Genomic DNA, 64,455 nt, shown 5'->3' on the forward strand with positions numbered 1-64,455 from the left:
AATATCTCCAAAAGCTAACACCTGCCCTGAGCAGTTCTTAGCCATGTTATCCAATGGGAGGTGGATAACATGGCTAAGAGCATTAGCTCGGTAATGCATGAATATCGCTGACTTTTCAGCGATATTCATGCATTGCGGCCGATTTTTATCCCATTTGCGATAAACCTTGGTAATACCAAGGTTTATCGGCGATAAAAATCGCTGCAGCTCAGTGGTAAATTTTTGTCTCTAACCATGCAATAGCGATAATTATCGCTATTGCTTGGTAATATGCCCCTTTGTTTTAAAGTAGGTACTTTTAATTGCTCTTCTGAGCAGTCTCAAAGTCCTTAAAAGTAACTGTTCAATTTTGAAAGGCTAAGAGGTTGATTGAGAGATGGGAACCAATAAATCTGCGAAAACAGTGGAAATCCTGCATGCCAACCTCGGGGTTCCCCCACCTCATTTAGGGTGCTGGAAAAGATGGTGTCACTGATGGCAGACCCATTGCTGCGTCACAATGAGGAAGACTATTTGGTGCCAATGACATCAGACCTGCTGTCCAATTTAGCATTGATGTCTGTCGCACTCCGGCAGCCATCACTTTCTTGCAGAACCGCCATGTAAAAAATAAAATCCAGTATTTGTAAAGCGCGAACAGCTACCTGAAGGCATCCCAGCGCTGGGGGCCATCGGGAAGATTAAGTAAGCTATTGCTCAGAGTCACATGGTGCTGGGCTGACCTGCCGCCGGGCATCGAACCGTGAGCCCCAGATTCCAGCGTCAGTCGCCCTGGCCACAGCGCCACACCTCTTCCACGGGAGACTGACTGAAAGCCCTTATGAAGCAGATGACCACTGAGAAACCTCCAAGCACATCAGCAGCATTTGTAACACGTGATGGTCATTTACTATACTCAATGTTTCCCTCTAAGTCCCTGTAGAAAGAACTAGTAAACAAACATAAGTAGTAGTCATGATTCCATTCTTTACTGGAGAGACTTTGGGTTTTCTGTTTGTGTGAAACTCACCCGGATAACAATTCCTGCGACGAATTCATGCAAAGAACATACCATGTGATCACAAATTGTCTCTACGAGGGCGGTATGATAGAATATTGAGGACAAAAATATAGAGGGGTCAAGATATGGAAGCCGAAATATCGAGGAGCAAAATATTGAGAAAATAAATGCGCTTAGGTATGTATAGATTTACTATCCTTAGCTCTTCTTCTAAATGCCTTGATGACATATATGTCGCCAAGGTACATATATGTGAAGTTAAGTATAATACATGTATGCTTATCTGTATAAAGCTACCTTGATGATATTTTGGTCAACAATATTTTTGCAATGATATTTTGTCCACACAGTATCCTGGGGTTGGTATTTTCGTGGATTACAGTCCAGGAGAATCTGCTCTTCTCTCGTCATAGTTCGAAAAAGGTCAATTTCAAAATGGCTGACATGTTGTTTCCTATTGCAGGGTGACTCCGGTGGCCCATTGGTGTGCCAGAAGGGATCAGCTTGGAACCTCATTGGCATTGTCTCCTGGGGAACGCAAAACTGCAATGTGAGGGCACCTGCCATGTACGCCCGCGTGACCTACCTGCGTAGCTGGATCGACAGAGTTGTTGCCTCCAACTAGAGAAACAAGTGTGAGACATGAAAGAAATAGAGGATCACGAGTCAAGCCATGGCGTGGAAACTCCAGCAACACAGTTTCAACAATCAGTGTCAGTTGAAGCAGTTCTTCAGTCTTTCTTCCACAAGCAAGATTCACCAAATACTTGTATTTACTGTACAATATGGAAAAAACGCCAAATAAATTCTAAGTGTTGGAAAAAAGTTGCATGCTGCAAGCATCTATCATTTGTGATAAAAAAAAACATAGTGCAGGATTTTAAAAGCCATTTAAGCACCTAAATTAAATGTATGTATGCAAGTAGTCGCTTGTAGAAGCTTAGCACCATACTAGCGAGTAAAACTAATATCTTAAAGTGAGTGGGTCGCCAGGTGAGTGGGCGAGTCAGATGATATGAGAAGGATTGGCACTTTAGTCTTTATTGCACTGATTGGAGCAAATGATGTGAAATTCAGTGAGTTGTATTTTGGAATGCATGAGGCCAGTGAAGCAGGATTCCACGAGACCCTTCCATTCAGTGAGGTCAGTGACATCATAATGATGGCTACCAACAAACTCATCAATGAATGAGTGAGAGAGGCCTCATTTTATTCTATACACCAGTGATAGAAATTGTTTGACACATCTCAGAACTGTAGGTGGCGTCTCTTACCAGAAAGGAGTATACATTTTGGGAATACAGTAGGAGTGTGCAGAATTTGAAATCTGCCAACAAAGTTTAGCAAACGTTTCGTAAATGAACACAATGTAGAAGATGGATTCTTAGAAGTAGGTTTATTCTGGCACAGAACAGCTTAACATCCACAAAAGGAGACACAGTGGTAACCGTCTTCTTCAGACCTCAGCTCAGTCTCAATGCCAAGATTCTACAGATCCAAGCAATGACATCATAGGTTCTACAATATATTACATCATGGAATACCACACATCTCCACCCTTTCAAAAAAAAAAACTAAGGGAAAAAAAAAAAACAGAAAAAAGACACAAAAAAAACTAGAATCAAAAACGAACAAAACCCTAAATTTCGTTGGAAAACATCTAACACGTGAACTACTACGTGAAGTAACCAACTTTTGGTTGCAAACAGGCAGAGTAATCTTAGAACGATCGATATCAACAGATTTATCTGGAACAATGCTCTGATCAACATTTACAGGATTCTCAGAAATAGCATTCTTTGTAGCATTTTCATGGGGAAGAGACTCACTCTGGGCATCAGTATTGGTAATTTTGTCAAAAATAACATTCTTACACGAAGATAGATAATCAAAAGCTTCATGAGTGCCACAAAGGTCCGAATTGTTATTCATCACTTGTGGATCATTAGGGGACGACAGATCTGGTTGCAAAAGAGGGGAACTGCTGTCATCAGTTCTACACTCAGGAAAACGTCTCAAGTCATCAGATCTACACACAGAAATGCGTCTCAAATTCCAAATTTTACCATCTTCAACCCTAACAGCTTTGCTGAAAACTTCAATGACCTTGAGAGGACCAGACCATCTAGGAGATCCTTTGCGGATTTGCCCACCAAACTTCACTCTTACTAAATCACCAACACTTAATTTAGGTAAATTCGTACTTTGTACTGGATGGTGAGACATTCTAGCTTGGTACTTAGTAACTCTCTCTCTAACTGCTTCCAAATCTAATTCTAAATAATCACCCTTCTCCATTCTTAACCACCAAGGCATTAGCTTAGAGCCAGGCTTCCTACACCGCAACATTTCGAAGGGAGAAAGTCCAGTTACCGTGTTAGGAGTAAAACGATACGTCAAAAGGGTGGCCTGGAGAGCTTTCTTCCATTTTAAACCACTACGCAAAGCCAATTGACAAGATTCTTTAATTACTCTATTAAAACGTTCAACTTGACCGTTGGCTTGAGGAAAATAGTTGGAGACCCTCTTATGTTTGATACCACAACTGGATAGGAAAGAGGAAAAATTATCGCTAACAAATTGTGGACCATTATCAGTGATGAGTTCTTCAGGTAAACCTTCTCTTGAAAAAACTTCGTTCAGAAATTCAACAATTACATCAGAATTGACCTTCTCCACAATTTTCAATTCCGGCCACTTCGAGAAATAATCTACTAGAACAATGGCAAACATATCTTTACCAGATTGGTAATTAAAAGGACCAATGATATCTACTCCTAATTTGCGCCACGGACCCAGAACAAACTCAACAGGGGTAGAACTTACAAGAATAGGTTTCACAGATTTATCGCTTAAAGAACAAGGGGAACAATTCCTAACCCATTTGTCTATCATATTGTCCATACTAGGCCACCAATAAAACTCTCTAATTCTTCTCTTGGTGGAGGACATCCCTAAATGGCCTTCATGAGCCAGATCACAAATCAGTTCTCTTATGCCAACAGGAGGAATAATTTTATCATCTCTGAAAACCATCGTGCCATTATCCATTAACTCATCTTTTACTTTAAAGAAAGAAGCCAACTCACCACTGAGCTTCCTCTCTTCAGGCCAACCTTTGTTTAAAAATTTCCTCACGTCCTTCAAAACGTCATCTTGCTCTAAAGCTTTTGTCCAAACAGACTGTGAGATCAGTTTAGATTGAACATCACCAACAATGATGTTGACATCACTCATATTAAAAGCCACATCACATTCTTCAGTGTCATTTACTGCTGGACAATCTTTAACAAGAAGACGAGACATGCAGTCTGCGTGGACATTAAGACGACCAGGAACATAGCTAACTACACAGCGATATTCCTGTAACTTAGCAGCAAGTCTCGCTAAACGGGCAGTGAGGGTTCTACCACCTCCAGCAGATAACATGGTGACTAAAGGCTTGTGATCAATCCTTATTGAAAATTTGGTACCCCAAATAAACTGACAGAAATGTTGAGTGGCCCAGGTACACGCAAGTAACTCCCTCTCTATCGTGGAATAATTAATTTCAGAACCACGAAGAGATCTTGAAGCATAGGAGACAACATATTCACCAGAATTATCCTTTTGCATCAAAACAGCACCTAGACCTACATTGCTGGCATCGACACAAAGTATACACTCTTTATTAACTGAGTATGGTTTTAGAAAAGGTGCACAGATGATCTTACTCTTAAGTACATCAAAAGACTCCTGTTGATCTTTACCCCATACGAATTTTTCTTGTTTCTTCAGTAAGGAACGTAAAGGGTGAACTAATGTAGAAAAATTTTGTACAAATTTCCCATAAAATTCAGTGAGACCAAGAAAGGACAATAACTGTTCTTTAGAAGTGGGAATGGGAGCAGACGTAATACTTTTAACATGGTTGAGTTTGGGTTTGATACCATCTTTTGAAATCTCATGGCCTAGGTACTCAACTTTTGACTGTCTGAACTTACATTTAGAAAACTTTAAGGTTAGACTTTTCTCTTGAATACAATTCAGAACAGAATATAAGTTGGAGTCATGTTCGTTACAATCTTTACCAAAAATCAAAATGTCGTCTTGGAAAGCCACAGCACCACTACAATTTTTAAGTACATCCCTCATCAATCTTTGGAAGACAGAGGCGGCACTAGCTAGTCCAAAAGGCATTCTCAAATATTGGAACATGCCCTCTGGAGTAACGAATGCTGTTAACTTTTTAGACTCTTCATGTAACTCGACTTGATGATATGCACTCGCTAAGTCTATTGTAGAAAATACCGTGGCACCAGACAAGGAGGAAATCAATTCGTGAATATTTGGCAAGGGATGTTTATCAATCCAAATTTCTTGGTTTAGACTGCGGAGGTCTACACATAGGCGGAGATCTCCAGAACCCTTGAGCGATAAAACAATGGGGGAAACCCAGGGAGATGACTCAATAGGTTCAATGATATGTTTTGAGACAAGATCATCTAAAATTCCTTTGAGCTTATCTCTGTAGGCTAAAGGGACATTCCTTACTCTGTGTCTAACCGGTACAGCATTTTCATTAAGAATTATCCTATGCTTGAAATTTGTATACTTGCCAAGAGTATCTTTGAAAACATCAGGAAATTTATCTTTAATATTACTGACAAAACAAGGATTATTGATATCAGAGAGTAAATTTACTTCTGGCTCTATAAAACATACGGGAGGATTAGCATTTGGGTCTAGTTTGATACCTAACTCACGTTGGTGTGGCCACCCTAGAATACCTACACCCTTGGTAGCCACGTACACTTTTCCATTCGTGAATCGATCTTTAATTTGAAGTCTGGCCCAAAAGTATCCTTCCAAATCTATTTTCTTTCCAGAGTAACCTCCTGGATGAATGTCAGGAACACAAAGCTCTCTATTATTCCATAAACTTTTAAACAGATCTAAACCAATGATAGAATACCGTGAACACGAATCCATCATAAGTTCTATGGAAATATTGTCTACAAAAATGGGATAAGAGGGAAATTCTTCAAGTTCAACTTCATCCACAGAAAGGATGCAGTTGAAGCTATTTATGACTTCTTCTTCCTCTTGTGAAATATAATTTACTCTTTGTGAAGAGCGACATACATTGCCAAAATGATCTTTGCGTTTACATTTCACACAAACTCTGTCCCAGGCAGGACAACCTTTGTAATTGCCAACATGGTTAGGGCTACCACAACGATAACAGGAAATATTTTTCCTTTGGACAAATCTATTGTCTGGATAATTTTTGACTTCACCCAATTTTTTCTCACTATCTTTTCTTAAAACATTCCTGGAAGAAAAATTCGAATTAGATTGGTTTTTAACTAAAGAAACTTCAGGTTCAGGAACTAAAGGTTTGATATTAGAACTTCTTATTTCAGATACAAATAACTCTGACTGTTCTATACCCTTGGCTATGTTGATAACGGCATTGAGGGTGGTTTCTGTACCAAGCCAAAGTCTTTCCTGAATTTTCTTGCTTTTGGTTCGCATCATGATCTGATCTCTGAGAACCTGTTCGTAGGAAATTGTTTCAAATGAACAATAACAGGCTAAAGAGCGTAGAGCTGAGACATAATCCTCGATGGATTCGTCTTGTTTTTGAATGCGAGAGTAGAACTTGAACCTCTCCATGACAGTATTTATTTTCCTGCCAAAACGAATTTTCATTTGTCTAGTAGCTTTTTCGAAAACATCGATGTCTCCAGCATCTTCGATTGGAGGGAGATTGTCAAATTCTTTAATGCCTGCTCCTCCTAAACAGTGTCTTAATAGGGCTAATTTGCGTTTTGCAGAACATCCCTCTTTTTCAAGAACATCTACGTATGCTAAAAACATTGGGAACCATAAATCCCATTCAATATTTGGATCTCCGGCTGTTTGCAGGAAGTGAGGAGGAGCAGCTATGTTTGTCATTTTACTCAAACCTGTTTGTAAACAAGATGAAACTAAAATTCAGAGACTTGAAAAGTATCTCTAACAATTTGTAAGTGAATTGTTGACATACGAAGAAATTTTGGTTTTAAAAGTACCTTTATAAAGTTGTAGTATTACTGCTGACTTTGGAAGAAATAGTGGTTTTGAAGCTCCTTCAGACGGTGATTACGAATAATCCACGAAGGTATTCAAGATGGCGGCACGCACGTGACGTCAGCGCGTCACTGGGGTTGAAGGGTAATTCCCAGAGTGCTTTGCGGCTCGTAGTAGGAAACTAGTAAGACGCGAACGTCATGAAATGACGAACAGGGAGAAGCGTCTCGAGCTGCATTGGAATGCTTGAACGATTTGAATTATTCAACAGTCAAAGTTTTTCGGCAGTACGTTACCCAAACTTCACGAAGGTAGAGTCAATTTCCGACTAACTTGAAAGGTTGGTAGTTGACCATGTGAACGCTGTTCTGTGGAATCTGAGGAATGTAGATTCTGTAAATTGTTGATCCCGGACATCGCCAGTAATTGTGTCGTAAATGAACACAATGTAGAAGATGGGTTCTTAGAAGTAGGTTTATTCTGGCACAGAACAGCTTAACATCCACAAAAGGAGACACAGTGGTAACCGTCTTCTTCAGACCTCAGCTCAGTCTCAATGCCAAGATTCTACAGATCCAAGCAATGACATCATAGGTTCTACAATATATTACATCATGGAATACCACAAAACGTTTCAAATTTAGTCCGCATCGTACAACTTCATCTGCGTGTACAGTTTGTTGGAAAAGAATTATAGGAGAATGTTCATGGGAATAGTTTTTTTTAGAAAATTCTTTTGCAAAAAGCAAGGTTGGCAAATGTTTTCTTCCTGCCAAAACTTACTTTTGCAGGATTTGTAACATGCTTTGTCAAGTTGGTGAAGTTTAAAAAAAAAATGGTGAAGTTCATCTTTGCTACTTTTATTCACCCATAGAACAATTTAGGTATAGTCACTGGGTGGATATGATTTCTGAGCAAGGCTCTTTGCTTATTGTACAGGGATCAGAGGCGAAAATATAAAAAAAAGCACATAATGCAAGAAATGTAGAGCCATAACAAGAGTATACATTGAGGGCTGGGAGTTCACATACAAAGCACCTCTGATTCATTCCATGAGTTGCTTAATGCCTTTTTCTTTATGAACTTCCCTATGGATTGACCTCGCAAAGCAAACATTTAATTATTCTGCATATAATGTAATATTGATGGCTTACTTATTTTAAGCACTCCTCTTTTCACAACTAAACCATTCGAAGCACATACAAAAATACATTTGTCCAGAATCAGAAAGTTTAGTCCTGCGGGAGATATTTGATTAGAAATATCTCCTGGATCCAGCAATGTAACAATTCAACAATAATTCCAACCACAAACCTCGAGGACATAATACAGATAAGCTTAATTAATGAAAATACAGAATTATTAAGTAATCAAGTCACACCGGAACCAAAAAAAAAGGGGTTACTCCTAAAGTTGATTAGTGTGGCAGAAAAATGGGCTGGTTAGGGTCCTTAATGGCAGGCAGGAGCAGAAGATGTCACACCAACACACAAGGCCTAGACTGCTTTCCAAAGTTTGGGCCCCTCCCACACTGGGTTTAGGGGTGGCAGTAGTGGTCTGGGTCTGTTAAGTGCCATCTTAGCTTTAGAATCTTCTCCTATCCCATGCAGAAGCCCCAACCTCAACCTCGACCCACGCCTCAGATCAGCAGATTGAAAACTGCCTCTCAACTCCAAAGGCTGTGATCAATGTACCCCGCAAGGCTCTATCCTTGCTCTGACCCTATTTCATATTTTCCTCGAGCCATCAGGATCCCTTTTAAAAGAGGTGGAGATCCTATATCACCTCTTTGCTGACAAAACCCAACTCTCAAGGTGTCCTCTGCACACAACATACCACTTCTCGTCGCCGCTCTCATCTCAATCCAGGAATGAATGCCGTCTCACCACCTAAAACTGAATCCATCTAAAACCGAATTCCTTCTTCGCTCTACCTTAAACTCCCCACCTCCTCTTCAATCGTGGGTGGATATTCTGAAAATTCTTAAATGTAAACCTACCATTGTTGAAGTCGCCAAATCCCTAGATGTCATCCAGGCCAAAAGGCTTAACTCCAATCCCAAATCAACACAATGGCCAAGAATGCATTCTACCAACGGCTCCTTCTACCAACGGCTCCTTCTCCGGGAGATCAGGCGTTACATTCCTGAGCAAGACCTGAAAACTCCTGCCCAATGTTTAGTACTCTCCAGCCTAGACTACTGTAATTCTCTCCTTGCAGGCCCCCCTAAGACACACTTATCTCCTTTAAAATCCATCCTCCACTCGGCTGCACGTTTTGTCTATGGGGCCCAAAAAAATTACCATACCTCCGCCAAGCTGATAACTCTCTGCGGGCTTCCTATTGAAGCTAGAACCATGTACAAGACTACTTGCATCACCCATAAAGCCATCCATTCACACCTCCACACCTGGCTACCTAGCAAACAAACTCAAGATCTCTGTTGGTTCACGACTGTCATGAAATGCTGAAAATCTGCTGCTGGAACCTCCAACCTTCAAAAGGGAAAGGCTTATGTTGCAATCTTTCTCAGATAATGCGACTAGAATCTGGAACTCGCTCCCTTCAAACCTCCGAAACCACCAACAATTCTAGATCTTCAAAACAGACCTTAAACCTCTTCTCTTTCATAGACATTTTTCTCAATAATCACTCCACGCAAAGCTCCCCACCAGGCATATGTCCTCACATTTAATGGGGTGACCCTTACAGTTACATGACACTCTTGAGAGTTATAACAACCTTATCAGTTTAACTCTGTAAATATGTATTTATGTAACCCTAATCACTTTAACTTTTCTAAATATGTAATCTGTAATGAATATGTTATTTGTAAATACATAACTCTCACCATGAGTAACTTCAGTAGCAAAAAGCATTGTCATCTACTACCCTGTTACTCAGAATTTCTCGAAACGTTCTTCACTGTATTGTAAAGCGCTTTGACACCTCTGGGTGATGTCTGCGCAATATAAAGCGGCATATATAAATAAATACACTACATGGAGGCTAAAGGTAAGGAGCGGGTAGGAAACAGGAAAAGAGGCTGTGGAGCTTCTGTAGTACCTGGCCCTGCCTTATCAACATAACCTTCTGATCTGTCATAACTCCATTTAGCCTCCGTGCGGCGCTGCACAGCACTGGCAGACAAGGGAAGGGCATTTCCAAGGTCCCAGCAGTCTTTATTCTATGCCTAGTTTTACTGCTAGCATCACAACAATATTTAAGCTCATGATTTTTCAAAATGTTCAGCAACTGCCTTTTCTTCCTCAAAACATCTCGCTTGGAAAGTTCGATCACAAGCTTGTGGGTACTTTCCCACCACAAATGCTGACATCCTCCGAACTTCACTTAGGGTGCAATAACGGATAAACCATTTAGATTTTCTCTTCCTCGTCCCCCTCCTATTTGAGGTTCTCTGTTACAGCTCTAAAAAAGCTCGAAGACTCAAAAACGCCCCACGACTCGCGCAGGAGCCGAATATGATTCACACTCACTTTTGGTTTATTAGTAGAAAATACATCTTTGATTTGGACCCCTATAAGCAGGGTTCGGAGGCTTCCATTGTGAATAACCTGTGGGAAGCAGGGCTCACAGTACTACCACCGTGGTAGGAAGGCTAACAGTTCTGCTGCTGTGGGAGGCCGGGCTCACAGTACTACCACCGTGGTAGGAGGGCTCACAGTACTGCCGCCGTGGGAGGCAGGGATCACAGTACTGCCGCTGTGGGAGGCCGGGCTCACAGTACTGCCCCCGAGGCAGGCAGGGCTCACAGTACTGCTGCTGTGGGAGGCCGGGCTCACAGGACTGCCCCCGAGGCAGGCAGGGCTCACAGAACTGCTGCCGTGGGAGGCCGTACTGCTGCCGTGGGAGGCCGGGCTCACAGTACTGCTGTCGTGGGAAGAGGGCTCACAGTACTGCCACCGTGGTAGGAAGGCTCACAGTACTGCTGCTGTGGGAGGCCGGGCTCACAGTACTGCCACCGTGGTAGGAAGGCTCACAGTACTGCCACCGTGGGAGGAGGGCCCGCAGTACTGCCATGGTGGGAGGAGGGCTCACAGTACTGCCGCCGTGGCAGGAGGGCTCACAGTACTGCTGCTGTGGGAGGCCGGGATCACATTACTGCTGTCGTGGGAAGAGGGCTCACAGTACTGCCACCGTGGTAGGAAGGCTCACAGTACTGCTGCTGTGGGAGGCCGGGCTCACAGTACTGCCACCGTGGTAGGAGGGCTCACAGTACTTCCGCCGTGGGAGGCAGGGCTCACAGTACTACCGCCTTGGGAGGAGGGCTCACAGTACTTCCGCCGTGGGAGGCAGGGCTCACACTACTGCTGCTGTGGTAGGAGGGCTCACAGTACTGCCGCCGTGGGAGGCCGGGCTCACAGTATTGCCCCCGAGGCAGGCAGGGCTCACAGTACTGCTGCCGTGGGAGGCCGGGCTCACAGTACTGTCGCCGTGGGAGACAGTTCTCTCAGTACTGCAGCCGTGGGAAGCAGGGCTCACATTACTGCTGCCGTGGGAGGCCAGGCTCACAGTACTGCCGCCGTGGGAGGCATGGCTCACAGTACTGACGCTATGGGAGGAGGGCTCACAGTACTGCAGCCGTGGAAGGCCGGACTCACAGTATACTGCCGCCGTGGGAGCCCGGGCTCACAGTACTGCTGCAGTGGGAGGAGGGCTCACAGTACTGTCGCCGTGGGAGGAGGGCTCACAGTACTGCCTCTGTGGGAGGAGGGCTCACAGTACTGCCTCTGTGGGAGGATGGCTCACAGTACTGCCACCGAGGGAGGCAGGGCTCACAGTACTGCCTCTGTGAGAGGAGGGCTCACAGTACTGCCACAGTGGGAGAAGGGCTCACTGTACTGCCACCGTGGGAGGAGGGCTCACAGTACTTCCGCCGTGGGAGGCAGGGCTCACACTACTGCTGCTGTGGGAGGCCGGGCTCACAGTACCGACGCCGTGGGAGGCAGGGCTCACACTACTGTCGCCGTGGGAGGCAGTTCTCTTGGTACTGCTGCTGTGGGATTAGGGCTCACAGTACTGCCGCCGTGGGAGGCCGGGCTAACAGTACTGCTGCCGTGGGAGCCAGGGCTCTCAGTACTGCTACAGTGGGAGGAGGGCTCACACTACTGCCGCCGTGGTAGGAGGGCTCACAGTACTGCTGCTGTGGGAGGCCAGGCTCACAGTACTGCCGCCGTGGGAGGAGGGCTCACAGTACTGCTGCCATGGGAGGCAGGGCTCACAGTACTGCAGCCGTGGGAGGAGGGCTCACAGTACTGCCGCCGTGGGAGGCAGGGCACACAGTATTGCCGCCGTGGGAGGAGGGCTCACAGTACTGCCTCTGTGGGAGCAGGGCTCACAGTACTGCCGCCGAGGGAGCCAGGCCCCACAGTACTGCTGCCGAGGGAGCCAGGGCTCACAGTACTGCCGCCATGGGAGGAGGGCTCACAGTACTGCCGCTGTGGGAGGCCAGGCTCACAGTACTGCCGCCGTGGTAGGAGGGTTCACAGTACTACCGCCGAGGGAGCCAGGGCTCACGGTACTGCTGCCGCGGGAGGAGGGCTCACAGTACTGCCTCTGTGGGAGGAGGGCTCACAGTACTGCCACCGTGGGAGGAGGGCTCACAGTACTGCCGCCGTGGGAGGAGGGCTCACTGTACTGCCGCCGTGGGAGGAGGTCTCACAGTACTGCCGTCGTGGGAGGCCGGGCTCACAGTACTGCTGCGTGGGAGGAGGGCTCACAGCACTGCTGCCATGGGAGGCAGGGCTCACAGTACTGCAGCCGTGGGAGGAGGGCTCACAGTACTGCCGCCGTGGGAAGCCGTGCTAACAGTACTGCTGCTGTGGGAGGAGTATAAGAACAACAATGTCCCAACTGGTATTAGTTAAAGACAATTAGTAAAGATATGTAAATACATTATCTGAAAGGAAACAAGGAGACTCTATATAATTCTGACATGTTCTAAAAGCATCATTTTATGTATAAAAGATTTTTGAGAAAAGGAACAGAAATATAGTTAACAGTTATAGCAGCACTGCAGTATATAAATCACAACAACTGAAAAAACAACCCAAATTGTACGTGGTGCTCTAGGTGTGACAGTGAAAACCAATATAGCGACGCAGGTGACAATGTGAAACAGCGTGAGTGGCGCAAGGTGACTGGTGAGTAAATATACAGTGTATTCCTTAATATACGGCGGTTCAAGATGGATTAGAAGTTCATTTTAAAAAATATTCAAATGTTCAACCGCTTCGTATTTCGCGCCAATAATTGCGCTGAAGGGTCGACGGCGTTTCGATCCAGGTTACTACAGGATCTTCATCAGGACTGGGTTGTGGGCAGTGCTGGGGGCCGATTTATTGGCAATCAATCGCCGAAGGTCCACGGCTGCCGGGTTGTGTGTTGAGCTTCTGATTATGTGGATGGCAAGCGCTAAGTTCGGAGCTGTGTTTGGCTTACTTCGCCCAGGTATGAATAGTTGGGTCCCGTGGCAATCCTGGGTGCGGAAGTGGCTGCAGTGTGACCAACCACATGCGATCTCAATTGGTTGTGAAGACTGGGGTCAAAAATGTCAGAGTCACTCCCGATCGCGGAACAAGTCACTTTCCAGGTCGCCGATCTCTAACGTGGTCGGATGCCTCTGTGGGAGGAGGGCTCAAAGTACTGCCTCTGTGGGAGGAGGGCTCACAGTACTGCCACCGTGGTAGGAGGGCTCACAGTACTGCTGCTGTGGGAGGCCGGGCTCACAGTACTGCCTCTGTGGGAGGAGGGCTAACAGTACTGCCGCCGTGGGAGGAGGGCTCACAGTACTGCCGCCGTGGGAGGCAGGGCTAAAACTACTGCTGCCGTGGTAGAAGGGCTCACAGAACTGCTGCCGTGGGAGGCCGGGCTCACAGTACTGGCACCGTGGGAGCCAGGGCTCACAGTACTGCGGCAGTGGGAGGAGGGCTCATAGTACTGTCACCGTGGGAGGAGGGCCCACAGTACTGCTGCTGTGGGAGGAGGGCTCACAGTACTGCCACCGTGGGAGGTAGGGCTCATACTACTGCCGCCGTGGTAAGAGGGCTCACAGTACTGAAGCCGTGGTAGGCCGGGCTCACAGTACCGCCGCTGTGGGAGGAGGGCTCACAGTACTGCAGCCGTGGGAAGCAGGGCTCACAGTACTGCCGCAGTGGGAGGCCGGATCACAGTACTGCTGCTGTGGGAGGCTGGGATCACAGTACTGCTGTCGTGGGAGGAGGGCTCACAGTACTGCTGCCGTGGGAGGCCGGGCTCACAGTACTGGCGCCGTGGGAGCCAGGGCTCACAGTACTGCTGCAGTGGGAGGAGGGCTCACAGTACTGTCACCGTGGGAGAAGGGCTCACAGAACTGCTGCTGTGGGAGGCCGGGCTCACAGTACTGACGCCGTGGGAGGCAGGGCTCACACTACTGTCGCCGTGGGAGGCAGTTCTCTCAGTACTGCTGCCGTGGGAGGATGGCTCACAGTACTGCAGCAGTGGGAGGCAGTGCTAACAGTACTGCTGCTGTGGGAGCCAGGGCTCACAGTACTGCTGCAGTGGGAGGAGGGCTCACAGTACTGCCACCGTGGGAGGAAGAGCTCACAGTACCGCCGCTGTGGGAGGAGGGCTCACACTACTGCTGCCATGGGAGGCAGGGCTCACAGTACTGCAGCTGTGGGAGGAGGGCTCACAGTACTGCTGCCGTGGGAGGCAGGGCTCACAGTACTGCTGCCATGGTAGAAGGGCTCACAGTACTACCGCCGTGGGAGGCCGGGCTCACAGTACTGCCGCCAAGGGAGGCAGGGCACACAGTACTGCCGCCGTGGGAGGAGGGCTCACAGTACTGCCGTGGTGGGAGGTAGGGCTCACACTACTGCTGCTGTGGGAGGCCGGGCTCACAGTACTGTCGCCCTGGGAGGCAGGGCTCACACTAATGTCGCCGTGGGAGGCAGTTCTCTCAGTACTGCTGCCGTGGGAGGAGGGCTCACAGTACTGCAGCAGTGGGAGGCCGTGCTAACAGTACTGCTGCTGTGGGAGCCAGAGCTCACAGTACTGCTGCATTGGGAGGAGGGCTCACAGTACTGCCACCGTGGGAGGTAGGGCTCATACTACTGCCGCCGTGGTAGGAGGGCTCACAGTACTGCCGCCGTGGGAGGCCGGGCTCACAGTACCGCTGCTGTGGGAGGAGGGCTCACAGTACTGCTGCCATGGGAGGCAGGGATCACAGTACTGCAGCTGTGGGAGGAGGGCTCACAGTACTGCTGCCGTGGGAGGCAGGGCTCACAGCACTGCTGCCATGGTAGAAGGGCTCACAGTACTACCGCCGTGGGAGGCCGGGCTCACAGTACTGCTGCCAAGGGAGGCAGGGCACACAGTACTGCCGCCGTGGGAGGAGGGCTCACAGTACTGCCGCGGTGGGAGGTAGGGCTCACACTACTGCTGCTGTGGGAGGCCGGGCTCACAGTACTGTCGCCCTGGGAGGCAGTTCTCTCAGTACTGCAGCCGTGGGAAGCAGGGCTCACACTACTTCTGCCGTGGGAGGCCGGGCTCACAGTACTGCCGCCGTGGGAAGCGGGCTCACAGTACTGACGCTATGGGAGGAGGGCTCACAGTACTGCTGCCGTGGGAGGCCGGGCTCACAGTACTGGCACCGTGGGAGCCAGGGCTCACAGTACTGCTGCAGTGGGAGGAGGGCTCATAGTACTGTCACCGTGGGAGGAGGGCCCACAGTACTGCTGCTGTGGGAGGCCGGGCTCACAGTACTGACGCCGTGGGAGGCAGGGCTCACACTACTGTCGCCGTGGGAGGCAGTTCTCTCAGTACTGCTGCCGTGGGAGGAGGGCTCTCAGTACTGCAGCCGTGGGAGGCCGTGCTAACAGTACTGCTGCTGTGGGAGCCAGGGCTCACAGTACTGCTGCAGTGGGAGGAGGGCTCACAGTACTGCCACCGTGGGAGGTAGGGCTCATACTGCTGCCGCCGTGGTAGGCCGGGCTCACAGTACCGCCGCTGTGGGAGGAGGGCTCACAGTACTGCAGCCGTGGGAGGAGGGCTCACAGTACTGCCGCCGTGGGAGGAGGGCTCACAGTACTGCCGCCGTGGGAGGTCTCACAGTACTGCCGTCGTGGGAGGCCGGGCTCACAGTACTTCTGCGTGGGAGGAGGGCTCACAGCACTGCTGCCATGGGAGGCAGGGCTCACAGTACTGCAGCCGTGGGAGGAGGGCTCACAGTACTGCCGCCGTGGGAAGCCGTGCTAACAGTACTGCTGCTGTGGGAGGAGTATAAGAACAACAATGTCCCAACTGGTATTAGTTAAAGACAATTAGTAAAGATATGTAAATACATTATCTGAAAGGAAACAAGGAGACTCTATATAATTCTGACATGTTCTAAAAGCATCATTTTATGTATAAAAGATTTTTGAGAAAAGGAACAGAAATATAGTTAACAGTTATAGCAGCACTGCAGTATATAAATCACAACAACTGAAAAAACAACCCAAATTGTACGTGGTGCTCTAGGTGTGACAGTGAAAACCAATATAGCGACGCAGGTGACAATGTGAAACAGCGTGAGTGGCGCAAGGTGACTGGTGAGTAAATATACAGTGTATTCCTTAATATACGGCGGTTCAAGATGGATTAGAAGTTCATTTAAAAAACATATTCAAATGTTCAACCGCTTCGTATTTCGCACCAATAATTGCGCTGAAGGGTCGACGGCGTTTCGATCCAGGTTACTACAGGATCTTCATCAGGACTGGGTTGTGGGCAGTGCTGGGGGCCGATTTATTGGCAATCAATCGCCGAAGGTCCACGGCTGCCGGGTTGTGTGTTGAGCTTCTGATTATGTGGATGGCAAGCGCTAAGTTCGGAGCTGTGTTTGGCTTACTTCGCCCGGGTATGAATAGTTGGGTCCCGTGGCAATCCCGGGTGCGGAAGTGGCTGCAGTGTGACCAACCACATGCAATCTCAATTGGTTGTGAAGACTGGGGTCAAAAATGTCGGAGTCACTCCCGATCGCGGAACAAGTCACTTTCCAGGTCGCCGATCTCTAACGTGGTCGGATGCCTCTGTGGGAGGAGGGCTCAAAGTACTGCCTCTGTGGGAGGAGGGCTCACAGTACTGCCACCGTGGGAGGAGGGCTCACAGTACTGCCGCTGTGGGAGGCCGGGCTCACAGTACTGCCTCAGTGGGAGGAGGGCTAACAGTACTGCCGCCGTGGGAGGAGGGCTCACAGTACTGCCGCCGTGGGAGGCAGGGCTAAAACTACTGCTGCCGTGGTAGAAGGGCTCACAGTACTGCCGCCGTGGGAGGCCGGGCTCACAGTACTGCCGCCAAGGGAGGCAGGGCTCACAGTACTGCCGCCGTGGGAGGAGGGCTCACAGTACTGTCGCCCTGGGAGGCAGTTCTCTCAGTACTGCGGCCGTGGGAAGCAGGGCTCACACTACTTCTGCCGTGGGAGGCGGGCTCACAGTACTGACGCTATGGGATGAGGGCTCACAGTACTGCTGCCGTGGGAGGCCGGGCTCACAGTACTGGCGCCGTGGGAGCCAGGGCTCACAGTACTGCTGCAGTGGGAGGAGGGCTCACAGTACTGTCACCGTGGGAGGAGGGCTCACAGTACTGCTGCTGTGGGAGGCCGGGCTAACAGTAGTGACGCCGTGGGAGGCAGGGCTCACACTACTGTCGCCGTGGGAGGCAGTTCTCTCAGTACTGCTGCCGTGGGAGGAGGGCTCACAGTACTGCAGCAGTGGGAGGCCGTGCTAACAGTACTGCTGCTGTGGGAGCCAGGGCTCACAGTACTGCTGCAGTGGGAGGAAGGCTCACAGTACTGCCACCGTGGGAGGTAGGGCTCATACTACTGCCGCCGTGGTAGGAGGGCTCACAGTACTGCCGCCGTGGGAGGCCGGGCTCACATTACCGCCGCTGTGGGAGGAGGGCTCACAGTACTGCTGCCATGGGAGGCAGGGCTCACAGTACTGCAGCCGTGGGAGGAGGGCTCACAGTACCTCTGCCGTGGGAGGCAGGGCTCACAGTACTGCTGCCATGTAGAAGGGCTCACAGTACTGCCGCCGTGGGAGGCCGGGCTCACAGTACTGCCGCCAAGGGAGGCAGGGCTCACAGTACTGCCGCGGTGGGAGGAGGGCTCACAGTACTGCCGAGGTGGGAGGTAGGGCTCACATTACTGCTGCTGTGGGAGGCCGGGCTCACAGTACTGTCGCCCTGGGAGGCAGTTCTCTCAGTACTGCAGCCATGGGAAGCAGGGCTCACACTACTTCTGCCGTGGGAGGCCGGGCTCACAGTACTGCCGCCGTGGGAAGCGGGGCTCACAGTACTGACGCTATGGGAGGAGGGCTCACAGAACTGCTGCCGTGGGAGGCCGGGCTCACAGTACTGGCACCGTGGGAGCCAGGGCTCACAGTACTGCTGCAGTGGGAGGAGGGCTCATAGTACTGTCACCGTGGGAGGAGGGCCCACAGTACTGCTGCTGTGGGAGGAGGGCTCACAGTACTGCCACCGTGGGAGGTAGGGCTCATACTACTGCCACGTGGTAGGAGGGCTCACAGTACTGCAGCAGTGGTAGGCCGGGCTCACAGTACTGCCGCTGTGGGAGGAGGGCTCACAGTACTGCAGCCGTGGGAGTAGGGCTCACAGTACTGCCGCAGTGGGAGGCCGGATCACAGTACTGCTGCTGTGGGAGGCTGGGATCACAGTACTGCTGTCGTGGGAGGAGGGCTCACAGTACTGCTGCCGTGGGGGGCCGGGCTCACAGTACTGGCGCCGTGGGAGCCAGGGCTCACAGTACTGCTGCAGTGGGAGGAGGGCTCACAGTACTGTCACCGTGGGAGGAGGGCTCACAGTACTGCTGCTGTGGGAGGCCGGGCTCACAGTACTGACGCCGTGGGAGGCAGGGCTCACACTACTGTCGCCGTGGGAGGCAGTTCTCTCAGTACTGCTGCCGTGGGAGGAGGGCTCACAGTACTGCAGCAGTGGGAGGCCGTGCTAACAGTACTGCTGCTGTGGGAGCCAGGGCTCACAGTACTGCTGCAGTGGGAGGAGGGCTCACAGTACTGCCACCGTGGGAGGTAGGGCTCATACTACTGCCGCCGTGGTAGGAGGGCTCACAGTACTGCCGCCGTGGGAGGCCGGGCTCACAGTACCGCCGCTGTGGGAGGAGGGCTCACAGTACTGCTGCCATGGGAGGCAGGGCTCACAGTACTGCAGCTGTGGGAGGAGGGCTCACAGTACTGCTGCCGTGGGAGGCAGGGCTCACAGTACTGCTGCCATGGTAGAAGGGCTCACAGTACTACCGCCGTGGGAGGCCGGGCTCACAGTACTGCCGCCAAGGGAGGCAGGGCACACAGTACTGCCACCGTGGGAGGAGGGCTCACGGTACTGCCGCGGTGGGAGGTAGGGCTCACACTACTGCTGCTGTGGGAGGCCGGGCTTACAGTACTGTCGCCCTGGGAGGCAGGGCTCACACTACTGTCGCCGTGGGAGGCAGTTCTCTCAGTACTGCTGCCGTGGGGGGAGGGCTCACAGTACTGCTGCAGTGGGAGGCCGTGCTAACAGTATTGCTGCTGTGGGAGCCAGGGCTCACAGTACTGCTGCAGTGGGAGGAGGGCTCACAGTACTGCCACCGTGGGAGGTAGGGCTCATACTACTGCCGCCGTGGTAGGAGGGCTCACAGTACTGCCGCCGTGGGAGGCCGGGCTCACAGTACCGCTGCTGTGGGAGGAGGGCTCACAGTACTGCTGCCATGGGAGGCAGGGCTCACAGTACTGCAGCTGTGGGAGGAGGGCTCACAGTACTGCTGCCGTGGGAGGCAGGGCTCACAGTACTGCTGCCATGGTAGAAGGGATCACAGTACTACCGCCGTGGGAGGCCGGGCTCACAGTATTGCCGCCAAGGGAGGCAGGGCACACAGTACTGCCGCCGTGGGAGAAGGGCTCACAGTACTGCCGCGGTGGGAGGTAGGGCTCTCACTACTGCTGCTGTGGGAGGCCGGGCTCACAGTACTGTCGCCCTGGGAGGCAGTTCTCTCAGTACTGCAGCCGTGGGAAGCAGGGCTCACACTACTTCTGCCGTGGGAGGCCGGGCTCACAGTACTGCCGCCGTGGGAAGCGGGGCTGATAGTACTGACGCTATGGGAGGAGGGCTCATAGTACTGCTGCCGTGGGAGGCCGGGCTCACAGTACTGGCACCGTGGGAGCCAGGGCTCACAGTACTGCTGCAGTGGGAGAAGGGCTCATAGTACTGTCACCGTGGGAGGAGGACCGACAGTACTGCTGCTGTGGGAGGCCGGGCTCACAGTACTGACGCCGTGGGAGGCAGGGCTCACACTACCGTCGCCGTGGGAGGCAGTTCTCTCAGTACTGCTGCCGTGGGAGGAGGGCTCTCAGTACTGCAGCCGTGGGAGGCTGTGCTAACAGTACTGCTGCTGTGGGAGCCAGGGCTCACAGTACTGCTGCAGTGGGAGGAGGGCTCACAGTACTGCCACCGTGGGAGGTAGGGCTCATACTACTGCCGCCTTAGTAGGAGGGCTCACAGTACTGCAGCCGTGGTAGGCCGGGCTCACAGTACCGCCGCTGTGGGAGGAGGGCTCACAGTACTGCTGCTGTGGGAGGCTTGGATCACAGTACTGCTGTCGTGGGAGGAGGGCTCACAGTACTGCCGCCGTGGGAGGCCAGGCTCACAGTACTGCCGCAGTGGGAGGCCTGGCTCACAGTACTGCCGCTGTGGGAGGAGGTCTCACAGTACTGCCGCCATGGGAGGCAGGGCTCACAGTACTGCCACCGTGGTAGGCAGGGCTCACAGTACTGCCGCCGTGGGAGGCCTGACTCACAGTACTGCCGCTGTGGGAGGAGGGCTCACAGTACTGCCGCCGTGGGAGGCAGGGCTCACAGTACTGCCACCGAGGGAGGCATGGCTCACAGTACTGCCGCCATGGGGGGCAGGGCTCACAGTACTGACGCCATGGGAGGCCGGACTCACAGTAGTGCCGCCGTGGTAGGAGGGCTCACAGTACTGCTGCTGTGGGAGGCTGGGCTCACAGTACTGCTGTCGTGGGAGGAGGGCTCACAGTACTGCCGCCTTGGGAGGCAGGGCTCCCAGTACTGGTGCCGTGGGAGGCCGGACTCACAGTACTGCCTCCGTGGAAGGCAGGGCTCACAGTACTGCCTCTGTGGGAGGAGGGCTCACAGTACTGCCTCTGTGGGAGGAGGGCTCATAGTATTGCCACCGTGGGAGGAGGGCTCACAGTACTGCCGCCGTGGGAGGCCGGGCTCACAGTACTGCAACGGGCTGTGTTCATGCTGCACAGGTGCATGGCATGTGTTGTGTGGCAGACCATCAGCAGTAAACCACGTTTGTCAATGGGCCACGGACTCTCGCGTGAGACGGTGGCCATCTTGCATCTTCAGGTATAATAAAGTCCTCTATAGACAGTTGTGCTACAATTTTGCTGCAGCCGGATCTTGCTATATGGATGTTGTTTTTTGGGTGAAGACTTCTAATTACTAAAGGATTAGATTACAAGCAGTTTGGTTTACTTAGAAGTGCCTTGAAGTGATTTGAAAACATAATTTGCACTATTCCTCGTGTAGTTGTTTGAACTCTAAAGCCTTGGTTCTTGATAAGAATGCCTGTGATGGAACTGGGCAGATTCTAGGAGGATATTTCCTCTATCCTGTGTACCAATATTAATGCACTTAGGACCTGATTACGAGTGGCTTGTAATAGTGTAACCCATGCGTAAACTCTTGTTTACGCATGGGTAAGGAATTACGAGTTGTGGAGGTATTTAATGCCTCCGATAATTTTTGGAAGTGTTAAATCCCTTCATTACATTTCATCAGGTCAAACCTAGCTAAATTTAACAGTTGAAAACATATGGTATTCACCGTAACATGCAAATTTTGGTGCGGTAAACACCAAAATCCCAATGGTATTCCCCATGAACTCGTAATAGGTGTTATTTATCTCACCTGATAAGTAACGTATCCTGTGGTATCGTTATTTATCAATGGCAACAAATAAGGCCTTCACTCGTAATCAGGCCCATAGTGTAAGGCATTAAACTTCCAATATGTGTCTCTGTTTCTAAGAGTTGGGAATCACAGGATTTCTGATTTTCCAGTTTGGCAGAAGCCAAGCAGAAAAGTTACTAGTCTTCCACAAAAGAGCATATAATGACAGGACTAGAGGTAGTAATTTCAAACCTAGAGAAATGTGTAAGTGTGTAAGTATTTATCAAGATAGTTATCTTTCTTTATACCTAGCTTTAAGGAAGTTCCGGTTACTTGGAAAAGCATAGAGAGATGGCAATATCTCTGTATATTAAAGTTATATAACTTCACAATTCCAGCTATGTTCAGTGTTCAATGACAAGTTAGTTAAGGCATCTCTTTGGCTTGTAGAGATCCATTACAACCCTCAGCCCGCCTTGACCCTGAAATGATGAGACAGAGTATGATGTCTTGTGTCTCTGTTTTCTTCCTGGTCCCACTCCTCTTTCCCCACTTCTACCACTGGCCCTAATGGTCCAATACATGTGGTAATTGGCAGAATAGTTAAAGATGGGAAAAAACTGTTCCATTGGATCTTGCGCACAAGGTTAGTGCAAACCAGTCAGCAGACCTGAAAGTATGTATAATGGCTTGTTGTATGAGGCTCTTGCGGGGATGCCCAGACTATGCATTATGAATGCTTTATATATGCACAGTGTCATGGTATTTTCCATAGCCACTCACATGTTCCCTCTAGAGTTTATGCTGTTGTCATTTGAAGCATGCACCATCATGTTTTTTCTTGTACTCTAAAGGGTTTAAATCATATGATACAAATCACTCCCAAATGGTAGATATCTGCATTCTTGTATGGCCATGTCAATTCTCACCCATTTAATAAATACTTCCGCTTGTGCGTCTTTATTCTTTTAGTGACACAGGTGAAGTTTTCTCTGCCAAACACGCATGACACAAAAATAGTTTCCACATAGGCCTCAACTCACTCATACTCTACCCACCCATACATGTGTTCTAGTGCTATATCATCTGCTCCTTTTTTCCTTCTCACCTAAGATTCATGCCTAGATTCAGCAACAAAAACTTGTCAAGAGCACAACTCTAGTGCTGTGCCTTCCAATACAATACTACCCAGGCAGATCACATCACAGACACACACTCTTCCAATCATGGCACTCCCAAAAACTGGGGTACTACCAACCTGCAAATGTGCTTTGGTGCCTTTTCATGGATATGAGTGGTATCTAAATGCAAGCACAATACAATACAATAACCAATCCTCTTCCTGAAGGATGTTTCCGAAACAATGGATTCCCTCCATCTTGAAGTGTCTATACATCTCACATTTATTACATTGCTGCATTTTTTAAAAAGGAATACTGATATATCCTTTGCCTTGTTCCTAAGCCTCCATACTTGAGACCCTCTGAAAAACATGCTCTGTGTCTGATCTCAAGGCAAAATCGAGATCCTCCCAAACATTTAATCGGAAGCTCCTTGAGGTGATCTGCTGTCACAAATCTGCACAATTGATCACGTAGCATCTCGAGTTGACTCATAAAGTGCCAAGCCTACAGTGAGAAAAACACAAGGCAGGCTAGCAATATCTCAATCAGGGGCATGGCTGCACAACTTTCTCTTGTCACTTTTCCAAATTTGTTGTTATACATTACAGGTTACTGAAGTGTTGCCAGCCAATCAGATTACCTGTTGCATCAGAAAGGACAACCATTGGTGCCAAGAAGTACTTTATACCAAATAAATGATTTAAACCAGAGCAAGCACAGGCACAGGGAGAGAGCCAGTGATGTGTTTGGGTCTAAATTGTAGGCTGTTATGACTGAACCATGTGAAATCTTGCTAAGCAAGGCATCCAACCTCAGCTTGTTTTACTCAATTTTTTATGGGGGCGCACTAGATACTTTGTACAAATGATCAGCCAACGCGTTTCACTCCCTTCCAAGGAGTTTCTTCAGGACAAATATATAAAGGTTCAGACCACTGGATATCGTAAATGTTTAAGCCGACTGAATCTTTATATATTGGCAGGAGGAGGAAGCGACACGACTTCCTTGGCAAAAAAACTTTACAAACATCGGAATCGCCAGACACAAGTGGGTGAGATTACACTGCCCCCCACACCAGATTAATTGGGGATTTACTTTACCTAAAAAAAGAGAAACGCTAGCTCTGAACCCACATTTGAAGGATCCATACTACGTTTCCGGTGCACTTAATTTATTTGCCCTGAAGAAACTCCTTGGAAGGGAGTGAAACGCGTTGGCTGATCATTTGTACAAAGTATCTAGTTATTTGTATTTTAAAGGAATGGATAAAAACAAATAAAGAACTTTTCTATATATACAAGAAACTATTTCATTGGACTTCTTTTTGGTGCGCCCCCATAAAAAATTGAGTAAAACATCATTTTGATCTGCAAAGCACAGCAACGTCAAATAGCAGCTGATGTTGGGGTTGGCAGCACAAAACTATAAAGACTATCTTGGAAATGGATCTTAAGTGCAGCATTGTAGTGTCCGCTGCTACTTCTTTTGTGATCATTCAACCTCAGCTTCTTTAGGATGTGAAACACCAAAAAGAATCCGTAAACAAGAGTTTGGGAAATTTGTGAGGATAAAGACAATGATCAAAGGAGTATGAAGTAAAAATACTTATGTAGAAAAGTGTTCATTTGTAGAAGTAGTAGGTAGGACACATTAAGAGTGCCCGAGGAAGAGGACCTCTGGCAACGAAGATGTGTGAAATGTTTGTTTTAGTAGGATTTTTTTAGCCGAGACAATGCGTGGCATGAGGCATGGCAGCCGCGTGGACCCTCACTGTCATGGCACAGTGGATCCTGGAAGGGGATTGAGGTTTATCATGGATGTGAGAATGTTAGAGGGTAGAGCAGCGCAGGCTCTCCACTCTCACTGACAGAGCTTGGTAAAGTCACATGTGCTCCCAGTTCCACTTGTGAAAGAAAGTGTTATCGACTGTTGTTTATCTGTATCTGCCCTGGTGGAGGTGAGCTGCACGTGTGACCAGGGCGACTGACGACTTGAGCTACGCAAAGCATATCTGCTCACGGCCTTTGAATGTCTCCACAGATGTGAACCAGTGAGAAAAAAACAGAGCTGAAACACATTTCTTCAAATCAATGTCTAAATTTGGGGCATTTCTGTTGAAGGTCAGTGGAAAATAATGTTTGTAAACCTATGGCCTTGTTAGTGCAGTGGAGATAATGGAGAAAGGTGGCAGGATTGAGCTCTATAAAAAGGGGCGGCTGGAGGAGAACAGATACCAGTTTGCCTTTTGAGGAGTAAGCATGGCTGCTTCTTTGGTTTTCCTCGGCTTGGCCCTGCTTGGCAGCACATATGGTAGGTTTCGCTTGTGGTGGGCGGGTGGAGAAGGGTGGGTTCAGTGTGTCCTTGCACTTGTGTTCAAGGGGGGGGGATTGGGTTTGTCATCTTCTCCATTCCAATATCCATACTGCCTCTGACCTTCAAGCAGAATATGTCTACCTTTTCTGATCCAGTGTCCACTTGATACAAGGTTGAAGCACCCAAACTAGCTACAATGTAGAGACAACCTGGGAACTCTATGGGAGAGTGGCTGTGGAACAGGGAAAGCTCCTAAAAATAATCCGCACAGCGGAAGAGTACCGGGGTCAAGGCAGAGACTTAGGCCATCATTACGAATAGCAAAGCTATTTTCCATTTCCTGTGCAAAATACTGATTGCACAGGGTTGGAAGTTTGGGGCCATTACCACATCCCCTTCCGTTTCCCCGGGTACATTTCTGCAGGTGAAGCCTGTCGTGTCTCACTGGAGGGGAATTCCTGGTGCACACTGCTGCATGTGGGTTTCGGTGAGCAAAGGGCTAGTATCCGCATGATATGCTGCTCTTTGAAGGGCAGAACTTGTAGTAGGAGCTCATTGTCGCACCTGAATGTTCCCACAGTGTGTCGGATTTTAAAAGGTGTGATGATTAGTACACCCTCCATAGGCCACTCATAATCAGGGCCTTAGAAGGTTGAATTAATCTCTTTATATAATAAAGTACTGAGCTTGCATGGGTGGTACAGAGGAAAGGGGACAAAGAGGATCTGGAGTATTGATTGCTGAAGACAATTACAGAAGTACTGAGCTGCACTGATCATACTGACTCCCGGATAGTCACTCCCTGGTGCTCTTGAAGTGGGCAGCATTCAGAATGCTAAGCGTGTGGCAGAAACAGGAGACAGGATACTAAACATAAGCAAAAGGGCAAAAAACTAGAAAGTTCAAAACGCCAAACAAGTGTCAATGGAGAAGTCGATACTCACGAGGACAGGGTATTGGTGACAGTTTGCAGAGCTAATGGGAATAACAGGGGGCGGTCGGTATTCAGGGCACATGATGGAGATAAAAGTACAGGTCAGCTCCCAGGCATGAATAGAGCTAATGGGAATAACAGGGGGCGGTCGGTATTCAGGGCACATGATGGAGATAAAAGTACAGGTCAGCTCCCAGGCATGAATTTAAGAAGGGAAGCAGATTCCTTTGCAGAATCTTAATGCCCGTTATTACAATGTCCCCTTTGCAGCCATGTGTGCAGAGGACAGAGCAAGCATTGCTTGAAGTATTCGGGCAGTGCCTAGGGCAGGTATAATATATGTCCATGGATCAGAAGGAATCGATTTCAAAGTTTCCATAGTGAAATCGATCACAGGCACCAAAGCATTCATGCCAACATTTTTCAGCTGTAAAGTGGGAGATTTTGAAATAAAACTCGGGAGAATGTATTTTCCCCATTGACATATTGAAGCAGAGACACTTTCAGGCGGGAGACAGGTAAAATGAAGCCATTTTTAGCTTTAAAAATCACGATTCTCACAGCTGAATCGGATCTGTTGGCATGTATGCCAAAGCCATTGAGGGCACTAAAAACCTAGTTGGCACTCATTACATAGGGCGTATTTGTAAAGTGCATATTCACCAAGAAGGGTATTTTAGCCCTTAGTAACAGATGTTTTATGTTCCCCAACTCAATGGTACTCGTTGTAGCGACCTCAGGAGGATGAAAGGCTGAGTGGACCCACAGGGATTTGAACCTGTGATGAAACACAGGAGCCCTACACTGGATGCCTTAGTCCACTTAGCCACCAGACCCAACTTATTTATAACAGCTAGTCATGAGTACAACGTGATTAATTGCATGTAAATGGCAGCTTGAAGGGATAAACAAGTCTGAATTATTATTTATACTTTACCTTCGGCTAAAAATGTAAAAATTACATTTGCACTGAATAACCGGTGCAAAATGTGCATTCTGTAACAGTCGCTGTTCCAAATTGTACTGGCACCGGTGGGATAAATGTAGTCCAGTATAATTGATGCTAAATTGCACCCTAATTGATGTAATCTATGTAATCGACCAACTACTATTATTTGTTCAAAGTTATTAATGAGTGGTGGAAGACTGTGGATTAGTAATAAAACATGTGAAAGCGATATTACACATAAAACGTTGCAAGAGCTATATATCTTTAAAACGATAGTGGAAAAAATATAACTGTTGGTTAAATCATTTCTTGCGAGTTTGACAAGTTTGGAATTATTAAAACATTTCCTTGAAAAGATCCAGGGGGCAGATTTATGTTAACTGGCGCATCCCCAGGGATGCGCCAGTTAATGTGCGCCACAGTGCGCCACAGCTCCGCCACCCATGGTGCGCCGCATTTACAATGCGGCGCACCATGGGGCAAAAACGGCACAGATGCGTGACGCATCTGTGCCGTAAAGGCGGCGCATTGCTGGAGTTGCGTCGCAAGCGCGACGCAGCTCCAGCAAGGCTCGGGGGGTGCCCTATCTGACCAATGCTGCATCAAGGCCTATGCCTGCTTCAAGCAGGCGCAGGCTTTTGACGCAGCATTGGCCTGAAAGTGACTGAGTGAAATCTTATAGATTTCACTCAGCCACTTTTGCGAGGCGCACCTGCCCCGGAACGCCCACCCTGCGCCGGAACGCCCACAAGCGGCGCAGGGCTTTACAACGTGACGCATCTGCCTAGATGCGTCACGTTGTAAATCGTTTGTAGGGATGCGCCACATTTACGCCGCCTTGCATGACGCAACAGCGGCGTAAATGTGGCGCAAGGGCCTCATAAATCCCAAGATTTATGAGGCCCTTGCGCCACATTTACGCCGCTGTTGCGTCATGCAAGGCGGCGTAAACGTGGCGCATCCCTACAAACGATAAATCTTGGGATTTATGAGGCCCTTGCGCCACATTTACGCCGCTGTTGCGTCATGCAAGGCGGCGTAAATGTGGCGCATCCCTACAAACGATTTACAACGTGACGCATCTAGGCAGATGCGTCACGTTGTAAAGCCCTGCGCCGCTTGTGGGCGTTCCGGCGCAGGGTGGGCGTTCCGGGGCAGGTGCGCCTCGCAAAAGTGGCTGAGTGAAATCTATAAGATTTCACTCAGTCACTTTCAGGCCAATGCTGCGTCAAAAGCCTGCGCCTGCTTGAAGCAGGCATAGGCCTTGATGCAGCATTGGTCAGATAGGGCACCCCCGAGCCTTGCTGGAGATGCGTCGCGCTGGCGACGCAACTCCAGCAATGCGCCGCCTTTACGGCACAGATGCGTCACGCATCTGTCAAGTTTTTGCCCCATGGTGCGCCGCATTGTAAATGCGGCACACCATGGGTGGCGGAGCTGTGGCGCACTGTGGCGCACATTAACTGGCGCATCCCTGGGGATGCGCCAGTTAACATAAATCTGCCCCCAAGTGTTTAAAAAACAGCTGGGCGTTTGGGGTTTGAAATGATCGAGATTTTTTAATTAAACGTTTTTAAACTTTTAGACGTTTAGAAAAAAAGGTATTATTAGTTTAAAAACTGCAAAATAATTTGAAGGTTGTGACTAGGGCAGATTGTTAATTCAGAAATGTATCCAAAATGTGTTCTCTGTTTAATAAAAGTCCGTTACAAAATAACATCCCGTAGAACGCTATTCTACATAAATCCGGCAAAAATGGTAAAAAGGCCTGTCAAACTGTGACCTATCTCTCAGTGGAATTCCAGGTGAGAAATTGATCTGCAGGAGGACGGCCTTGCATGGATGCCGAAATTCGAGTTTTTGAAATTGAAAAAGGTTTTTCCAGGGAGCACACCCGAAACTCTCTGTAGACGCAGATTCGAAGGCAGAATAACGGAGGAAATGTTTTTTTCAACCATGTGGAGGCATTTCTGCATGAATAATTGTACGTAGAGTGGGGGGAATATCTTCATATGTGTGCAAATGTTTTTCCCTTTGAGCCTCTTATTACATTTTTCAGTATCTGTAAAATAAAAGCATTTCACCCCTGTTCAGAGCTACATTAAAAATATTCTTCCTGTTGGCAGGCTGTGGAGTTCCCGCCATCCCGCCAAAAGTGAGCAACTACAACAGAATAGTGAATGGCGAGACCGCAGTGCCCGGCTCCTGGCCCTGGCAGGTGTCCCTCCAGGTAATGCACACTTATTCCCTCTGTGGGTCTCTTCCTATCACATGTATTGATACATCCTGGGAGGTACCAATAAGGCTCTGGTGTGTCCTAGCTCATGAGGCATTGGCTTTCTGAAGGCCATGGGTCTTGTTTGGGTCCTGGAAGCTAGAGTTGGCGGTTTCCGGGGTTATGTTTCTGGGATCACCAATGGTCTGTTTCCCGAGGCCACCAATCTTGATAATGAACCAGCTACTGAGCAGTGGCTGGATGAGCTGTTTGATGTATGTTTGTTGTTATGATATTCGAACTTGGAGTAGAAGAGGAGGGTACGCCAGATGAAAAACCATACCTTAAATGTAATCCTTTCCTTAACTTGGCACCCGTGCAAGCAGTCGAGGTCCATGTCTGGCATTCTGAAACGTATTCCAATGGTACCTTTGATATTCGATGGAGATGATCGAATAGAATCATGCACAAGAGTTCCAGTGAAACCGAATGGTAACACAAAGCATTCCAGGACACTGACACAACATTGGCAGCAGGATGGTCACTGATAGATCCTACCTGCTGAGGCCTAGATCCCAACCTAGATGGTGACGAAAGGTTTCTTAATCGCACGGCCAAGTCTTAAACTGACTCACAAAAGAGTTGCTGGTGCCAGGATTCTTTGAAGTGTCAATGCTCGGAGAGGACTGACTTTGGGTGCTCTGGGAAGCCTACAATAGAATGATATTTGCCCTCTGTGCTTATTTTAATGTGATTTGGATTTTACCAGGAAAGGAGTAAGAACTGAATCCTAGAAGGTTTTTAGGACACACCTGAATGTGACTTAGGAACTCCTAAGTGCAGCCACTAGTGTGACTAGTAGGTCAGTTCTGTCTTTGGTTGGCAGTAAACAGATCGGATTCTCAGCGCTGGTAGAGTCAAAAGTCTGAGAGAACATTCTTGGAAATGTCCTTAAGAAGATGGAGGGTGGCGAAGCCATCTAACGAGAGGGTGTAGTTGAAGGTCTCTTGACTCAGTCAAAGTTTGATGCTTTTAAGCTTTCAATTTTTTGATGTCATTTAAAAATTGGTTTATGCTTATATCACAATTATTTTGAGGCCAGGAAAGTAGAGGTTCAATAAGTGCATTCAAATCCTTAGGTATGGTCTGAAGTGTTGCAGGGGTTGGAGGTTTGTGGTGGTGATTATCCCTAAAAGACAATAACACCATTCACTACTATCTTACCACCTGATCCCAGGTCTATCTCGATTTCCATTGACTAGGTAAGCGCATCTTGAAGGCTCATATCACCACAGGCAAGTCTTTTCCACCTGCATTGATGCAACCAAACAGTACCTAATCTCCTCTAACTCATCTATTAATCCCACCAACCATACACCCACTAATGATCGCAACGAACACATTTTATTTTAGCCCGCCATAAAAGACTGAAATGGCGACATGGAATGGTTTACTTGAGCACACAAGACTAATACCAATAAATAACATTAGCCAATAGCACTGAAGTAACCACTAACCTTGGGTTCTGGAGCAGCGTCCTGCCCGGAATAAAGCACTTCAACGCCTCCTCTGGGGTTGTAAGCGCTATATAAATAAACTTACAATGACCTGCTATCTTCTCGCAAAAACTTGCCATTCCAAGCTTTGAATCTTAAAACTATTCTTCTTTACCTGAAACATGGCTGTGTTTACAAATGAGGGCCTCTGCTTACAATATGTAACTCATTCTACTCTGGGTAAGAGGTCCAACAAGCATATCTACAACTAGCAAAAGTTGGCATTGCCTGCAATTATCATTATGCAGGTAGTGATCTGCTGTCCAAATACCAGAGCTATCCCATGCTTCTCAGAGGAAGAAAGCTACTCCTGCGTTGTCCGAACTGTAGCAACAATCTAAGATAGTTGGGGTCCATTCCATGTAGGTTACTGGTGAGGTGTTCCTGCAAACCCGGTTGTTTATTTGCACCATAATGAGCCTCATATCTCGAGCTACCTGTGCCTCATCTGGGCACTCCCTACTCTGCTGTTTCTCTGTTATTCCTTCTGCGTAAGAATACATCTGAACTTCTGCACTGGGTTGGAGTTACACCTACCTTTATACCTGGATGTAATCAGTTACAAAGATCATTTTACACTGAACCTTGCTTATCTGAGACACATCTGATAAACACTTGCAGCTCTATCAACCCTCTCCCAGAAGTCCTGCGTGTGGTAAGAACTGTGCAGCTGTCAGTCTTGACTGTGGGTGAATGTTTGATTCATTCGGCATTCCGTCCATCATTTGTTGTCGCAGTACGAGTTTCTCCTTGTGATCATGGAATATGCAAACTATACCACGTGTAGGCTATAGGATGTCTGGGCAGGCTTTCTTGGAGAGCAGTGGGATTTCATATGGGTTTCTGCATGTGGATTGGGGGGCTGATAAGGTGATAGACATGATGGGAGGAATGAATATGCCTGCTCTCTAAGAGGTGTATGTGAGTGGCATCAAGCCTGGGACTGACGTCGAAGTATGATCTGGTTGTCTGGGAGAGAATAGCTATCAAGTGAGTGAGAAAAGCTTTAGAAAAAGTTTGGGACTGAGGGTGAAAGAGAACGCTTGTGGATGAGGAAGTTGGGAGAAGGATGTTGATTGTTCCACTGGGTGTTCCTAGTTGCATCACAGACATCAATAATGAATCTTGTGGTAACTTTATTGTCACTCAAAGCCCCTTGAGGGATAACACCCTCACTGCTGATCTGGCTGAGGCACCCTTTCATGTTGTATGTCTTCAGTGATAGACCTCTGAGCCTACTTATGCACTTCCTTTCTCTTGAATGCTCCTCAGGATGGCAGTGGTTTCCATTTCTGTGGTGCCTCCCTCATCAGCCAGACTTGGGTCGTCACAGCTGCTCACTGCAATGTGAAGTAAGTGCCTACTGAAGAGATAGTAGATTTATGCGGCGGAGCATTTATGTGAAACAATGTAAATATGATGGCTATGGCCCACTGTTCTCTCTGATTCCATAATCCAATTATTTGCATTAAGGGATTATGCTATTTTTTATGCACCTAAAGCTATCATGCCAAACCTTGAAATTGGGACAGTAAGTAATATACTCAAAATCACACAATATATCAAATAATTAAAATAATCTGACTCCGTCCTAAACTGTTTATCTTCTTGAACAGACATCCTGATGTGATTAACAGCCACCGGTTATTGGGGCACCCGTTATGTTAAGTAAATACAATTCATAAGAATAGAAACAGTAATGTATTGAGGGATAGTTATTTGAGCTTCAAAATTAGAACTTCCAAACAAAAGATGGAGATGTAAAGTTCTAGTAAGCTTTGGTCTTTAGCCGGTGCTCAAGAAGACCTGTGCAAAAATATAATGTGGTGGCCACCAAAAGTAGATCATTTCTGAAAGGGAGCACTCATCACTGGGACAGTATCTCAGCTTGCCCTTTAAAGTGTCACTAGGTCCCTAGTTTGACCTTTAGCTAACTGTAGAGGAGAGTGGAGAGATTTGGGAGGCTGATGATCTACGTTGATACTACATTCTGCTTTCTTGTTGACAGTCGCAACCATCGGGTCGTCCTTGGTGAACATGACCGTTCCTCAAATGCCGAGCAGGTTCAAGTCAAGTCCATCGCTTTGGTGAGTCAAAGTACCTTTGAGTTCAGAGTACATGAGGCCGCGCGTCAACGAGCCTGGTGGAAGCGGCGTTGAAGCCCCATGAGGTGGTATAAACCTGGGAGCCCATTGCAGGTCCTAAACATGCACCCTAAAAGACGTTCTGGTCCATTTACACTATCCTATGCAAGCGCTTCAGGAGCATGTAGGGCCTACAAACTTCCAGACGTGATGGTTGTGTCTTCAGAAATCGAGCACAATCTTTCCTTGTGATTGTGCATCTCTGAGTTCCCCTACTGGATGACCTCAAAGTAAGGGACCAATGTGGCATGGCAACAGGGACAACCAAAGATAGGTTGGGGTGCCAATGGAGAAACAGTATCAGCAGAAAGGGAGGTTGTTCACAACCCACTGGTAAGGCCTCACCTGAGTAATGTAGCTCTCTTCTTACGTAAGCCTCACTTGATCTGCTTGAGACTGATTGGACACTTACCTGTCTCACTGCACATACTCAGGTTTCTTCGAAGGATTCTATGTGGGCACCGCCTCCTGTGCCCCTTTGAGTTCCTCGTCGCTCCCTCCTGGGCAATGTGCTCTTTTCACTTTATACTATACCCTAATCCTTATTAACCCCTAATTTAGATTCTTATTTATACTTTTTTTAGAAGTCCCACTTCTATGCAGATAACTCCCACATTTTGTTTTACCCATACTTCATTCCCCTCTGTGCTTCAAATGTGGGTCCCTGCCTGTCGCAATGGACGCTATGCATGTTATACTTTTAATGTATAGCTCAAAAAACATTTACAATACAACCTAGTAAATAGAACAAAATCGGCTGACCAAGTTAATGTAGAAGCTAAAAAAAGTTAGTCACAGCTTTAAAATAACAATATAACCCAACAACAAAATAAGTAGCTAAACGTATGCAGAAGTTAAATGATTTGCACAGTAGTCAAATATACTGTATCAAAAAAATGATATTGTTACTATTGTTAAAACAATAGGCAGACCCGTCACCAATTATTCTAAAAGCTGAATCTCTTAAGATAGATCTTAAAAATGTTCTCTTTACATCAATTAAGCTGGGTCATAAGTAAATATTAGGTTTAATTGATTCGGTCCTTTTACCAATAACATTTAAACTAAAGGACTGGCGTCTAAAATAATCTAAAGAAAAACAATTCTCTTTGTTGCGCAGCAAAACAAATTAGAATCTAAACCTCAGTCCTAACAAACGCAAAGCCTTTTTTGTTCTCATTCACCACATATTTCCACAGCACACTAACTCAAGAGAGAATGGCCTTTTGTTCTGCTAGGAGGTAAGTCAAGGACATCACTTGTGTCAAAGTGCACAAGACTGGCCTCTTAGGAATGAGCTGCAGTTGGAGATACATTCAGAAATGTCCTGCCGTGGTGCTTCGATATTGTGCGTCACGGCTGCGCCACTATGGATGTTCCGCATTTACAATGCAGCGCACCATGCGGCAAAAATGGACAGATGCGTGACGCATCTGCTGCCGTAAAGGTGGCGCATTGCTGAAGTTGCATCGCAAGCGCGACGCAGCTCCAGCAAGGCTCGGGGGTGCGCTATCCTTAAAATACTGTGTCAATCCTTACGCCTGCTTCAAGCAGGCGCAGGGTTTTGACGCAGCATGGCCCTAAAAGTGACACTGAGTGAAATCTTGTAGATTTAACTCAGCCACTTTTAGGAGGCGGTCCTGCGCCGGAACACCCCCCCCTCCTTGCGCCGGAACGCCTACATGTGGCGCAGGGCTTTACAACGTGACACATCTCTCAGATGCGCTATGTTGTAAATACCCCGCAGCATGGCGCTGGCTTTAGGCCACCGCTGCGTCACAAAAGTGACGCAACAGCGGCATAAAAGAGCGCAAGGGGTTTGTAAATCTGCCCAAAAGTCTTTAGGAGAGGCATTCACTGTGAGGATTTACTCCAGATTGTGTCTGAGCAAATAACACCCTCTTTCGCCCAACTATTAGCTGGTCGAGGCAGGCGGTTTCTTGGTCGCTACACGTTTTTTTGTAAAAATATGAGGCCAGGTGAAATAAACATGCGCAGTACTGCGCTAAAGTTCATCAGTGTTCCTGTCAAAGTTTCGAAATGCACTTTCCGTGAGGTTGCAGCGCATTTCCTGATGAGGAGGGTTCTTCTGCGGGTTGTGTTCTGACCTTTGTCATTCGAAAGAAGGGGGTCTAGGAATGGGAAAACTGTCAAACCAAAAGAAGGCGGCAAAATCACAGGTAGAGTTACAGTCAGTGGCATAGCCACGGGGGGCAGTGGGGGATCCGGTGGCACGGGATTTGGGGGCGGTAACCTGTTGGGCCGGTGGACAAAATGTGATGATTTTATTAACCTGATTAGACCTGACATGAAACACCCATTTTGCAAGGAGCAAAATACCTCTTTAGTTGAGTCCTCTTTCTCATTGACCAATCAAAAAGAGTGTTTTCACTCAAAGGACCCTATCTTCCATAAATCGAGCAGGTAGGGTGATGTCATGAAATAAACCTTCTTTCGCAGTTTTCTCACAGCACCTGTCATGTTTCAGGGATGTTCAGTCTTGAAATCAATGGGGGATCCTGATCCAATCTGATGAGCGTGCGCAGTCGGTTGTCACTCGCCGCTCAGATGTTCATCTTCGGACCCACACTGGGGATCTTCTCCACCTACCACGCACGGGTCACGGGGAGTTATGGTCCTGGCTTTTCCAACTGATCCCATTACTGATTAGTGGTCCCCACCTTTGAACAACACACTGACAGCTTCAAAGGGGCTTTCTAACACCTCCTGCCCCCTTGATTCCTGCTCCCAATGATCTCCCACCCCAGAACCCGTCCATTTACTCAGTAAGAATCCAGGACTTACAATACAGTTTTTTACTCACCGGAGGTCTCTCAGCGATATCCACACCCATTAATATTGGTCCTTATTTTGTGCTCAACTAATATTCCCCCCTCGCCGCCCAACGCCCTCCGCTTCCCCTCTACCCCGCCTTATCTGGATGATGGCCTCTTACTACATCATAAATCGAAACACCGCTGACTACATATTATACTGACTTTTGACCCTTCCCTGACAAATTTCCACTGGAGTCATGAGTAATTTGTCTCTTTTTTTCAGTAATCACTTGTCACTCTGTACCACTTCTGTAGTGTGTGATCACTCTCCGAGCACTTTACTTCTGATTCATTTATTTGGATCTTTCTGTATGAAAATAGATTGTATTAAGCACATGTTTGTTTTGGGTTTGTTTGCAAGTTCATTATTCTGCATTTTCCGGCCCACAACTGATTTCATTTGCTTCACATTTCATGGATATTCATCCCTACAATTGAGTAAGATCTTTGTGATAAATAAGTCTTCAGTGAACCACTGTTCTGTTAAGTTATGTTTATCTTGCCTCTGGTTAGTAAATTGGACTTTCCCCTTCCTCTTTTTTGGTATTATGGGGCCAGATGTATCAAGATACCCTTTTGCGATTCTCAAATAGCGATTTTTAAGGAATCGCTATTTGAGAATTGCAAAATGGTATGTATGTAGAAATTTGCTATTTTTTAGCGATTTCTTAAAATTCCTTAATTGCGATTAGCAAACTGCTAATCGCAATTAAGGAATAATTTCCCATTCATTTCTATGGGCCAGAAGGCCCATAGGAATGAATGTGAAATTATTCTCAATTTGCGATTCGCAATTTGCTAATCGCAAATTGAGAATAATTTCAAGGGTGCAGGGGTGTCCAAAGGACACCCTGCTGCACCCCTGAAATTGACATGTGTGCGCATATGGCGTACATACATGCCCTAAGGGCATGTTTGAGCGTCACATGCCACCTTTACAAATTGCAAAAAGTGCATTTGTAATAGAATTCGCAAATTATCACCAACTACAAGTTGGTGGTAATTTGCGATTTCTTAGAGTGAAATCGTAAAACTTTCTTCTTTCTTACATACCATTTAAGGAATCGCTTTTTGTGATTCCTTAAATGGTAGCGCAAAATTAAGGAGTCGCAAATTTTGCGATTCCTTAATTTTGCAATGCGATTTTTTTCATACATCGCATTTCCCGTTTTTTTTGTCACAAACACTGCTATTTTGCGATTCGCAGCGTTTGCGACAAAAAAAACGCTTGATACATCTGCCCCTAAGTCAATTGTAGCATAGTGCTTGCTACAATTGTATAAACTCCATGATTTCTGACAAAGTGGCCAGAATGGAGGCCTCAAGAGTATGTGACACAACTATGCCTCACAATGACTTCTGACCAAGTTCCTTAGGGTTATGACAGAGGACATAAGCTTACTCATGTGATCGAGGTCAGAGTGTTGATACTCCATGTTATAACCCTGACTAACTACAACCCCTTGCTTCCTCCCTCCATCAGACTGTCACTCACCCCAACTGGAACCCCAGAACCATGAGCAATGACATCACCCTGCTGAAGCTCTCCTCTCCGGCCACGCTGAATTCCCGTGTCTCACCTGTGTGTCTAGCAGCAACCAGTGATACTCTCCCATCGGGGATCAAGTGTGTCACCACCGGCTGGGGGCGCACAAGTGGCACTAGTAAGTATTTACTGTAATATCACCATAAAGAGACTGTGGTAAGTTTTCACGAGATGGTTTTTCTGCATCTGCGATTCACAGAAGCTCGTTGCTCTTCACTACCTTGGTGACATTAGAGACAGAGAACAATACAAGAGGACCTCTGTCAAGATCTTCTGTATAGGTTGGACATCAGCCTTTGGCAGTAGCATTCATTACAAAGGAGGGAATGTTTAACACTATGTTCCAGAGGGGAAACATCCTTTACGACGCAACTTTTACCACGCAGTGCCTTTACAACGCAGGTTTTTCAACGCAGGTCATTACAACGAATTGCGCTGGGGGGCGCTCTAGGAAAGGTAATAGTTTAATTTACTATCCAACACCTTCAGTACTATCCACGGGGTCTGGAGTTGGAATAGTAAATTAAACTATTCACTATCCAGCACCCCCCAACGCAAGTCGTTGTAACGACTTGCGTTGAAAAATCTGCGTTGTAAAGGCATGCGTAGTAAAAGCATGCGTTGTAACAACGTACATCCGTTCCAGAGAGTCTGTCTTCTGAGATGGCTCATGACCTAGGATCAATATGCTTCATCTAAGAGATAAACATTTTTAGTATATGGTCTTCCCCTGTGATATTCTGTCAGATCTTCAGTGAGACACTGAGCCAAATACAGCTGTCCTACAGGTTACTGATGATTGTTTTTGCTTTCTCAATTTACCCATAAAGCACATCTTTGACTTGTGTACAGGCCCTTCAATCATGTTTACATCTGGCAAGATATGAACTACTTCTCCATCCCCAGCCCTCCACTAATGAGATAGAGCATGCTTTGCAGATAGCCGCCATCTTTCTTCTCTAGTGCCTCAAAAGTGAGCTATCCACTGCCTCGCCTTGGCCCTCAACACAGGCACAAACCTAGTGTTCGAAAGCCGGCGTCTTTCGAGTGTACAACCAGCCACTTCACAGCATACTACCACAGCAGCCTGTGGACAGCGTTGGGTAGGATTTCTGTCGCAATGACCAATCAAAAGCTTCAAACACTTTTAAAAGCCCTCCTCCAGTAGACAGGTGTACTGAAACAGAGAACACCTCTTCTGAGTTTGTCTTGCTGTCTCTCTGGGCCCATTCCCCTTGCAACCTTATGTTCAATCGACTGATTTGTTTTACAAACTACAAAAGTACTCAACGTTTATAGATAAATTCTTGTTTTCTTTGCAGCCAACGCAAGTCCTCCCCGTCTGCAGCAAGTGGCACTTCCGCTGGTCACCGTAGCTCAGTGCAAGCAATACTGGGGCACCCAGATCACTGACGCCATGATCTGCGCTGGGGCCTCGGGGGTCTCCTCCTGTCAGGTACGGCAGATTTCCCATGTGATTGTTGCATGGTATCCTATCTCATGCAGATTGATGAATGCACTCTTGGTGGGAGCAATGGACGCCCAGGGGTTCCGATGTAGGCCCATCTAAGGCTATGCACATCATTACATCCTCAGCTATCCGCAGGAACATACACTATTGCCTTGCATGACATTTGCTAAAATGTACTCTCAACCACACTCTCATTTCACCCCAGTGAAGGACTTCAAGCATTCCCATGGTCATGCTGGTCTCAGAAGACGCACCCTCATGCATTCTGCACGCTGCCAATAAGGAAGAGACTGGTTTATTGAGCTATCATCCTAGTAGAGCGTCACTACTCCCAATTTAAATAAAGGAGAAATCCAATGGCCATCAGGACAGGTCAAGGCCACAAGACTGCATGGTATGAATATTAGGGAGAACATTCAGAGACATGCACTGCTTCATCGAGAGAGCTGCTCAACCCTCTGATGCTCCTAAAAGACGTTTGAGAGTTGTAATTTCACTAGCACATTCATCCTCTGTAGTTGTTATGACTGATGCTCCACAGCTTAGTACAGGGTGACTTCTCACAATTAACAAATATCAAAGTAATTGAAAATAAGTGACACTCCCATAAAATGAAGGCACTCGCACCAGCCTCTCCTGTACAGTCTCACATTAACAGAAATCCAGTTTCAAAACGTCTTTCAACTCTATAGTGTCTACCAGGATGGTGGGCGGATCGCCACCACCCTACTGGCGGTGGCGATTCGCCCACCAAACCACCCCGCCGGATGGCCTTTTACCCCCGCCACATTAGCATGGAGGGGGGTACCGCAGAAGATGGAAAAACCATCCGCCGCTTTTCCGCTGGTAGGCAATCATCGCGAATGCCTACCGGGCGGAAAAGGTCCATAACATGGTGGCAGTACCTTGCAGGCATCGCCATCCATATTATGATGAGGCATTTTCAATGCCTTTCCACTGCGGAGACTCTGCCATGGAAAGGCACACAGAGCTTTCTTCGGGGGCCCGTTGCGGGCCTCCAGGGGGGTGAGGGGCAGCACTTGGGGGTACCCCCCCAACATTAGCATGCACAAGGTGGCAGGCACTGTTAGGCATGCCAATGCACAACATGCATATATTGCATTGTGGCGGGTGCTGCTTACAGCACCGCCCCCCACAATGTAATATATACGGGATGCCACTGTGGCGGTGGCATCCTATTTGGCGGTGCAGGATCGCTGCACCACTGGCGGCCGGTCCCAGCACCGCTAGGGTGGCGGGCAGACTGGAGTCCGCCCGACATCCTAATAGACCCCCTAGTCTCTAAAGGCTCTCAAACATATTCCATAGTTGCATTGCCAGAAAAGCTTCTCTGCGATCACAACATATCGCCAGTGCGAACCTGAATGATAACTGAGATGAAGCTGTGGGGCCGAAAGGTTTTACCAAAAGAGAGCCAAATATTTTTTTTTAAAAGTCCCCCGTCTTCTCTCGGTTTAACTGTACACTTCTCCCCAGGCTTAACAAAGAACTCTGGAGCCAACTTTGACTAACACATCAAAACCTCAATGTTAATAGGCAATATGAGCCCTGCAACTGTCAGCTGAAAGCCCTGGAGAAAATATAACTCATCCCACAAATGCAACGCCTGGTAACCCGTGATGTTAGGAATATATATATACTGTTGCTATTAATTATAAACAACCAGCCTTAAACATCAAACCCAGCATCTCATTTGCTAGAGAAAATAAACGATGGTAATCTCCCCACATCGGTCCCAAAAATCCAATTTATCTTTGAAGACAGTATGATAATGTTTGAAGTGAGGCCTGGCCTTTTGAACCTCTCACTTAAGAGCTTGTCAGACCTCTCTGCCCTGCACAAGACTCCAATCGGATCATACACGAGTGAGTTAGCAGTTTGCGATTTCAGATAATAAGGAACAAAAGAGTTTTGGAGCAGGGAGAGAACAGTGGGGCATATTACCGAGGAGTGGGTTGGAAAATGCACAACGCACATTCCTGTATCGCCGACTATCGCCGGATTTCATCGCCTTTTTAGCGCGCAATTATCAATGCGCATCAGGCAGGCGAATAGAAATCCGGCGATAGTCGGCGATATGGCACATTAGCGCATGAAAACAAATGTTGTTTTCACGCGCTAATGTGGGCCTTGATAATAGGGGGGGGGGGTGTTCATCTTTATGATCCACACCCCATGTTATCAATGCCTAACGCCTGGTCAGAGCAGGCGTTGGGAGACCTGCGATAAATGAGTTTATCGCAGGTCTTTTCCTCCCTTCGCCTTCCTTGGTAATAGGGTGTTCCCACCTCCAACCACATTTTTTATGTGGTTGGACGTGGGAACGCCCAATTTGCATGTCATTAGCGATGTTTATCGCCGACATGCAAAGTGGGCTTGGGGCAGGCTTTAAAATGCCCTTGTTAATAGGGCTCTGGCAGTATCGCTGCTTTCTCGGCACAATTCGCCGAGAAAGCGGCGATACAAGCCCTTGGTAATATGACCCAGTATTCTGTGAGTGCGACGTATAATGGAGCAGGCTGAAATAGGCAGAACGGTAAATAAGTTACATTTGTCAAAAGTGGAATATGTCAGTCAGCGTGTTCAAGAAATCTCTTCTTGACCAGCCTCTTGAGTCAGGGTTGGTGATGTTTGAGGGGAAGCATAAGTTGTACAATGTAGGACCTTTTTCGTTCTCAGAGCTCTTGGGCAGTTCCGGATTAGCAAATAGACAAAGTAGGCAGCTGCCTATAGGCCCCACTACTTTTAGGGCCCCCACGACAACGGATCAAAATAGTATTAATTAGATCTTGAAAGAAAATTACAATCAAGCTTCTTAAAAATTGTTTCTAAAGATAAACAAAAATGAATCAACTCAAAGAAACGAAAACTTTACATTAAAGACTCTATAGAGAAAATACTGTATTAATGCAATGCACCCATTACCAACTTAAAGTGCAGAAATTAGAGACATCAGATTCACATAACAGTTTGTCTCTTGAAAGCTCATCTTCTGGCAGCTGTCATTTTGTAAAAAAAATCCGGTGCATTGAGTTTTCGGAAATAATTTTTTTGGGGGGGGCAGAATTTCGAATGCCTATAGATCTCTACAGGGTTTAATCCAGCATTGCTCATGGGATCTTAACCGCATGCGTGCGGCCGCGATTTTCGCGCTGTGCGGCTTTAAAAAAAAAAACGCGTTACATGACGAGCTGAGCTCGTCATGAACATGCGAGCGGCGCAACTCATGACGAGCTCAGCTCGTCATGAGCATGGAGGGGGTTAAAGTATTATCGCACAATTTACAACAGACGTGAGGTGAAATAGGGCAGAGTAAATGAAATCATTCTAATCGATGGCTGAGTAGAGGTGAAGCTGCACTCCAGGCCTGGCAGGAAGCACAGGAGGCGCAAGTGTTGCTGGGTCCTAGCCACGCCCACAGGAAGCCACAGCAGTAAGAGCAGCCAGGTGACGTCATGAAGGAAGTGAACCAGAGTTAAAGAGCCAGCAAAGCTATAGGCAGCATCTCAGAAGGGCCTGAATGTGCCATTAGGATCCTCCACACCCCCTAAACAAAGCAGACATGGCATAGAGTTTTTCTATTTCTAAACATGTTTTCAGTTATACAATAAAATTATGAACTCATTCATGCCTTTTTAGAGAGCAAAACTTAGGGCCTTATTAAGAGTTTGGTAAATGGAGTATACCATCAAATGTGACAAATATCCCGCGTGCCGTATTGTAAGTGCCATAAGATGTAATGCACTTTTAAAATGGCCGACAGGACATCCACCATGTTTGTGACGGAGTATCCTATCCGCCAAAGTGTAAATAAGGCCCTTAACGTTTTACACTGCATAGCACCAGAGTCTTCCGGGCCTTTGTTTTCAGTAACATTCTAAGGTGTAGTGCCAGCTCTGCATTAAAGTGAGTTGGACTTTTTCTACTGTTAAGAATCGAGTGCCAGTGATATGCAGAACTATGTATGATTTCCGTTAAAACTTTGGGGCATATTATCAAGGGGGTTTATCTCCGCTTTTTTGGCTTTAAGAGCCAAGAAAGCGGAGATAAAATTATCTCTCTATTACCTAGCTGTCGCTAACACCAGTTAGCGACAGCTAGTAGGAGATAGCGACCATCTTAGGCCCCACTTTGCATGTCAGTGATATTTATCACTAATGACATGCAAAGTGGGCGTGCCAAGATGTTAGCGACTGGAAACAGTCGCTAACATCGCTATCTCCTATTACCAACTTTTGGAGATATTCGCGCTAAGCGCGAATATCTCCAAAAGCTAACACCTGCCCTGAGCAGTTCTTAGCCATGTTATCCAATGGGAGGTGGATAACATGGCTAAGAGCATTAGCTCGGTAATGCATGAATATCGCTGACTTTTCAGCGATATTCATGCATTGCGGCCGATTTTTATCCCATTTGCGATAAACCTTGGTAATACCAAGGTTTATCGGCGATAAAAATCGCTGCAGCTCAGTGGTAAATTTTTGTCTCTAACCATGCAATAGCGATAATTATCGCTATTGCTTGGTAATATGCCCCTTTGTTTTAAAGTAGGTACTTTTAATTGCTCTTCTGAGCAGTCTCAAAGTCCTTAAAAGTAACTGTTCAATTTTGAAAGGCTAAGAGGTTGATTGAGAGATGGGAACCAATAAATCTGCGAAAACAGTGGAAATCCTGCATGCCAACCTCGGGGTTCCCCCACCTCATTTAGGGTTCTGGAAAAGATGGTGTCACTGATGGCAGACCCATTGCTGCGTCACAATGAGGAAGACTATTTGGTGCCAATGACATCAGACCTGCTGTCCAATTTAGCATTGATGTTTGTCGCACTCCGGCAGCCATCACTTTCTTGCAGAACCGCCATGTAAAAAATAAAATCCAGTATTTGTAAAGCGCGAACAGCTACCTGAAGGCATCCCAGCGCTGGGGGCCATCGGGAAGATTAAGTAAGCTATTGCTCAGAGTCACATGGTGCTGGGCTGACCTGCCGCCGGGCATCAAACCGTGAGCACCAGATTCCAGCGTCAGTCGCCCTGGCCACAGCGCCACACCTCTTCCATGGGAGACTGACTGAAAGCCCTTATGAAGCAGATGACCACTGAGAAACCTCCAAGCACATCAGCAGCATTTGTAACACGTGATGGTCATTTACTATACTCAATGTTTCCCTCTAAGTCACTGTAGAAAGAACTAGTAAACAAACATAAGTAGTAGTCATGATTCCATTCTTTACTGGAGAGACTTTGGGTTTTCTGTTTGTGTGAAACTCACCTGGATAACAATTCCTGCGACGAATTCATGCTAAGAACATACCACGTGATCACAAATTGTCTCTACGAGGGCGGTATGATAGAATATTGAGGACAAAAATATAGAGGGGTCAAGATATGGAAGCCGAAATATCGAGGAGCAAAATATTGAGAAAATAAATGCGCTTAGGTATGTATAGATTTACTATCCTTAGCTCTTCTTCTAAATGCCTTGATGACATATATGTCGCCAAGGTACATATATGTGAAGTTAAGTATAATACATGTATGCTTATCTGTATAAAGCTACCTTGATGATATTTTGGTCAACAATATTTTTGCAATGATATTTTGTCCACACAGTATCCTGTGGTTGGTATTTTCGTGGATTACAGTCCAGGAGAATCTGCTCTTCTCTCGTCATAGTTCGAAAAAGGTCAATTTCAAAATGGCTGACATGTTGTTTCCTATTGCAGGGTGACTCCGGTGGCCCATTGGTGTGCCAGAAGGGATCAGCTTGGAACCTCATTGGCATTGTCTCCTGGGGAACGCAAAACTGCAATGTGAGGGCACCTGCCATGTACGCCCGCGTGACCTACCTGCGTAGCTGGATCGACAGAGTTGTTGCCTCCAACTAGAGAAACAAGTGTGAGACATGAAAGAAATAGAGGATCACGAGTCAAGCCATGGCGTGGAAACTCCAGCAACACAGTTTCAACAATCAGTGTCAGTTGAAGCAGTTCTTCAGTCTTTCTTCCACAAGCAAGATTCACCAAATACTTGTATTTACTGTACAATATGGAAAAAACGCCAAATAAATTCTAAGTGTTGGAAAAAAGTTGCATGCTGCAAGCATCTATCATTTGTGATAAAAAAAAACATAGTGCAGGATTTTAAAAGCCATTTAAGCACCTAAATTAAATGTATGTATGCAAGTAGTCGCTTGTAGAAGCTTAGCACCATACTAGCGAGTAAAACTAATATCTTAAAGTGAGTGGGTCGCCAGGTGAGTGGGCGAGTCAGATGATATGAGAAGGATTGGCACTTTAGTCTTTATTGCACTGATTGGAGCAAATGATGTGAAATTCAGTGAGTTGTATTTTGGAATGCATGAGGCCAGTGAAGCAGGATTCCACGAGACCCTTCCATTCAGTGAGGTCAGTGACATCATAATGATGGCTACCAACAAACTCATCAATGAATGAGTGAGAGAGGCCTAATTTTATTCTATACACCAGTGATAGAAATTGTTTGACACATCTCAGAACTGCAGGTGGCGTCTCTTACCAGAAAGGAGTATACATTTTGGGAATACAGTAGGAGTGTGCAGAATTTGAAATCTGCCAACAAAGTTTAGCAAATGTGTCGTAAATGAACACAATGTAGAAGATGGGTTCTTAGAAGTAGGTTTATTCTGGCACAGAACAGCTTAACATCCACAAAAGGAGACACAGTGGTAACCGTCTTCTTCAGACCTCAGCTCAGTCTCAATGCCAAGATTCTACAGATCCAAGCAATGACATCATAGGTTCTACAATATATTACATCATGGAATACCACACATCTCCCCCCTTTCAAAAAAAAAAAACTAAGGGAAAAAAAAACAGAAAAAAGACAAAAAAAAACTAGAATCAAAAACGAACAAAATCCCTAAATTTCGTTGGAAAACATCTAACACGTGAACTACTACGTGAAGTAACCAACTTTTGGTTGCAAACAGGCAGAGTAACATTAGAACGATCGATATCAACAGATTTATCTGGAACAATGCTCTGATCAACATTTACAGGATTCTCAGAAATAGCATTCTTTGTAGCATTTTCATGGGGAAGAGACTCACTCTGGGCATCAGTATTGGTAATTTTGTCAAAAATAACATTCTTACACGAAGATAGATAATCAAAAGCTTCATGAGTGCCACAAAGGTCCGAATTGTTATTCATCACTTGTGGATCATTAGGGGACGACAGATCTGGTTGCAAAAGAGGGGAACTGCTGTCATCAGTTCTACACTCAGGAAAACGTCTCAAGTCATCAGATCTACACACAGAAATGCGTCTCAAATTCCAAATTTTACCATCTTCAACCCTAACAGCTTTGCTGAAAACTTCAATGACCTTGAGAGGACCAGACCATCTAGGAGATCCTTTGCGGATTTGCCCACCAAACTTCACTCTTACTAAATCACCAACACTTAATTTAGGTAAATTCGTACTTTGTACTGGATGGTGAGACATTCTAGCTTGGTACTTAGTAACTCTCTCTCTAACTGCTTCCAAATCTAATTCTAAATAATCACCCTTCTCTGTTCTTAACCACCAAGGCATTAGCTTAGAGCCAGGCTTCCTACACCGCAACATTTCGAAGGGAGAAAGTCCAGTTACCGTGTTAGGAGTAAAACGATACGTCAAAAGGGTGGCCTGGAGAGCTTTCTTCCATTTTAAACCACTACACAAAGCCAATTGACAAGATTCTTTAATTACTCTATTAAAACGTTCAACTTGACCGTTGGCTTGAGGAAAATAGTTGGAGACCCTCTTATGTTTGATACCACAACTGGATAGGAAAGAGGAAAAATTATCGCTAACAAATTGTGGACCATTATCAGTGATGAGTTCTTCAGGTAAACCTTCTCTTGAAAAAACTTCGTTCAGAAATTCAACAATTACATCAGAATTGACCTTCTCCACAATTTTCAATTCCGGCCACTTCGAGAAATAATCTACTAGAACAATGGCAAACATATCTTTACCAGATTGGTAATTAAAAGGACCAATGATATCTACTCCTAATTTGCGCCACGGACCCAGAACAAACTCAACAGGGGTAGAACTTACAAGAATAGGTTTCACAGATTTATCGCTTAAAGAACAAGGGGAACAATTCCTAACCCATTTGTCTATCATATTGTCCATACTAGGCCACCAATAAAACTCTCTAATTCTTCTCTTGGTGGAGGACATCCCTAAATGGCCTTCATGAGCCAGATCACAAATCAGTTCTCTTATGCCAACAGGAGGAATAATTTTATCATCTCTGAAAACCATCGTGCCATTGTCCATTAACTCATCTTTTACTTTAAAGAAAGAAGCCAACTCACCACTGAGCTTCCTCTCTTCAGGCCAACCTTTGTTTAAAAATTTCCTCACGTCCTTCAAAACCTCATCTTGCTCTAAAGCTTTTGTCCAAACAGACTGTGAGATCAGTTTAGATTGAACATCACCAACAATGATGTTGACATCACTCATATTAAAAGCCACATCACATTCTTCAGTGTCATTTACTGCTGGACAATCTTTAACAGGAAGACGAGACATGCAGTCTGCGTGGACATTAAGACGACCAGGAACATAGCTAACTACACAGCGATATTCCTGTAACTTAGCAGCAAGTCTCGCTAAACGGGCAGTGAGGGTTCTACCACCTCCAGCAGATAACATGGTGACTAAAGGCTTGTGATCAGTCCTTATTGAAAATTTGGTACCCCAAATAAACTGACGGAAATGTTGAGTGGCCCAGGTACACGCAAGTAACTCCCTCTCTATCGTGGAATAATTAATTTCAGAACCACGAAGAGATCTTGAAGCATAGGAGACAACATATTCACCAGAATTATCCTTTTGCATCAAAACAGCACCTAGACCTACATTGCTGGCATCGACACAAAGTATACACTCTTTATTAACTGAGTATGGTTTTAGAAAAGGTGCACAGATGATCTTACTCTTAAGTACATCAAAAGACTCCTGTTGATCTTTACCCCATACAAATTTTTCTTGTTTCTTCAGTAAGGAACGTAAAGGGTGAACTATTGTAGAAAAATTTTGTACAAATTTCCCATAAAATTCAGTGAGACCAAGAAAGGACAATAACTGTTCTTTAGAAGTGGGAATGGGAGCAGACGTAATACTTTTAACATGGTTGAGTTTGGGTTTGATACCATCTTTTGAAATCTCATGGCCTAGGTACTCAACTTTTGACTGTCTGAACTTACATTTAGAAAACTTTAAGGTTAGACCTTTCTCTTGAATACAATTCAGAACAGAATATAAGTTGGAGTCATGTTCGTTACAATCTTCACCAAAAATCAAAATGTCGTCTTGGAAAGCCACAGCACCACTACAATTTTTAAGTACATCCCTCATCAATCTTTGGAAGACAGAGGCGGCACTAGCTAGTCCAAAAGGCATTCTCAAATATTGGAACATGCCCTCTGGAGTAACGAATGCTGTTAACTTTTTAGACTCTTCATGTAACTCGACTTGATGATATGCACTCGCTAAGTCTATTGTAGAAAATACCGTGGCACCAGACAAGGAGGAAATCAATTCGTGAATATTTGGCAAGGGATGTTTATCAATCCAAATTTCTTGGTTTAGACTGCGGAGGTCTACACATAGGCGGAGATCTCCAGAACCCTTGAGCGATAAAACAATGGGGGAAACCCAGGGAGATGACTCAATAGGTTCAATGATATGTTTCGAGACAAGATCATCTAAAATTCCTTTGAGCTTATCTCTGTAGGCTAAAGGGACATTCCTTACTCTGTGTCTAACCGGTACAGCATTTTCATTAAGAATTATCCTATGCTTGAAATTTGTATACTTGCCAAGAGTATCTTTGAAAACATCAGGAAATTTATCTTTAATATTACTGACAAAACAAGGATTATTGATATCAGAGAGTAAATTTACTTCTGGCTCTATAAAACATACGGGAGGATTAGCATTTGGGTCTAGTTTGATACCTAACTCACGTTGGTGTGGCCACCCTAGAATAGCTACACCCTTGGTAGCCACGTACACTTTTCCATTCGTGAATCGATCTTTAATTTGAAGTCTGGCCCAAAAGTATCCTTCCAAATCTATTTTCTTTCCAGAGTAACCTCCTGGATGAATGTCAGGAACACAAAGCTCTCTATTATTCCATAAACTTTTAAACAGATCTAAACCAATGATAGAATACCGTGAACACGAATCCATCATAAGTTCTATGGAAATATTGTCTACAAAAATGGGATAAGAGGGAAATTCTTCAAGTTCAACTTCATCCACAGAAAGGATGCAGTTGAAGCTATTTATGACTTCTTCTTCCTCTTGTGAAATATAATTTACTCTTTGTGAAGAGCGACATACATTGCCAAAATGATCTTTGCGTTTACATTTCACACAAACTCTGTCCCAGGCAGGACAACCTTTGTAATTGCCAACATGGTTAGGGCTACCACAACGATAACAGGAAATATTTTTCCTTTGGACAAATCTATTGTCTGGATAATTTTTGACTTCACCCAATTTTTTCTCACTATCTTTTCTTAAAACATTCCTGGAAGAAAAATTCGAATTAGATTGGTTTTTAACTAAAGAAACTTCAGGTTCAGGAACTAAAGGTTTGATATTAGAACTTCTTATTTCAGATACAAATAACTCTGACTGTTCTATACCCTTGGCTATGTTGATAACGGCGTTGAGGGTGGTTTCTGTACCAAGCCAAAGTCTTTCCTGAATTTTCTTGCTTTTGGTTCGCATCATGATCTGATCTCTGAGAACCTGTTCGTAGGAAATTGTTTCAAATGAACAATAACAGGCTAAAGAGCGTAGAGCTGAGACATAATCCTCGATGGATTCGTCTTGTTTTTGAATGCGAGAGTAGAACTTGAACCTCTCCATGACAGTATTTATTTTCCTGCCAAAACGAATTTTCATTTGTCTAGTAGCTTTTTCGAAAACATCGATGTCTCCAGCATCTTCGATTGGAGGGAGATTGTCAAATTCTTTAATGCCTGCTCCTCCTAAACAGTGTCTTAATAGGGCTAATTTGCGTTTTGCAGAACATCCCTCTTTTTCAAGAACATCTACGTATGCTAAAAACATTGGGAACCATAAATCCCATTCAATATTTGGATCTCCGGCTGTTTGCAGGAAGTGAGGAGGAGCAGCTATGTTTGTCATTTTACTCAAACTTGTTTGTAAACAAGATGAAACTAAAATTCAGAGACTTGAAAAGTATCTCTAACAATTTGTAAGTGAATTGTTGACATACGAAGATATTTTGGTTTTAAAAGTACCTTTATAAAGTTGTAGTATTACTGCTGACTTTGGAAGAAATAGTGGTTTTGAAGCTCCTTCAGACGGTGATTACGAATAATCCACGAAGGTATTCAAGATGGCGGCACGCACGTGACGTCAGCGCGTCACTGGGGTTGAAGGGTAATTCCCAGAGTGCTTTGCGGCTCGTAGTAGGAAACTAGTAAGACGCGAACGTCATGAAATGACGAACAGGGAGAAGCGTCTCGAGCTGCATTGGAATGCTCGAAGGATTTGAATTATTCAATAGTCAAAGTTTTTCGGCAGTACGTTACCCAAACTTCACGAAGGTAGAGTCAATTTCCGACTAACTTGAAAGGTTGGTAGTTGACCATGTGAACGCTGTTCTGTGGAATCTGAGGAATGTAGATTCTGTAAATTGTTGATCCCGGACGTCGCCAGTAATTGTGTCGTAAATGAACACAATGTAGAAGATGGGTTCTTAGAAGTAGGTTTATTCTGGCACAGAACAGCTTAACATCCACAAAAGGAGACACAGTGGTAACCGTCTTCTTCAGACTTCAGCTCAGTCTCAATGCCAAGATTCTACAGATCCAAGCAATGACATCATAGGTTCTACAATATATTACATCATGGAATACCACAAAACGTTTCAAATTTAGTCAGCATCGTACAACTTCATCTGCGTGTACAGTTTGTTGGAAAAGAATTATAGGAGAATGTTCATGGGAATAGTTTTTTTTAGAAAATTCTTTTGCAAAAAGCAAGGTTGGCAAATGTTTTCTTCCTGCCAAAACTTACTTTTGCAGGATTTGTAACATGCTTTGTCAAGTTGGTGAAGTTTAAAAAAAAAATGGTGAAGTTCATCTTTGCTACTTTTATTCACCCATAGAACAATTTAGGTATAGTCACTGGGTGGATATGATTTCTGAGCTAGGCTCTTTGCTTATTGTACAGGGATCAGAGGCGAAAATATAAAAAAAGCACATAATGCAAGAAATGTAGAGCCATAACAAGAGTATACATTGAGGGCTGGGAGTTCACATACAAAGCACCTCTGATTCATTCCATGAGTTGCTTTATGCCTTTTTCTTTATGAACTTCCCTATGGATTGACCTCGCAAAGCAAACATTTAATTATTCTGCATATAATGTAATATTGATGGCTTACTTATTTTAAGCACTCCTCTTTTCACAACTAAACCATTCGAAGCACATACAAAAATACATTTGTCCAGAATCAGAAAGTTTAGTCCTGCGGGAGATATTTGATTAGAAATATCTCCTGGATCCAGCAATGTAACAATTCAACAATAATTCCAACCACAAACCTCGAGGACATAATACAGATAAGCTTAATTAATGAAAATACAGAATTATTAAGTAATCAAGTCACACCGGAACCAAAAAAAAAGGGGTTACTCCTAAAGTTGATTAGTGTGGCAGAAAAATAGGCTGGTTAGGGTCCTTAATGGCAGGCAGGAGCAGAAGATGTCACACCAACACACAAGGCCTAGACTGCTTTCCAAAGTTTGGGCCCCTCCCACACTGGGTTTAGGGGTGGCAGTAGTGGTCTGGGTCTGTTAAGTGCCATCTTAGCTTTAGAATCTTCTCCTATCCCACGCAGAAGCCCCAACCTCAACCTCGACCCACGCCTCAGATCAGCAGATTGAAAACTGCCTCTCAACTCCAAAGGCTGTGATCAATGTACCCCGCAAGGCTCTATCCTTGCTCTGACCCTATTTCATATTTTCCTCGAGCCATCAGGATCCCTTTTAAAAGAGGTGGAGATCCTATATCACCTCTTTGCTGACAAAACCCAACTCTCAAGGTGTCCTCTGCACACAACATACCACTTCTCGTCGCCGCTCTCGTCTCAATCCAAGAATGAATGCCGTCTCACCACCTAAAACTGAATCCATCTAAAACCGAATTCCTTCTTCGCTCTACCTTAAACTCCCCACCTCCTCTTCAATCGTGGGTGGATATTCTGAAAATTCTTAAATGTAAACCTACCATTGTTGAAGTCGCCAAATCCCTAGATGTCATCCAGGCCAAAAGGCTTAACTCCAATCCCAAATCAACACAATGGCCAAGAATGCATTCTACCAACGGCTCCTTCTACCAACGGCTCCTTCTCCGGGAGATCAGGCGTTACATTCCTGAGCAAGACCTGAAAACTCCTGCCCAATGTTTAGTACTCTCCAGCCTAGACTACTGTAATTCTCTCCTTGCAGGCCCCCCTAAGACACACTTATCTCCTTTAAAATCCATCCTCCACTCGGCTGCACGTTTTGTCTATGGGGCCCAAAAAAATTACCATACCTCCGCCATGCTGATAACTCTCTGCTGGCTTCCTATTGAAGCTAGAACCATGTACAAGACTACTTGCATCACCCATAAAGCCATCCATTCACACCTCCACACCTGGCTACCTAGCAAACAAACTCAAGATCTCTGTTGGTTCTCGACTGTCATGAAATGCTGAAAATCTGCTGCTGGAACCTCCAACCTTCAAAAGGGAAAGGCTTATGGTGCAATCTTTCTCAGATAATGCGACTAGAATCTGGAACTCGCTCCCTTCAAACCTCCGAAACCACCAACAATTCTAGATCTTCAAAACAGACCTTAAACCTCTTCTCTTTCATAGACATTTTTCTCAATAATCACTCCACGCCAAGCTCCCCACCAGGCATATGTCCTCACATTTAATGGGGTGACCCTTACAGTTACATGACACTCTTGAGAGTTATAACAACCTTATCAGTTTAACTCTGTAAATATGTATTTATGTAACCTTAATCACTTTAACTTTTCTAAATATGTAATCTGTAATGAATATGTTATTTGTAAATACATAACTCTCACCATGAGTAACTTCAGTAGCAATAAGCATTGTCACCTACTACCCTGTTACTCAGAATTTCTCGAAACGTTCTTCACTGTATTGTAAAGCGCTTTGACACCTCTGGGTGATGTCTGCGCAATATAAAGCGGCATATATAAATAAATACACTACATGGAGGCTAAAGGTAAGGAGCGGGTAGGAAACAGGAAAAGAGGCTGTGGACCTTCTGTAGTACCTGGCCCTGCCTTATCAACATAACCTTCTGATCTGTCATAACTTCATTTAGCCTCCGTGCGGCGCTGCACAGCGCTGGCAGACAAGGGAAGGGCATTTCCAAGGTCCCAGCAGTCTTTATTCTATGCCTAGTTTTACTGCTAGCATCACAACAATATTTAAGCTCATGATTTTTCAAAATGTTCAGCAACTGCCTTTTCTTCCTCAAAACATCTCGCTTGGAAAGTTCGATCACAAGCTTGTGGGTACTTTCCCACCACAAATGCTGACATCCTCCGAACTTCACTTAGGGTGCAATAACGGATAAACCATTTAGATTTTCTCTTCCTCGTCCCCCTCCTATTTGAGGTTCTCTGTTACAGCTCTAAAAAAGCTCGAAGACTCAAAAACGCCCCACGACTCGCGCAGGAGCCGAATATGATTCACACTCACTTTTGGTTCATTAGTAGAAAATACATCTTTGATTTGGCCCCCTATAAGCAGGGTTCGGAGGCTTCCATTGTGAATAACCTGTGGGAAGCAGGGCTCACAGTACTACCACCGTGGTAGGAAGGCTCACAGTTCTGCTGCTGTGGGAGGCCGGGCTCACAGTACTACCACCGTGGTAGGAGGGCTCACAGTACTGCCGCCGTGGGAGGCAGGAATCACAGTACTGCCGCCGTGGGAGGCCGGGCTCACAGTACTGCCCCCGAGGCAGGCAGGGCTCACAGTACTGCTGCCGTGGGAGGCCGGGCTCACAGGACTGCCCCCGAGGCAGGCAGGGCTCACAGTACTGCTGCCGTGGGAGGCCGTACTGCTGCCATGGGAGGCCGGGCTCACAGTACTGCTGTCGTGGGAAGAGGGCTCACAGTACTGCCACCGTGGTAGGAAGGCTCACAGTACTGCTGCTGTGGGAGGCCGGGCTCACAGTACTGCCACCGTGGTAGGAAGGCTCACAGTACTGCCACCGTGGGAGGAGGGCCCGCAGTACTGCCACGGTGGGAGGAGGGCTCACAGTACTGCCACCGTGGTAGGAAGGCTCACAGTACTGCTGCTGTGGGAGGCCGGGCTCACAGTACTGCCACCGTGGTAGGAGGGCTCACAGTACTTCCGCCGTGGGAGGCAGGGCTCACAGTACTACCGCCTTGGGAGGAGGGCTCACAGTACTTCCGCCGTGGGAGGCAGGGCTCACACTACTGCTGCTGTGGTAGGAGGGCTCACAGTACTGCCGCCGTGGGAGGCCGGGCTGACAGTACTGCCCCCGAGGCAGGCAGGGCTCACAGTACTGCTGCCGTGGGAGGCCGGGCTCACAGTACTGTCGCCGTGGGAGACAGTTCTCTCAGTACTGCAGCCGTGGGAAGCAGGGCTCACATTACTGCTGCCGTGGGAGGCCAGGCTCACAGTACTGCCGCCGTGGGAGGCATGGCTCACAGTACTGACGCTATGGGAGGAGGGCTCACAGTACTGCCGCCGTGGAAGGCCGGACTCACAGTATACTGCCGCCGTGGGAGCCCGGGCTCACAGTACTGCTGCAGTGGGAGGAGGGCTCACAGTTCTGTCGCCGTGGGAGGAGGGCTCACAGTACTGCCTCTGTGGGAGGAGGGCTCACAGTACTGCCTCTGTGGGAGGATGGCTCACAGTACTGCCACCGAGGGAGGCAGGGCTCACAGTACTGCCTCTGTGAGAGGAGGGCTCACAGTACTGCCACAGTGGGAGAAGGGCTCACTGTACTGCCACCGTGGGAGGAGGGCTCACAGTACTTCCGCCGTGGGAGGCAGGGCTCACACTACTGCTGCTGTGGGAGGCCGGGCTCACAGTACTGACGCCGTGGGAGGCAGGGCTCACACTACTGTCGCCGTGGGAGGCAGTTCTCTCAGTACTGCTGCTGTGGGATTAGGGCTCACAGTACTGCCGCCGTGGGATTCCGGGCTAACAGTACTGCTGCCGTGGGAGCCAGGGCTCTCAGTACTGCTACAGTGGGAGGAGGGCTCACACTACTGCCGCAGTGGTAGGAGGGCTCACAGTACTGCTGCTGTGGGAGGCCAGGCTCACAGTACTGCTGCCGTGGGAGGAGGGCTCACAGTACTGCTGCCATGGGAGGCAGGGCTCACAGTACTGCAGCCGTGGGAGGAGGGCTCACAGTACTGCCGCCGTGGGAGGCAGGGCACACAGTATTGCCGCCGTGGGAGGAGGGCTCACAGTACTGCCTCTGTGGGAGCAGGGCTCACAGTACTGCCGCCGAGGGAGCCAGGCCCCACAGTACTGCTGCCGAGGGAGCCAGGGCTCACAGTACTGCCGCCATGGGAGGAGGGCTCACAGTACTGCCGCTGTGGGAGGCCAGGCTCACAGTACTGCCGCCGTGGTAGGAGGGTTCACAGTACTACCGCCGAGGGAGCCAGGGCTCACGGTACTGCTGCCGCGGGAGGAGGGCTCACAGTACTGCCTCTGTGGGAGGAGGGCTCACAGTACTGCCACCGTGGGGGGAGGGCTCACAGTACTGCCGCCATGGGAGGAGGGCTCACAGTACTGCCGCCGTGGGAGGAGGTCTCACAGTACTGCCGTCGTGGGAGGCCGGGCTCACAGTACTGCTGCATGGGAGGAGGGCTCACAGCACTGCTGCCATGGGAGGCAGGGCTCACAGTACTGCAGCCGTGGGAGGAGGGCTCACAGTACTGCCGCCGTGGGAAGCCGTGCTAACAGTACTGCTGCTGTGGGAGGAGTATAAGAACAACAATGTCCCAACTGGTATTAGTTAAAGACAATTAGTGAAGATATGTAAATACATTATCTGAAAGGAAACAAGGAGACTCTATATAATTCTGACATGTTCTAAAAGCATCATTTTATGTATAAAAGATTTTTGAGAAAAGGAACAGAAATATAGTTAACAGTTATAGCAGCACTGCAGTATATAAATCACAACAACTGAAAAAACAACCCAAATTGAACGTGGTGCTCTAGGTGTGACAGTGAAAACCAATATAGCGACGCAGGTGACAATGTGAAACAGCGTGAGTGGCGCAAGGTGACTGGTGAGTAAATATACAGTGTATTCCTTAATATACGGCGGTTCAAGATGGATTAGAAGTTCATTTTAAAAAATATTCAAATGTTCAACCGCTTCGTATTTCGCGCCAATAATTGCGCTGAAGGGTCAACGGCGTTTCGATCCAGGTTACTACAGGATCTTCATCAGGACTGGGTTGTGGGCAGTGCTGGGGGCCGATTTATTGGCAATCAATCGCCGAAGGTCCACGGCTGCCGGGTTGTGTGTTGAGCTTCTGATTATGTGGATGGCAAGCGCTAAGATCGGAGCTGTGTTTGGCTTACTTCGCCCGGGTATGAATAGTTGGGTCCCGTGGCAATCCCGGGTGCGGAAGTGGCTGCAGTGTGACCAACCACATGCGATCTCAATTGGTTGTGAAGACTGGGGTCAAAAATGTCAGAGTCACTCCCGATCGCGGAACAAGTCACTTTCCAGGTCGCCGATCTCTAACGTGGTCGGATGCCTCTGTGGGAGGAGGGCTCAAAGTACTGCCTCTGTGGGAGGAGGGCTCACAGTACTGCCACCGTGGTAGGAGGGCTCACAGTACTGCTGCTGTGGGAGGCTGGGCTCACAGTACTGCCTCTGTGGGAGGAGGACTAACAGTACTGCCGCCGTGGGAGGAGGGCTCACAGTACTGCCGCTGTGGGAGGCAGGGCTAAAACTACTGCTGCCGTGGTAGAAGGGCTCACAGAACTGCTGCCGTGGGAGGCCGGGCTCACAGTACTGGCACCGTGGGAGCCAGGGCTCACAGTACTGCTGCAGTGGGAGGAGGGCTCATAGTACTGTCACCGTGGGAGGAGGGCCCACAGTACTGCTGCTGTGGGAGGAGGGCTCACAGTACTGCCACCGTGGGAGGTAGGGCTCATACTACTGCCGCCGTGGTAGGAGGGCTCACAGTACTGCAGCCGTGGTAGGCCGGGCTCACAGTACCGCCGCTGTGGGAGGAGGGCTCACAGTACTGCAGCCGTGGGAAGCAGGGCTCACAGTACTGCCGCAGTGGGAGGCCGGATCACAGTACTGCTGCTGTGGGAGGCTGGGATCACAGTACTGCTGTCGTGGGAGGAGGGCTCACAGTACTGCTGCCGTGGGAGGCCGGGCTCACAGTACTGGCGCCTTGGGAGCCAGGGCTCACAGTACTGCTGCAGTGGGAGGAGGGCTCACAGTACTGTCACCGTGGAAGGAGGGCTCACAGTACTGCTGCTGTGGGAGGCCGGGCTCACAGTACTGACGCCGTGGGAGGCAGGGCTCACACTACTGTCTCCGTGGGAGGCAGTTCTCTCAGTACTGCTGCCGTGGGAGGAGGGCTCACAGTACTGCAGCAGTGGGAGGCAGTGCTAACAGTACTGCTGCTGTGGGAGCCAGGGCTCACAGTACTGCTGCAGTGGGAGGAGGGCTCACAGTACTGCCACCGTGGGAGGAAGGGCTCACAGTACCGCCGCTGTGGGAGGAGGGCTCACAGTACTGCTGCCATGGGAGGCAGGGCTCACAGTACTGCAGCTGTGGGAGGAGGGCTCACAGTACTGCTGCCATGGTAGAAGGGCTCACAGTACTACCGCCGTGGGAGGCCGGGCTCACAGTACTGCCGCCAAGGGAGGCAGGGCACACAGTACTGCCGCCGTGGGAGGAGGGCTCACAGTACTGCCGTGGTGGAAGGTAGGGCTCACACTACTGCTGCTGTGGGAGGCCGGGCTCACAGTACTGTCGCCCTGGGAGGCAGGGCTCACACTACTGTCGCCGTGGGAGGCAGTTCTCTCAGTACTGCTGCCGTGGGAGGAGGGCTCACAGTACTGCAGCAGTGGGAGGCCGTGCTAACAGTACTGCTGCTGTGGGAGCCAGAGCTCACAGTACTGCTGCATTGGGAGGAGGGCTCACAGTACTGCCACCGTGGGAGGTAGGGCTCATACTACTGCCGCCGTGGTGGGAGGGCTCACAGTACTGCCGCCGTGGGAGGCCGGGCTCACAGTACCGCTGCTGTGGGAGGAGGGCTCACAGTACTGCTGCCATGGGAGGCAGGGATCACAGTACTGCAGCTGTGGGAGGAGGGCTCACAGTACTGCTGCCGTGGGAGGCAGGGCTCACAGTACTGCTGCCATGGTAGAAGGGCTCACAGTACTACTGCCGTGGGAGGCCGGCCTCACAGTACTGCCGCCAAGGGAGGCAGGGCACACAGTACTGCCGCTGTGGGAGGAGGGCTCACAGTACTGCCGCGGTGGGAGGTAGGGCTCACACTACTGCTGCTGTGGGAGGCCGGGCTCACAGTACTGTCGCCCTGGGAGGCAGTTCTCTCAGTACTGCAGCCGTGGGAAGCAGGGCTCACACTACTTCTGCCGTGGGAGGCCGGGCTCACAGTACTGCCGCCGTGGGAAGCGGGCTGACAGTACTGACGCTATGGGAGGAGGGCTCACAGTACTGCTGCCGTGGGAGGCCGAGCTCACAGTACTGGCACCGTGGGAGCCAGGGCTCACAGTACTGCTGCAGTGGGAGGAAGGCTCATAGTACTGTCACCGTGGGAGGAGGGCCCACAGTACTGCTGCTGTGGGAGGCCGGGCTCACAGTACTGACGCCGTGGGAGGCAGGGCTCACACTACTGTCGCCGTGGGAGGCAGTTCTCTCAGTACTGCTGCCGTGGGAGGAGGGCTCTCAGTACTGCAGCCGTGGGAGGCCGTGCTAACAGTACTGCTGCTGTGGGAGCCAGGGCTCACAGTACTGCTGCAGTGGGAGGAGGGCTCACAGTACTGCCACCGTGGGAGGTAGGGCTCATACTGCTGCCGCCGTGGTAGGAGGGCTCACAGTACTGCAGCCGTGGTAGGCCGGGCTCACAGTACCGCCGCTGTGGGAGGAGGGCTCACAGTACTGCAGCCGTGGGAGGAGGGCTCACAGTACTGCCGCCGTGGGAGGAGGGCTCACAGTACTGCCGCCGTGGGAGGAGGTCTCACAGTACTGCCGTCGTGGGAGGCCGGGCTCACAGTACTGCTGCGTGGGAGGAGGGCTCACAGCACTGCTGCCATGGGAGGCAGGGCTCACAGTACTGCAGCCGTGGGAGGAGGGCTCACAGTACTGCCGCCGTGGGAAGCCGTGCTAACAGTACTGCTGCTGTGGGAGGAGTATAAGAACAACAATGTCCCAACTGGTATTAGTTAAAGACAATTAGTAAAGATATGTAAATACATTATCTGAAAGGAAACAAGGAGACTCTATATAATTCTGACATGTTCTAAAAGCATCATTTTATGTATAAAAGATTTTTGAGAAAAGGAACAGAAATATAGTTAACAGTTATAGCAGCACTGCAGTATATAAATCACAACAACTGAAAAAACAACCCAAATTGTACGTGGTGCTCTAGGTGTGACAGTGAAAACCAATATAGCGACGCAGGTGACAATGTGAAACAGCGTGAGTGGCGCAAGGTGACTGGTGAGTAAATATACAGTGTATTCCTTAATATACGGCGGTTCAAGATGGATTAGAAGTTCATTTAAAAAACATATTCAAATGTTCAACTGCTTCGTATTTCGCGCCAATAATTGCGCTGAAGGGTCGACAGCGTTTCGATCCAGGTTACTACAGGATCTTCATCAGGACTGGGTTGTGGGCAGTGCTGGGGGCCGATTTATTGGCAATCAATCGCCGAAGGTCCACGGCTGCCGGGTTGTGTGTTGAGCTTCTGATTATGTGGATGGCAAGCGCTAAGATCGGAGCTGTGTTTGGCTTACTTCGCCCGGGTATGAATAGTTGGGTCCCGTGGCAATCCCGGGTGCGGAAGTGGCTGCAGTGTGACCAACCACATGCGATCTCAATTGGTTGTGAAGACTGGGGTCAAAAATGTCGGAGTCACTCCCGATCGCGGAACAAGTCACTTTCCAGGTCGCCGATCTCTAACGTGGTCGGATGCCTCTGTGGGAGGAGGGCTCAAAGTACTGCCTCTGTGGGAGGAGGGCTCACAGTACTGCCACCGTGGGAGGAGGGCTCACAGTACTGCCGCTGTGGGAGGCCGGGCTCACAGTACTGCCTCTGTGGGAGGAGGGCTAACAGTACTGCCGCCGTGGGAGGAGGGCTCACAGTACTGCCGCCGTGGGAGGCAGGGCTAAAACTACTGCTGCCGTGGTAGAAGGGCTCACAGTACTGCCGCCGTGGGAGGCCGGGCTCACAGTACTGCCGCCAAGGGAGGCAGGGCTCACAGTACTGCCGCCGTGGGAGGAGGGCTCACAGTACTGTCGCCCTGGGAGGCAGTTCTCTCAGTACTGCAGCCGTGGGAAGCAGGGCTCACACTACTTCTGCCGTGGGAGGCGGGGCTCACAGTACTGACGCTATGGGATGAGGGCTCACAGTACTGCTGCCGTGGGAGGCCGGGCTCACAGTACTGGCGCCGTGGGAGCCAGGGCTCACAGTACTGCTGCAGTGGGAGGAGGGCTCACAGTACTGTCACCGTGGGAGGAGGGCTCACAGTACTGCTGCTGTGGGAGGCCGGGCTAACAGTAGTGACGCCGTGGGAGGCAGGGCTCACACTACTGTCGCCGGGGGAGGCAGTTCTCTCAGTTCTGCTGCCGTGGGAGGAGGGCTCACAGTACTGCAGCAGTGGGAGGCCGTGCTAACAGTACTGCTGCTGTGGGAGCCAGGGCTCACAGTACTGCTGCAGTGGGAGGAAGGCTCACAGTACTGCCACCGTGGGAGGTAGGGCTCATACTACTGCCGCCGTGGTAGGAGGGCTCACAGTACTGCCGCCGTGGGAGGCCGGGCTCACATTACCGCCGCTGTGGGAGGAGGGCTCACAGTACTGCTGCCATGGGAGGCAGGGCTCACAGTACTGCAGCCGTGGGAGGAGGGCTCACAGTACTGCTGCCGTGGGAGTCAGGGCTCACAGTACTGCTGCCATGGTAGAAGGGCTCACAGTACTGCCGCCGTGGGAGGCCGGGCTCACAGTACTGCCGCCAAGGGAGGCAGGGCTCACAGTACTGCCGCGGTGGGAGGAGGGCTCACAGTACTGCCGCGGTGGGAGGTAGGGCTCACATTACTGCTGCTGTGGGAGGCCGGGCTCACAGTACTGTCGCCCTGGGAGGCAGTTCTCTCAGTACTGCAGCCGTGGGAAGCAGGGCTCACACTACTTCTGCCGTGGGAGGCCGGGCTCACAGTACTGCCGCCGTGGGAAGCGGGGCTCACAGTACTGACGCTATGGGAGGAGGGCTCACAGAACTGCTGCCTTGGGAGGCCGGGCTCACAGTACTGGCACCGTGGGAGCCAGGGCTCACAGTACTGCTGCAGTGGGAGGAGGGCTCATAGTACTGTCACCGTGGGAGGAGGGCCCACAGTACTGCTGCTGTGGGAGGAGGGCTCACAGTACTGCCACCATGGGAGGTAGGGCTCATACTACTGCCGCCGTGGTAGGAGGGCTCACAGTACTGCAGCCGTGGTAGGCCGGGCTCACAGTACCGCCGCTGTGGGAGGAGGGCTCACAGTTCTGCAGCCGTGGGAGTAGGGCTCACAGTACTGCCGCAGTGGGAGGCCGGATCACAGTACTGCTGCTGTGGGAGGCTGGGATCACAGTACTGCTGTCGTGGGAGGAGGGCTCACAGTACTGCTGCCGTGGGGGGCCGGGCTCACAGTACTGGCGCCGTGGGAGCCAGGGCTCACAGTACTGCTGCAGTGGGAGGAGGGCTCACAGTACTGTCACCGTGGGAGGAGGGCTCACAGTACTGCTGCTGTGGGATGCCGGGCTCACAGTACTGACGCCGTGGGAGGCAGGGCTCACACTACTGTCGCCGTGGGAGGCAGTTCTCTCAGTACTGCTGCCGTGGGAGGAGGGCTCACAGTACTGCAGCAGTGGGAGGCCGTGCTAACAGTACTGCTGCTGTGGGAGCCAGGGCTCACATTACCGCCGCTGTGGGAGGAGGGCTCACAGTACTGCTGCCATGGGAGGCAGGGCTCACAGTACTGCAGCTGTGGGAGGAGGGCTCACAGTACTGCTGCCGTGGGAGGCAGGGCTCACAGTACTGCTGCCATGGTAGAAGGGCTCACAGTACTACCGCCGTGGGAGGCCGGGCTCACAGTACTGCCGCCAAGGGAGGCAGGGCACACAGTACTGCCGCCGTGGGAGGAGGGCTCACGGTACTGCCGCGGTGGGAGGTAGGGCTCACACTACTGCTGCTGTGGGAGGCCGGGCTTACAGTACTGTCGCCCTGGGAGGCAGGGCTCACACTACTGTCGCCGTGGGAGGCAGTTCTCTCAGTACTGCTGCCGTGGGGGGAGGGCTCACAGTACTGCAGCAGTGGGAGGCCGTGCTAACAGTACTGCTGCTGTGGGAGCCAGGGCTCACAGTACTGCTGCAGTGGGAGGAGGGCTCACAGTACTGCCACCGTGGGAGGTAGGGCTCATACTACTGCCGCCGTGGTAGGAGGGCTCACAGTACTGCCGCCGTGGGAGGCCGGGCTCACAGTACCGCTGCTGTGGGAGGAGGGCTCACAGTACTGCTGCCATGGGAGGCAGGGCTCACAGTACTGCAGCTGTGGGAGGAGGGCTCACAGTACTGCTGCCGTGGGAGGCAGGGCTCACAGTACTGCTGCCATGGTAGAAGGGCTCACAGTACTACCGCCGTGGGAGGCCGGGCTCACAGTACTGCCGCCAAGGGAGGCAGGGCACACAGTACTGCCGCCGTGGGAGGAGGGCTCACAGTACTGCCGCGGTGGGAGTTAGGGCTCACACTACTGCTGCTGTGGGAGGCCGGGCTCACAGTACTGTCGCCCTGGGAGGCAGTTCTCTCAGTACTGCAGCCGTGGGAAGCAGGGCTCACACTACTTCTGCCGTGGGAGGCCGGGCTCACAGTACTGCCGCCGTGGGAAGCGGGGCTGATAGTACTGACGCTATGGGAGGAGGGCTCATAGTACTGCTGCCGTGGGAGGCCGGGCTCACAGTACTGGCACCGTGGGAGCCAGGGCTCACAGTACTGCTGCAGTGGGAGGAGGGCTCATAGTACTGTCACCGTGGGAGGAGGGCCGACAGTACTGCTGCTGTGGGAGGCCGGGCTCACAGTACTGACGCCGTGGGAGGCAGGGCTCACACTACCGTCGCCGTGGAAGGCAGTTCTCTCAGTACTGCTGCCGTGGGAGGAGGGCTCTCAGTACTGCAGCCGTGGGAGGCCGTGCTAACAGTACTGCTGCTGTGGGAGCCAGGGCTCACAGTACTGCTGCAGTGGGAGGAGGGCTCACAGTACTGGCACCGTGGGAGGTAGGGCTCATACTACTGCCGCCGTGGTAGGAGGGCTCACAGTACTGCAGCCGTGGTAGGCCGGGCTCACAGTACCGCCGCTGTGGGAGGAGGGCTCACAGTACTGCAGCTGTGGGAGGAGGGCTCACAGTACTGCCGTAGTGGGAGGCCGGATCACAGTACTGCTGCTGTGGGAGGCTTGGATCACAGTACTGCTGTCGTGGGAGGAGGGCTCTCAGTACTGCCGCCGTGGGAGGCCAGGCTCACAGTACTGCCGCCGTGGGAGGCCTGGCTCACAGTACTGCCGCTGTGGGAGGAGGGCTCACAGTACCGCCGCCGTGGGAGGCAGGGCTCACAGTACTGCCACCGTGGTAGGCAGGGCTCACAGTACTGCCGCCGTGGGAGGCCTGGCTCACAGTACTGCCGCTGTGGGAGGAGGGCTCACAGTACTGCCGCCGTGGGAGGCAGGGCTCACAGTACTGCCACCGAGGGAGGCAGGGCTCACAGTACTGCCGCCGTGGGGGGCAGGGCTCACAGTACTGACGCCGTGGGAGGCCGGACTCACAGTAGTGCCCCCGTGGTAGGAGGGCTCACAGTACTGCTGCTGTGGGAGGCCGGGCTCACAGTACTGCTGTCGTGGGAGGAGGGCTCACAGTACTGCCGCCGTGGGAGGCAGGGCTCACAGTACTGATGCCGTGGGAGGTCGGACTCACAGTACT

At 48.6% G+C, this 64,455-nt stretch overlaps 2 protein-coding genes across 2 annotated transcripts in view; both read left to right on the plus strand.

Annotated features, from left to right (window-relative positions):
• LOC144798076 (chymotrypsin-like protease CTRL-1) overlaps positions 1–1,828 on the plus strand; it is a 19,057-nt gene extending 17,229 nt beyond the window's left edge. The window contains exon 7 of the mRNA XM_078668849.1: positions 1,464–1,828. Within this exon, the coding sequence (XP_078524975.1) occupies positions 1,464–1,625 (162 nt within the window). The 3' untranslated portion in view covers positions 1,626–1,828. The remainder of the gene's footprint in view (positions 1–1,463) is intronic.
• A 23,498-nt stretch (positions 1,829–25,326) lies between these two features.
• LOC144798291 (chymotrypsin-like protease CTRL-1) lies at positions 25,327–45,223 on the plus strand. Its single transcript, XM_078669067.1, has 7 exons — positions 25,327–25,460; positions 29,473–29,576; positions 32,390–32,469; positions 33,126–33,204; positions 37,582–37,762; positions 38,967–39,100; positions 44,859–45,223. The coding sequence occupies exons 1-7, from the start codon at positions 25,409–25,411 to the stop codon at positions 45,018–45,020; spliced, it is 792 nt and encodes a 263-aa protein (XP_078525193.1). The 5' UTR covers positions 25,327–25,408; the 3' UTR covers positions 45,021–45,223.
• Positions 45,224–64,455: the final 19,232 nt, after the last annotated feature.

Source organism: Lissotriton helveticus, chromosome 12 (genome assembly GCF_964261635.1).
Source record: "Lissotriton helveticus chromosome 12, aLisHel1.1, whole genome shotgun sequence".
Lineage (NCBI taxonomy): Eukaryota > Metazoa > Chordata > Amphibia > Caudata > Salamandridae > Lissotriton > Lissotriton helveticus.

What these genes read in the sequence shown, in the direction of transcription:
- LOC144798291 (XM_078669067.1), top strand. Translation starts at nt 25,409, where the DNA reads ATGGCTGCTTCTTTGGTTTTCCTCGGCTTGGCCCTGCTTGGCAGCACA. An exon ending in GCTGCTCACTGCAATGTGAA is followed by an intron (nt 32,470 to 33,125) that starts GTAAGTGCCTAC and finishes TCTTGTTGACAG; the next exon opens with TCGCAACCATCGGGTCGTCC. An exon ending in CGGGGGTCTCCTCCTGTCAG is followed by an intron (nt 39,101 to 44,858) that starts GTACGGCAGATT and finishes TTCCTATTGCAG; the next exon opens with GGTGACTCCGGTGGCCCATT.